This window comes from Chiloscyllium plagiosum, unplaced genomic scaffold, assembly GCF_037043375.1.
Source record: "Chiloscyllium plagiosum isolate Xiang-an unplaced genomic scaffold, Cpla_swu_hap1 HiC_scaffold_27, whole genome shotgun sequence".
In the NCBI taxonomy this organism is placed as follows: Eukaryota; Metazoa; Chordata; class Chondrichthyes; order Orectolobiformes; family Hemiscylliidae; genus Chiloscyllium; species Chiloscyllium plagiosum.
In genome coordinates, this window is record NW_028270165.1 from 35,609,815 (window position 1) to 35,681,903 (window position 72,089).

Below are 72,089 nucleotides of genomic sequence, written 5' to 3' on the forward strand. Positions count from 1 at the left end.
AAGTGATAACAGGATACCCTAAGGCAATTAAGTACATTTGCCTTAACAGTGAATCTGTGCAAATAGGACACAGAGTGATAACATTCATGGCTGTTCCCTTGTGAAATTAATGACAGCGTTTGATTCTGACCCCGAAACGAAACTTGGTACTGTCAAAAGCCTTGTAATTGACAGTCAGGTCCTGTGAATTATAATGGATTCTTATTACCCTTTGCAAGCTAGGCAAACAGAGGGAAAAACACCTTTGCTGTTAAAAGTCCCTGACTTGAGAGTTCAAAAGGACAAGAGAGAGGAACCATTATAGCGCTGGGGCTCCCGAAGCCATTAAAAAATTACCTGCGTTGGATTGAACGTAATTGCATTTTTGAGACTTTATGATGGTATTGAGTCGCCATTACCGGTTATTAAATATGAACTCTGTAAAAGGTAATGTTGACGAAGCTTTAACTTACTTGCTGTTCTTGCAGACCACTCTACAGACCTTTCAGACTGCCCTACTGTCAATTCCAACTAATCAGATCTTATGTCTTATTTGAATCACAACCCTGAAAAGAGAACATGTTTAATTCGAAGACTAATGAATCAGTTTAAATGCAACCTTTTGGTAACATCTCAGCCTCGGGTCCAGTATGATTCAGTGCCTAAAAAGCAGGAGTCTGCTCCTAGCTTAGAAATTATTCTTGGCCTAACATTGAAGAGATTCTGGCACAATGTGTCAGGAAGCCATTTTATGGTCAAAAGTTTGCCCTCCTGCTTAGAAGCCGTTTTGGAAAATAGTTGTATCTGACTTGTGACCTGTGCAAGGTTAGGAACTCTCCAATTAGCTCAGACTGGTACCTCTTTATGATAGGAGTTTATCTCGCTAGCAGGCACCTAACTCGGCTGGATATGTTTTTCCCACCTGATGAATGGCTTAGGGCCTGTAGGAGTGATTAGTCAAACATACAGAGACCTGTCAATTAACATTTCTTCCTTACGAATTAAGAACATGCAATGTTTTTGTAAACTTTTGTGTAAAGGAAATCACTTTGTAGCAGTACATCAGAGTAACCTGCCAGGACACTTGAAGAGTTGGTCCCCTACTCTCCTAGGTTTCTCGACCCTAGCGAGTTTAGCTTATCGGTATCAGTGGAGCTATTGCTAAATAAAGGGGTGAACTAAAATTAAACTAAACTGCCTGTAAGAGAATTTATTTTATTCCAGACTGTCAAAGAGTACGACCTCTGGGACGAATCGTGAGAGGCTTCAGGTCTGACTCCACAAGGGATTCCCTGGGCTGTCTCAAATCCCTACTTTAACACTCCAACTCATCCATGTTGACAAGTTAGCCTAAACAGTCTAGTCCCATTTGCTAGCACTCGGCCCATATCCCTCTAAACCCTTCCATCTAGATTCCATTCAAATGTTGAAATTATACCAGCCTTCATGACTTCCTCAAGCAGCTAATTCCACACCCACACCACCCTTTGCGTTAAAAGGTTGTCCCTTAAGTCCCTTTTATTTCTTTGCCCTCTCACCGTAAATGTATGCCATCAAGTTCTAGACTCCTCCCAACTCAGAAAAAGACCTTGTCTGTTCATCCTATCAATGTCCCTCATGATTTTATAAATCTCTATAAGGTCGCCTCTCAGCCTCCAACGCTCCAGGGAAAACAGCACCAACCTATTCAGCTTATCCCAATAGCTCAAATCCTCCAACCCTGGCAATGTCCTTCTAAATCGTTTCTGAACCCTTTCAAGTTTCACAACAAACTTCTGACAGGTAGGAGACGAGAACTGCACACAATATTCTAAAAGTGGTCGAACCAGTGCCCTGCACAGCTGCAACATCACCTCCCAACTTCAATACTTGATACTCTGACCAATAAAGGAAAGCATTCCAAACAAAGTGTATAAGTCCTCCTCTGATATGCTTTTCCAAAATGCAGTGCCTCATATGTATCTAAATTAAACTCCATCTGCCACTTCTCAGCCCATTGGCCCATCTGATTAAGGTCCTGTTATCCTCTGAGCTAAGCATCTTCACTGTCCACTACACCTCTAATTTTGGTGTCATCTGCAAACTTAGTAACTATACCGCGTATATTGACATCCACAGCATTTATATAAATGATGAAAACTAGTGGACCCAGCACCCATCCTTGTGGTATACCACTGGTCACAGGCCTCCAGTCTGAAAAGCAACTCTCCACCACCACCCTCTATCTTCCTACGTGTGAGTTGGTTCTGTATCCAAATGGCTAGTTCTCCCTGTATTCCATGATATCTAACCTTGCGAACCTGTCTCCCTTGGGGAATCTTGCCAAACGCCTTACTAAAGTCTATCTAGTACCCTGGCATTTAAGCCGTCAGGCCCAGGGGACTTGTCTGCCCTCAATCCTAATAGTTTGCTGTGTACCTTTTCCCTCTCAACGTTGATTGTTTAAGTTCTATCCTTTCTATCACCTCTGACTTGCCCGTTCCATTAGGAATGGTACTCTTGTCCTCCAGCTTGAAAACTGAGGAAAAGGATTGACTTAGCATCTCTGCCATTTCAGTGTTCCTCCTATTAACTCACTGGTTTCATTTTCCAAGGGACCATAGCGACTCTGTTCCCTTTAGCATGTCAACAGAAGCTTTTGCTATTCTTTTTGATATTTTGTGCTAGGTTTCTTTCGTAATTTATCTTTTTTTTAGTATCCCTTCGTTTTATGTTTGCAAGTTTTCCAATGTTTCAGCCTTCGAGGTCTTGAATAACATTACGGAAAAGACTGAAAATTTTTTAAAACAACGTTAAAACTTAAAGACAAACCCACCTTTCAGGTGGCTGGCGAGGGGAGCAGGGAACACATTGGCCCCGCCCCCATTGTCTCCGATTGGTTGGATGCCTCGTCGAACCGCGCCCACTACACGCGGGGTGACGTCACGGTCTGGTCACCCAGTCCCTGGTGAGTTGGCGCATGTGCAGTGTAGGTCATGTAGCGAGACAAAGGCAGTGTTACTGAGTGTGGGAGAGGAATGGCGCCGGTGGCTTAAGGAACAAGAACAGGACCCGCTGGAAAAGCTGAGCAGCCCTGGCTGCATGTGTCAAGAGAATCCGAGGAAATGTTACGGGTCCAGTGATCCTCCTTCAGAACAGAAACAGGTTTCGGAAACATCCCGGAGAGGTCGCCAGGCCTGAGCGCCCGGGGAGAGGGGACAGTGAGTACCTACCTCGACACTGTCCTATCCCCCCGAGTCCAGGAACTCCCCACATACGTTCGAGACACCACCCACGCCCTCCACCTCCTCCAAGACTTCCGTTTCCCCAGCCCGCAACGCCTCATCTTCACCATGGATACCCAATCCCTCTAACCTCCATCCGCCATGACCAGGGCCTCCAAGCCCTCCGTTTCTGCCTCTCCCGACGTCCCCAACAGTACCCTTCCACCGACACTCTCATTCATCTGCCCGAACTGGTCCTCACCTTTAACAATTTCTCCTTTGAATCCTCCCACTTTCTCCAGACCAAAGAGACAGCCATGGGCACCCGTATGGGCCCCAGCTATGCCTGTCTCTTTGTTGGCTACGTAGAACAGTCCATCTTCCGTAATTAAACCGGCACCACTCCCCACCTCTTTCTCTGCTACATTCATGACTGCATTGGCGCCATCTCGTGCTCCCGCGAGGAGGTTGAGCAAACTTCACCGACACATTCCACCCTGACCTTAAATTTACCTGGACCATCTGACACCTTCCTCTCCATCTCCATTAATAACGACCGACTTGATACCAGCATTTTATAAATCCACCGACTCCCACAGCTACCTGGATTACACCTCTTCCCAATCTACCTCCTGCAAAAATGCCATCCCGTATTCCCAATTCCTTCGCATCCGCCGTATCTGCTCCCAGAAGGACCAGTTCCACCCCAGAACACACCAGATGGTCTCCTTCTTAAGATACCGCAATTTCCCTTCCCACGTGGTTAAAGATGCCCTCCAACGCATCTTGCCCACATCCCGCACCTGCGCCCTCAGACCCTGCCCCTCCAACCGTAATAAGGACAAACGCCCCTGGTACTCACCTTCCACCCTACCAACCTTCGCATAAACCAAATCATCCGCTGACATTTCCGCCACCTCCAAACAGACCCCACCACCAGGGATCTATTTCCCTCCCCATCCCTTTCCACCGTCCGCAAAGACTGTTCCCTCTGTGACTACCTGGTCAGGTCCATGCCCCCCTACAACCCACCCTCCCATACTGGCACCTTCCCCTGCCACCGCAGGAATTGCAAAACCTGTGCGCACACCTCCATCCAAGGCCCTAAAGGAGTCTTCCACACCCATCAAAGTTTTACCTGCACATCCACCAATATCATTTATTGTATCCGTTGCTCCAGATGTGGTCTCCTGTACATTGGGGAGACTGGACGTCTCCTAGTAGAGCGCTTTAGGGAACACCTCTGGGACACCCGCACCAATCAACCACACCGCCCTGTGGCCCAACATTTCAACTCCCACTCACACTCTGCCGAGGACATGGAGGTCCTGGGCTCCTTCACCGCTGCTCCCTCACCACCAGATGCCCGGAGGAAGAACGCCTCATCTTCCGCCTTGGAACACTTCAACCCCAGGGCATCAATGTGGACTTCAACAATTTCCTCATTTCCCCTTCCTCCACCTCATCCCACTTCCAAACTTCCAGCTCAGCACTGTCCCATGACTTGTCCTACCTGCCTATCTCCTTTTCCACCTATCCACTCCACCACCCCCTCCCCCCATATCTATCACCTTCTTCCCACCCCCACTCACCTCTTGTACTCTGTTACTTTCTCCCCACCCCCACCCTTCAGGATCTCTGCCTGTATTCCTGATGAAGGGCTTTTGCCCGAAATGTCAATTTTACTGCTCCTCTGATGCTGCCTGAACTGCTGTGCTTTTCCAGCACCACTCTAATCTAGACTCTGGTTTCCAGCATCTGCAGTCATTGCTTTTACCGAGAGGAGACAGTGAGACAGGGGAGGATTGGAAACCGCGGGAGGAGGGAGACTGGGGAGTTTATAAACTCCTAGGGGAGGCCTGAGGCCGTGAATAAAAGCTCCGCAGGCCCAGTGTTTACTTTGTTTGGGGAAGGACCTCTGGGGGCAACCGGTCGCCATATTCGTGAGGGTACGACGCATGTTGTCTTGGGGCGTGGAGCGTGAGCATCCGTCTTGGTGAGGGCACCATCAACTGTCATTTCTGAGAGAGAATTCCAACTTTGTGGCAGCCTTTGTGTCAACTAGAATTTTCTCATTCTGGATGTAAGTTTGCTCGCTGAGCTGGAAGATCATTTTCAGATGTTTCATCACCATACTGGGTAACATCATCAGTGAGTCGAGTTGAGCACTGGGATTATGTCCTGTTTTCTATTTATGTATTTTGGTTTTAGGATGGTGATATCATTTCCGTTCTTTTTCTTAGAGCATGGTAGATGGGGTCCAAATCAATAAATTTCCAGTTGGAATGACATGTTCCAAGGAATTCTTGTGTGTGTTTCTGGTTGGCTTATTGGATGGTAGCTTGTCATAGGATGGATGTATGGTCCCAGTCAACACGGTGTCCTCCTTTGTCTGTATGTAAAGATACTAGTGATAGTGGATCATGTGATTTTGTGGATCATGTGTTTTTGTGGCTAGTTGATGTTCATATATCCTGGTGGCTCGTTGTATTCCTGTTTATCAGATGTTTGTTACAGTCATAGAATCCCTATGTGTGGAAATATGCCCTTCGGCCCAACAGCTCCATACCGAGCCTGTAGAGAGTATGCCAGCCAAGCCCATTCCTCTACAATTACCCCTGACTTATGTACCACTATGGGCAATTTTAGCATGGCCAATTCACTTAGTCTGCGTATCTTTGGATTGTGGGAGGAAACCGGAGCACCCGGAGGAAACAACACAGACACTGGGAGATTGTGCACACTCCACACAGACAGTCACCCCAGGATGGGATTGAACCCGGGTCCCTGGTGCTGTGAGGCAGCAGTGCTAACCACTGAGCCACTGTGCCGCCCCCTTATATTTCAACAGTCTTTCAACTTTAAACACATTCATCACAGTCTTCCCAGAGGATTAGACTGTTCTCTCTCATTAGAGATGGCTGGTGGTGGTTTATCTTGAGGATCACCACACCTCAGCCGAGGGGAAAGGCCGAGAAGGAGATCCTCACGTTTCTCCAGCTTGGGTGATACATAATGTGAAGCACCTTGGTATACTTTTGTTAAAGAGTTATCATCAGTATTAGCTGCTGCTATTGCTGTCATTTATTGGAAAGACTCATGTCAAGTGAAACAATTTCAGCAAGAAATTAGCAGCTGGCAGAGCTCCCCCACCCAATGCCAAAAAAGTGAATGTTTTTGTTGGTGAAAGAAAATTGGCAAAGAAAAAAAAGTTAAAGTATCATGTACCTTTAGAAAGAGTGGAAGGGTTGATTTTTCAAAATAAATGAAAACAACATTTATGAAATGGAGCAACAAACTAAATTAACAACGCAGGTTTCTTTTCACATAACTGCACGACTGCAAATGTCTGTATTATGGGAAAATGTTATGTACTAAAATATGTTCTTATTTTGTAAAGAGTCAGGTCCACAGGTTTAATTTTGTCAACAGTGATCAATAAGATCTTGATTGATACAGCATCTATGTGAGATACACTGGTAGTTAATATTTGATCGAGTAAGTCTCCAGTGACCACCACAAGAACAAAGTTTTTCCCTGTCTGAACTGTCAGAAAAGATGTGCTTTCTTCACAAATTTTGACTTCTTGGTGTGTTTGTATGTCTTGCAATATTTGATTTTAAACTATGTAATTTACAGTGAAAATGAATTGTTTGTGCTTTTTAATGTTGATTTTAAGGTCGCTGATAAGAAACGATACATGCATTTAGGCCGTCTAAAAATAGAATGTTTTTCATACTCAAAGTTGCTGTGCAAACAAAACACAATTTGGGAGGTGATGGTTGTTCCCTATCTCAAAGCCAATATAAATAATACCTGTGGTGTCAACACATGCAACCACTGCCTTTCACTCTTTTTTTTTGAAAATCATTGGGAATTTAACACATCACACTACTGCAGCAGAATCTGAGCACGTCACATCGGGCTTCCCATCAGGATGCTGGAACAAACCTCAACCTATTTTGGGATGTCGGGGAAAGTGCAAAATAAATCAATCACTGGTATATACCCTGTGGTTAAAGAGCGCTACAACAGTATTGTACGGACATGTCAGCTGTCTTGGTGAGACCTAACTTTACTCTGCGACACCTTGATTGGTTGTCGCTGACTGCATGTAAAACGAAACATTATGGAGTAAAGACATTTTTGCGACTGAAAATGTTTTATTTGGCCTTCAGCAGTCACACCTACAGTTTTACCATATATCTTGCTGCTTATTTTGATTTAACTTGATGATGATATGTAACCTCAGTTGCTAAACAACCCTCAGTGGAGCCTCAAGCGTTATTTGAGATCCAACACAAAAGCCAATTTCTTCCAAATACAAAATGTTGCTGACTACAAAGAAAAATCACACAAAAACATTTATCCACACCCAGATCGATTTACCGCAAGAAATAGCAGTATTGGCCTTCTGCTCCACCATTCAGTGAGATCATGTCTGATCTGATAACCCTCAATTCCATTTTCCTGCCTTTTCCCCAAAACCCTTGATTCCCCACTGATCTTCCTTTGACACCTTCAATTTTTCAGAAGTTTAACTTATCTAGAACTTTGAAGACTGAGACACTTGGACACACAGTACCAACATCAGTCCTTGTTAATTGTCCTTGCTTCTGTGCCATAGAAAATTGTTTTCTGGATCCTTGTTTGAGTCTACAAACTGCTCAATAAGCTCAAACAACCCTCTTCTGTTCTTCTCATGAACCAATATCTCTGATAGCTCCATTTCAATGAAACTGAAAAAGCTTCCTATCACTTTTGGTTGCAGCCAATAGGGCCAATATTAAAGATGATTCTCATTTTTCTAAATACTTGAAATAGATTCAATTAATTTTAAACAAACAAGTTCTGACACATGTTCAGGTTCGTTTGAGAAGTTTAGCAGAATTGTTTTTCTCAGATGGGACAGTGAAACTTCTTTAGATTGTTTCCACTATTGGAGGTCTACCTCCAGTTCTTTTTCTTAGCACATTATAATGATCTTCTGAACTAGTTTTATTTCATTATATCCATCCCTTCAAACAAACCAATTCTTCCCATAAGTAAATTCATCCATCTCCAGCACATTCTAGGTGATATTGTTCCTTAAATTCCATTAAAATGTCCTATCTCTTTCCTTAAATCTATGCCCCCTAATTGCTGAAGCCGTCCACCAAGGGGAACAGTTTCTTCCTATCTAGACCCTAAGTGTCTTATCTGTACAAACAGGTCCTCACCCATCCTTCTCTGCTCTAAGGAAAATACCCTCAGCCAATCTAATCACTCTCATAGCTGAAACCCACCAACATGCACCACCCTGGGTTAGTATTCCCTTCTGCACCCTTTCTAGTGCCATCACATCCTTCTAATAATGTGACGACCAGAATCCAGTACTCCAGCTGTGGCCCAACGAATGTCTTGTACAGTTCCATCATGATCTCCTGGCTCTCATGTTCAATGCCTTAACTATTGAGGGCAAGTATTTCATCTGCCGCCTTAACCATTTCATCCACATGTCCTGTTGCCTTCAAGAATCTATGAACACATATGCCTTTTTCTGATCTTCAGTACATTCTAAGTTCTTGTGATTCTTCATGTACTCCCTTGCCTGTTGATCCTCCTGAAATGTATCATCTCAATCTTTTCAGGATTGAACTCCATCTGTCATTGTTCTGCCCATCTGACCAACCCATCTTTATTGCCCTGTAGTCTAAAACTTTCCTCCTTGCCATATATTAGTGTGGGTTCTGAATTTCTTTTGGGCCTGATTTATTTAGGTTGCTATGTGTTTATTTTGTGGGATATTTTAAGAAGATTGGGAGGACACTTGGATCCAGTATCTGTTTATACCCAAAGAAGAAACTCAAACCAGAATTTTTTTTTTATCCAATGTTTTCCCTGGTAACATTTTCACAATGACTTCAATTCCTGCAACACCCTTAGCTTAACTTAAACTATGTTCAAATCGAGACATTACTGAATGGAGATCATAACTTCTTGTACTATTAAATCTGTCTCCAGCAATGCTGCAAATTAGGTAACCTTGCATTATTATTTTATAACTGTGCTCAAAACCTTTTCTAAAAAGTGACCGGATGAAGATTGAAGTTGACTGAACTGCTTTCTTCATTTTAAAATATTGCCAAAAAAAGTAAATGTTCAACATATGCAATATTTTTCTTTCTCTAAAATAGGTAATGAGGTGAAAGGGAATAATGGACAAAGCAATGAAAACAGTGCTGACTCTAATTCAGCAAGTATGTTCTTTTCAATAAGTTTAATTCCATATTTACATTAATTACAGTTATGTGAGTGACACAAATAACAATACTTTAAGGCTGTTACTTAAGTTTAGAAATTCAATCACACTCTGTGTAGATGGCTTAAAATCATTATATCAAAAGCTTAAAGCGCTTGCATAAAACACAACCTCAGTTATGTTCATTATTTCCCAAAATGGGTTATCAAGTAAAAGGGAAGTATTATTGGAGATTTGATGACAGCGGGCAAAATGGCAACTCTAATTTCGCAAGTATGCAAGGTTTAAGCTTAAAATGCATGACAGGTTTATTTATCCAAGAAATAAGCACCTTTACTCTCTCTAATATTAGCTCCAATTATCAATATTTGATATGAAATTAGAAGATCTAGCTTGAGAAATCTACAACGTATTGCCACATGCTTGCCATAAATACGACAGGAACACAGTAAAAGTAGTGAAAATTAAGTCAGATGTTTGTGGTTACAGATCCATAAGATACAGAAGCAGAATCAGTCCATTCGACTTGTTGAGTCTGCTCCACCATTCGATCATGGCCAATGTTTCTCAACCCCATTCTCCTGCATCCTCCTTGATTTCCTTACTAATCAAGAGCCGACCTTTATCTGTTTTAAAAGCACTCAGTTACTTTCCTCATTTCAGTGGCAATGAGTTCCACAGAGTCAGCTCTTTCTGACTGAAAAAAATCTTCCTTATCTCATCCCAGCATTTCTTGCCACCGAGAACTATGGGGGCAGAATCCATGTCTATACTTCCTTGCATGGTAATTTGTAAATAACATTTGTTTTTTCAGGTTCATTAGCTGCTGCTTAAGTGTGTTGGTAGATTTGTGGGCTACCATGATGCGGAGAGGTTTGAGTTGTCTGGACATCATTTCACAGATGTCTTTGATGTAAGGTAATGTGGCTAGGGTTTCTGCGCATGTGTCTGCTTGTTTGAGTTTGTTGTTGAGAAATCAGCGGACAGGGTTTATTAGGTACCGTTCTTCTTGAATATGTTGTATAAATATTTATCTTCTGCTCTTCGTAGTTCCTGGGTGGTGCAGTGTGTAGTGGCTCGTTGAAATAGTGTTCTATGCAGATTCGTTTGGGATGATTTGCTTCTGCATTAGGTACTTGAGTCTGTGTATGTTGTTTTCCTGTAGACGTTAGTCTGAAGTTCCCTATTGACTGTTCGCTCTACTGACATCTAGGAATGGCACTTTGTTGTTGTTCTCCTCTTTTGTGAATTTTATGCCAGTAAGGATATTGTTGATGGTGTTGTAGGTTTCTTCTAATTTGTTTCATTTTCTGATGACAAAGGTGTCATCACTGTGGCGGACCCAAAATTTGGGTTGGAGCACTGGGAGGGCTGTTTGTTCGAGTCTCTGCATTATTGCTTCTGCTAGGAACCTTGATATTGGTGGTCTCATGGGTGTTCTATTGATTTGTTTGGAGGTCTTGTTATTGAATGTGAAGTGGGTAATAAGATACGGGTCCACAAGCTTGACAATGTTATCTTTGCTGATGAAGTTGGTGCTGTTTGGTGTTTGTGTCTTTGATGGTTCTTGTAGTGTAGTCAGTGTTTCTTTGGCCACGTTGATGTTAATGGATGTGAACGGGGCTGTTATGTCAAAGGACAGCATAATTTCATCCTGTTCTATCTTGGTGTCTTTGGTGTTCAGGAATTCTTGGGTAGAGTGAATGGAGTGGCATGAATCTTCGACTTGGTGTTTTAGTCTTCACTGGAGGTCTTTGACTAGTCTGTATATTGGTGGTGTTCCGGGTAGTGAGACTATGGGCCTGAGGCGGGCGGGGGGCTCCTAGTTTGAAGAGGAGGAGAACAACAACAAAGTGCCATTTCCTGGATGTCACAGTAGAGCGAACAGTCAATGGGGAACTTCACACTAGCGTCTACAAGAAACAATACACACGGACCAAATACCTAACTACAGAAGCAATCATCCCAACGCCCACAAACGAAGCTGCATCAGGAGATTATTTCAACGAGCCACCACACATTGCAGCACAGAGGAACTGCGAAGAGCAGAAGAGAAATATGTATACGTACTCAAGAACGGATACCCAATAAACCCAGTCCACCGATTTCTCATTGATGCTTCCAAGCTAACCCTCAAATTTGGTTTGTCCCTGCATTCTTTCCTGGCTGTCTTTTGTGGGTTTTGAAAACTTTCCCAATCCTCTGACTGAGGATAAGAGTTGGGAAGTTGTGTTGTGGCTGTACAATATTCCACTTTTAGAATATTGTGTGCAATTCTGGTCTCGCTCCTATCAGAATGATGTTGTGAAACTTGAAAGGGTTCAGAACACATTTAAAAGGATGTTGCCAGGGTTTGAGCTGAATGGGCTGGGCTGTTTTTCCTCGTGCATCAGAGGCTGAGGGGTGACTGAGAGTCAATAATAAAATCATGAGAGGCATGGATAGGGTAAATAGACAAGGACATTTCCCTGGGTGAGAGAGTCCAGAACTAGAAGGTAAAAGGTTTAGGGTGGAGGAGGGCAAGATTGAAAAGGGTCCTAAGGAGTAACCTTTTCATGCAGAGGGTGGTGTGTGTAAGGAATGAGCTGCCAGAGGAAGTGGTGGATGTTGATACAGCTATGACATTTAAAAGGCATCTGGGTAGGTATATGAATAGGAAAGATTAGGAGGGATATGGGCCAAGTGCTGGTAAATGGGACTAGATTAGGCTAGGATATCTGGTTGGCCCGAAGGGGCTGTTTCCGTGCTGTAGATCTGACTCTGGCTTGCCACTAACATTTGCCATGTCTGTATGTTTAGTTTCTCTCGGGTTGTCTGTGTCAATGCCTTAATGTCACATTCCACCCACCACATACCACCACCACCACACGGACGATAACCAATTCATGTCTTTTTTTTTATCAAGAAGCTGTATTGCAGATTCAACCTGAATTTACACTTGTTTTGCTTCCCAAAATCAGACTTGCTCACTCTCAGCAATATCCCAATATCCTGAAGATAATAATTTTCACGTGGTGTTATCCAAAATTCGAAGGTGTCAGTCCTGACGTTTTTGCTTTTTCTGTCCCTGTAAGATCCTGAATCAGCAACTTCAGGAGAATTAATTTGAGGGAGTGAGAATAGAGGAAGAGAGAGTGAGTGGGATGCTTTCAATTTTGTGGAACAGCAAAAGAAAAAAATGTTCTGCAGAAAGTGGAGTAGCTTGTTCTGAATTTCTACCCTGGACTGACCGTGATGACTGTTGTAATCTCTTTTTCCAGAGTATTTGAAGATGTGAAGACTGAAGTTTAAAAATCAACAGATGAAGGGCCTATGCCTGAATCGTCGATTCTCCTGCTGTTTGGATGCTGCCTGACCTGCTGTGCTGTTCCAGCACCGCACTTTTCAACTCCTCTCCAGCGTCTACAGTCCCCACTTTCACATCAATGTCTGACAGTCACTCAATCCATCGGGACCTCAACGATTTTGAACTATGATTCTGTGAGAAGGAGCAAAACATTTTGGTTCCTGTTTCAGTCCATTTTCAGCATTAGTGGGACTGGATGAGAGTCTCTACTGTTACAGCGCACTGTGTGTAAAGCCTGAAACAGTTATCCAGCCAGGAAAAAGGAATTTACTGTGGGCAGGGGCTGTAGCTGCGGCCATGGTGAAACCAGAGGAATCCCACACCGTGGAGAAACCATGGAAGTGTTGCGACTGCGGGAGAGGCTTCCATGCCCCATCTGTCCTGGAGATTCATCGGCGAAGTCACACTGGGGAAAGGCCATTCTCCTGCCCCGAGTGCGGGAAAGGCTTTACTTGCTCCTCCCACCTGCTGGACCACCGCCGAGTCCACATTGGGGAGAAGCCATTCTCCTGCCCTGAGTGTGGGAAGGGGTTCACCTACTCCTCCCACCTGCTGGCCCACCAGCGCGTCCACGCTGGGGAGAGGCCCTTCCCTTGCTCTGAATGTGGGAAGGCCTTCAGCAAATCCTCGGACCTGCTGAAGCACCAACGGGTCCACAGAGGGGAGAGGCCATTCAGCTGCCCTGAATGCGGGAAGGCCTTCAGTGATTTCTCTACCCTGCTGAGGCACCAGTGGGTCCACACGGGGAAAAGACCGTACTCGTGCCCTGAGTGCAGGAAGGGCTTCACCCGCTCTTCTGCTCTGCTGACCCATCTGCGGGTCCACACGGGTGAGAAGCCCTTTAGCTGCCCAGAGTGCAGGATGGCCTTCAGCAGGTCTTCCCACCTGCTGAGGCACCAGCGGGTCTACACTGGGGAGAGGCCCTTAGAACATAGAACATAGAACAATACAGCACAGAACAGGCCCTTCGGCCCACGATGTTGTGCCGAACTTCTAACCTAGATTAAGTACACATCCATGTACCTATCCAAATGCCGCTTAAAGGTCGCCAATGATTCCGACTCTACCACTCCCACGGGCAGCGCATTCCATGCCCCCACCACTCTCTGGGTAAAGAACCCACCCCTGACATCTCCCCTATACCTTCCACCCTTCACCTTAAATTTATGTCCCCTTGTAACACTCTGTTGTACCCGGGGAAAAAGTTTCTGACTGTCTACTCTATCTATTCCTCTGATCATCTTATAAACCTCTATCAAGTCACCCCTCATCCTTCGCCGTTCCAACGAGAAAAGGCCGAGAGCTCTCAACCTATCCTCGTACGACTTCCTCTCCATTCCAGGCAACATCCTGGTAAATCTTCTCTGCACCCTCTCCAAAGCTTCCACATCTTTCCTAAAGTGAGGCGACCAGAACTGCACACAGTACTCCAACTGTGGCCTAACCAAAGTCCTGTACAGCTGCAACATCACTTCACGACTCTTGAATTCAATCCCTCTGCTAATGAACGATAATACTCCATAGGCCTTCTTACAAACTCTATCCACCTGAGTGGCAACCTTCAAAGATCTATGTACATAGACCCCAAGATCCCTCTGTTCCTCCACCTGACTAAGAACCCTACCATTAACCCTGTATTCCGCATTCTTATTTGTTCTTCCAAAATGGACAACCTCACACTTGGCAGGGTTGAACTCCATCTGCCACTCCTCAGCCCAGCTCTGCATCATATCTAAGTCCCTCTGCAGCCGACAACAGCCCTCCTCACTGTCCACAACTCCACCTATCTTCGTATCATCTGCAAATTTACTGACCCACCCTTCGACTCCCTCATCTAAGTCATTAATAAAAATTACAAACAGCAGAGGACCCAGAACTGATCCCTGCGAAACTCCACTTGTAACTGGGCTCCAGGCTGAATATTTACCATCTACCACCACTCTCTGCCTTCGACCGGTTAGCCAGTTTTCTATCCAATTGGCCAAATTTCCCTCTGTCCCATGCCTCTTGACTTTCCGCATAAGCCTACCATGGGGAACCTTTTCAAATGCCTTACTAAAATCCATGTACACTACATCCACTGCTCTTCCCTCATCCACATGCTTGGTCACCTCCTCGAAGAATTCAATAAGACTTGTAAGGCAAGACCTACCCTTCACAAATCCGTGCTGGCTGTCCCTTCTCCTGCCTCCAGTGCGGAAAGTGCTTTACCCAGCCCTCCAACCTGCTGACCCACCAGCGGATCCACACCTGCGAGAGACCGTTCTCCTGCCCCGAGTGCGGGAAGGGTTTTGCTGTTTCCTCTCACCTCGTGGCCCACCGGCGGGTCCACACAGGGGAGAGGCCATTCAGTTGTCCCGAGTGCGGGAAGGCCTTCAGCAATTCCTCTGCCCTGCTTCGGCACCAGCGCGTCCACACTGGAGAGAAGCCGTTCTCCTGCCCCGAGTGCGGGAAGGGCTTTACCCGCTCCTCCACACTGCTGACCCACCGGCGGGTCCACACGGGGGAGAGGCCATTCAGCTGCCCCGAGTGCAGGAAGGCCTTCAGTGATTCCTCTGCCCTGCTGAAGCACCAGCGAGTCCACACCGGGGAGAGGCCCTTCAGCTGCCCTGAGTGCGGGAAGAGGTTTACATTTTCCCGCAACTTGCGGAAGCACCAGCGGGGGCACCAGCGCTCACAACAATCAGATTCCACCGCTGACATTGCCATGAGTCCCGCCCAGGACTAATTCTCCTGACAGTGGGTGCAGTGGGAGAGTTGGTGCACTGTATTTGTTTTCCATTGGACTGCAACCTCACGGCTCAGGGGTGGCATTGTGACTCAGTGATTAGCACTGCCTCATGGCACCAAGAACCAAGGATCAATTCCACCCTTGGGGCGACTGTCTGTGTGGAGTTTGTGGAGGGGAGGAGAATGGATGAGATAAGAAACCGCTGCCTTTCTTGAGACAAGTCTCCCGGAGAGAAGTTGCTGACTGACTGTCTGATCTGTTGATCCTCACAGTGCCCCATTGCCCTCAGTTAATTGGAGGAGGTCCACACGGATGTACCGAAGCCCCTCTTTAGACAGTGGAAGGAAACCTGTGCAGACAGGGAAAACATGCAAACTCCACACAGACAGTTACCTGAGGCTGGAATTGAACCTGGGTCCCTTATGCTGTGAGGTAGCAATGTTAAGCAGTGTGCCACCCCAATATGTTATAAAACTGGAATAAACCTACTAAGTTGGAAATGTGTCCATACCAAGAACTTACTGTAAATGTTTGGAAGCAAACGTCCACCGGAATTGTCTTTGGGATGGTTCCAAAACTAACTTCGTTAATGATTGAAATTACTTTGACCTCTGGAACTGTCTGCCAGAGAGTGTGTTGGAGTCAGATTCAATTATGGATCATTAAACTGAAAAGGAAAGCAATTGCAGTGTTCAGTGAAGAATAGTACAAGGTACTGTAGTGGGCGGCACGGTGGCACAGTGGTTAGCACAGTGGAGATCCGGGTTCAATTCCCGCCTCAGGCGACTGACTGTGTGGAGTTTGCACGTTCTCCCCGTGTCTGCATGGGTTTCCTCCGGGTGCTCCGGTTTCCTCCCACAGTCCAAAGATGTGCAGGTCAGGTGAATTGGCCATACTAAATTGCCCGTAGTGTTAGGTAAGGGGTAGATGTAGGGATATGGGTGGGTTGCGCTTCGGCGGGGCGGTGTGGACTTGTTGGGCCGAAGGGCCTGTTTCCACACTGTAAGTAATCTAATCTAATATGAGTTTCCTGATTGGGGCTGTTCACTTGCTCCTGTTACCATTTCAGGTTGGTAACTTTTCGTTAGCATCCTGCACATGTTGGGATTTTTTCTCCTTTCTATATCTCCTTGAGTGACTCAGTGACAAATCTAGTTTATGAATTGTTCCTATGATATCTCATGAGAGGGTTTATGATATTCACAGTGTGTCCAAGTGACGAAAAACAAACTGTTCATCTTAAATATTTGATTTTAAACAATGGAAATAAAATTAATGTTTGGAAAACACAACTTGCTGTGTAGTAAGATAATCAGAAATAGGAATAGGAGTAAGTAATTGACCGTTGAGATGCTCTGTCTTTCATTTATCTAAATTCTCTTTCCTACACTTGTTTTTTCATGACTTCATCTGCTGAAGTGACTACACTCCAAAAGCTTGTGATTTCAACATAAGAGCATAAGAACTAGGAGCAAGAGTCAGCCTTCCGGCCCTTCGCGTCTGCTCCACCACTCAATAAGATCATGACTAATCTTTTCGTGGACTATGCTGCACTTATCTGCGTTTTCACCATATCCTTAATTCTTTTATTTTTCAAAAACGTATCTACTGATTCTAGTGATTGCTGAAGTAATGTCAAATACTTCCCTGGGCAAGGAATTCCATAGATTAACAACCCGCTGGGTGAAGAAGTTTCTTCTCAGTTCAGTTTTAAACCTGCTTCCTCTAATCTTGAGGCCATGCGCTCTTATCCTAGTCTCACCTACCAATGCAACATCCTACTTTTATTTCTTTCATAATTTAATATATTTCTGTAAGATCCCCTCCAAACAAACCTGCTGGACTATAACCTGGTGTCATGTGACTTATGACTAAAAAATTTATTACGCATCCTCATAGCTGTGGGATTTCAGGGCTCGAAGATAGGGACACTACCACTGCGCCATAAAAAAAACCCTCTGCAGCAAATAGGCCTTCTTCTATTGAATGAATGGGCAGTGGTTCCTTCTCAACATGGGATACAAATATTATACCCTCAGAGCCCATTACACTAAATTGAGCCCTCTTCGGTTGAATGAATGGATGCGGAGGTGCCAGAGTTGAATTGGTTGATAACGTTAAAAATCACATCTTCCCCCTGAATATGTGACATTACCGCTATTGCCGCAGAGCCCGTTGCAGTAAATTGGGTCATCTGCTGTTGAATGAATGAACGGGAATGAAAAGGGCGGATACACTGATGTGGTTGTGAAATTCCCAACCAATCCCAAAGCTTGTGGTCGGTACCGACTAATCGGAGAGAGAGATTACAGAAGGTTGGACCAACACGACACGGAATGCCAGCTGCCATTGGTCAGGTGGAGTAAGGTGCGCTCTGATTGGAGGGGACGCGGATGACGAGCGTCACTGAAGGAGGAGACGGTAAAAAGAAGAAAAACAAAGATGGCGGCGCGAGGCTGCGGTTTTCTCATCGACTCAGCGGGCGGTTTCTGACAGAGGGAGGGGCAGACAGGCATCGTTTACCTCAGAAAATACCTTTAAAATACATTTCAAATTAAAGTTGGACCTTTTCAAACAAAAGTTGTGAAAAAAAGGAGACAGTCCCCGGTGGGGTTTATTGTTTATTTGTGTATAATTCCCGGGGCCCGGGAAGGGGGAGGTGACGGTTACCGGGTGAACGAGAAAACAAATTAAAAATGTCGGCGGTGGAGGAGAGAGAGCCGGCGCTCGCGGCTTCTTCGGCGGCGGCCGGAGCCCAGGAGCTCAACAACCCCCCGGAGCTGGAGGAAGGTCCGAGCTCCAAGAAGCGGGGGGTCCGGCTGGAGGCTGGATTTGCTCAAGGCTTGTATCTATTAAATTATTTAAATGGTACCTACTGTATGGGGGTATGGTTTACATTAAAACCGGAGGGTCATGTCAGTGTTTGTTTATATTGAGCAGTTGTAGTTGGTAAAATACACTCCCTGGAGGAGCACCTTCTATGATGCTGCATTTCTTGCCTTCTGCCCTTCCCCCATTTGTTATCTCCCATTTGATTTTACATTTTATTTGGTCAAATTTAATTTCATATTAATGAGACTTGGTATTCACTGTGTGTTATTAATTTGTTTGTTGGATTATTGTAAGAAAAAATTAATGGTGTCATGTCATTTCTGATGTCAGAGTTTGACATTGAATGTGCAGATGTGAATATCAGTCAGTTGTGAAAATAAATCAAGAACTTGTGGTTCTGACAAAAAAAACAGTTCACTGATATTCATTGCATTGTCTCATTTGAGTCTGACCAACAAACCATTTCATGTAGTCACCCAATTTAATTAAAATTTTCTTTGACTTAATTGAAGAAAATAACCCTGGCAGGCTAAGATTTGTACAATTTGTTTATAAGATTTATTTATACATCCCTTGCTCTCGATGTGGTCTCTGCCATATTGGGAGACTGGACACCAACTTGCAGAACATTTCAGGGAACAGCCCTGGGACACCTAAACTAAACGACCCCACTGCCTTGTTTCTGAACGCTTTAACTTCCCCTCCCAATCTGTCAAAGACACGCAAGTACTCTGCTGCCTCCCTCTTCCAGCTCTAGCTACCTGACACTTGTAGGAAGAACACCTCGTCTTCTGCCTTGGGACCCACTAACTACATGGGATCAATGTAAATTTCACCAGTTTCTTTATTCCCCCCCCCCCCCCCCCATACCACACACCTTGTTCCAGATCCAGAGTTGAAAAATGTGGCGCTGGAAAAATGCCTAGAGGCCATGCCTCTAGGAATTCCCTGGCTGTTCTCTGGCATGGCACTCATCCACAGATTCTCTCAACAAACACATTGACCTGGACCCAATATACCGGCCACTGCAGCAGACAGTTGGAACTGACAACCGGCAGTGGCAGAGACAAACCACTATGATTGCTGGAGGAAACATCACAGGAGCGCTTCACAAGAGGATCCCTAGCACTGAGGATGTCACCTGGACAGGGAATGAAACGTCTGCAACAAAAATTCCCAGCTCGGCGAACAGAACCACAACAATGAGCACCCGAGCTACAAATCTTCTCACAAACTTTGAATTGAGCATTGAAGTTGGGACATCCTGTTGCAACTGTCACACATGCCACACAACACAAGGCGTGGTCCTTCTCTGACTTACCATCCCTTTGAATATCAGGGGGAAGACACCCCCTTCAATTGTAACATTCAGGAAAGATGCCTTATTTCAACAAAAATGTGCTGTGCTCACAGATGTTTGGACAGAGAAAGGGAGTTGCAGTCTGGGGTGAAGCTCAATCTTCATTCAGAGAAAGAGAGGAGCAGCAGTAGCTTCAGAAGCTCATGGTCCAACTTGCGCATTCAGACAACAGGGGGGCTCTTCTGGGAATGAAGCAATGTCTCCCCCTTTCCATTCCTTATCCTGGGAGGGAAAGAGAAGGGGGGAAGCACTGTTCACTTGCAGCAACGGGAGGCAGAGAGTATGAATCCAAGCAGGGATCAGACTCTGCAAAAGTCAGTTTCAGTCGGCTTCTTCTGGAATATCGTGTGCAATTCTGGTCTCCCTCCTATAGGCAGGGTGTTGTGAAACTTGAAAGGATTCAGGGAAGAGTCACAAGGCTGTTGCCAGGGTCGGAGGGTTTGAACCACAAGGAGAGGCTGAATAAGCTGGGGCTGTTTTCCCTAGAGCATCGCAGGCTGAGTGTGTGTTTTTTAAAGAGGCTTATGAAAATTGAGGAGTGTGGATGGGGTGAATAGACAAGGTCGTTTCCCTGGGATATGGGGAGTGCAGAACTAGAGGGCATAGGTTTAGGGCGAAGGGGGAGAAATTTGAAAGGACCTTGCAGTCAACCTTTTTTTGCAGAGGGTGATGCGTGTATGGAATGAGCTGCCAGAGGAAGTGGTGGAGGCATCTGGATGGGTATATGAAAAGGAAGGGCTTAGATGGATATGGACCAAGTGATGGCAAATGGAACTAGACTAATTTTGAATATCCGGTCGGCATGGACAAGTTAGATTGAAGGATCTGTTTCTGTGCTTTATGTCTCTAACTGTATGACTGGTGAAAAGCATTGACATTCGTCGAAACATTTATGCAACAGAAAATTATAAGAGGGTAAAGATAAACCTCACGTCATTGATCAATGAATCCTGGTGTGGTATGGCTGTATTTCCAGTAATAGTCAGTATGGCATGGAAGGAGTCCAAAACGACGGCTTCTTTTACAGAAACTCACACGTAAATCCGAGTCTTCTGGGAATCTAAGACAACCGTGCGTTAATATAAGACAGATAAGTCTGGGGTATATGGTACATATTTGATGGAATGTTTATGGCTCTCAAAGCCTGATTTTCAGTGTTTCTGGGCTCATAATATTGCACTGAAGCATATTGTATATCTTCAGTAAGAACGTCAATACCGCATGATAGATGTCCATTCAGCAACTTGAGTGAACTCTTCATGGAGTATGCAATCCACCACATTACCTTGCTGTATACATTGACATAAAGATCAGCACAAAGATCTTGGGTATTAAGAGAGGAAAGAATGTTCCACAGAAACTAGAATTGTGTGTTCTGATTTTCTATTGTGGACTGACAGCAATGACCTTTGCAATCTATTTCCACAGGAATATTACAAGAGAAGAATTTGGAGGCAGAAATCTCAGACCAAACATCACATCGAAGTCTGACAGTCGCTTGATTCACCAGGACTTGGATATTGATAGCCTTGAAAACAAAGGGGAGAAGGTCTGTCTGCTGAGGTTTTAAACGTCAGTGTGACTGGAAACTCAGAGTCTCACATACCCACACACCAGAGTAGTGACTGGAACATGCTTTACAGACTGAATGAGAGTCCTCCAATTACCAGTCCACCAGTAACACCACACCTATGCTGTAAGTGTGAGCGAGTTTCAACTGATTGTTGAACCTGGAGAAATAAGAGGACACCTGCACCATGGAGAAATCATGAAAATGCAGGGAGTGTAGGAACAGTTTTCCTTCCCCACCTGCCCGATATTCATCAGCATTTATACACAGGGCAGCGGCCATTCACCTACATTCAGCACAGGAAAGGCTTCATTCAGTCGCATCACCTCCTGGTCCACATTGGGGAGAAACTGCTCATCTGCCCTGTGTGCTGAAGCAGATGAAGGACATTTTTTTTTATCCTGGATGGAGCATACTGCAGGTATACCTGAAATAGATACATTTGTCTCTGTCCCATTGAGTCTCCAGCACAGGGCCAGGCTGGGCTGCTCAATTGGTGTCTCAGTGTTTATTCTCCATCTGAGCCTCCATCTACCCCTCTTCATTGCTCCCCCATCTCCCCTCCATCAGCATAAAGATATCCCCCACTTTTCGAAAGTTCACTTTACACTACTTCACTTTTACAAAAGACCTACATTAATACCTGTTCTCACAAACCGAAAGAAATCCGAAGAGGATTGTCGCTTTTACAAAGAAAGGCATAATATAAATTAATTCATGGTAACTGCTTCTTCGCTTTAGGCCATTTCGGCTTATGAAAGGAACACTCTACTTTCAAATAGTGGGGGAAAGCTGTATCAATACAATACAGCACAGTCACAGGCCCTTCTCACTTGGTTTAGGCACACCCCCCCCCCTCAAGCCTGTACTAATTCTTAATCCTTACTTAGACCTGCAATTTGTTGCACATGTGTGGTTTCTGTTCCTCTGTTCACCTCCCCTTCATGCGTCTATCAAGATACACCTTAAACATTGTTAAGATGCCTGCTTCCACTACCTCCACTGGCAGTGCGTTCCAGAACCCCACCACCCCTCTGTATAAATTCCCCACCCCCACCACTTGTCCCCCAAACAGTCCCCCTCTCACCTTGAACCTGTGCCCTCTTTTAGTTGACCTTTCCACTTTGGAGGGAAAAAACGCCTCTGACTATCATAGAATCCCTCCAGCGTGGAAACAGACAATTCAGCCCAACTAGTCAACACCGGCCCTCCAAAGATTAACATATAGAGACCCGTTCCCTTACCCCTGTGATCTACATTTACTCTTGACTAATGCACCGAACTTACACATCCCAGAAAATTGGGGCAATTTACATACAGACAATCCAACTTATCCTGCCTCTCCCTGGACGCCATGGGTAATTTAGCATCGCTAATCCACCCTAACCTATACACGTTTGGATTGTAGGAGGAAGCCGGAGCACCTGGAGCAAACCCACACAGACACGGGAGGTGGGGTGCAGGGACAATGTGCCAACTCCACACAGATAGTTGCCTGAGACTAAAATCGAACGCAGGTCCCTGGCACTGGAGGTGTCTGTGCGAACCACTGAGCTACCCTGCCACCCCTGTCCAGCCAATCTGTGCATCTCAGCATTTTGTCAAGGTCTCCTCTCAGCCTCTGTTTTTCCAAAGAAAACAATCTAGGTTTATGCCTCTTCTGCTCATAACGAGAGCCCTCCAGACTAGACAATGTCCTGGTGAACCTTGTCTGTACCCTCTGCCAGACCACCCACATCCTTCCAGTAGCACAGTGACCAGAACTGCACACTATATTCTGAATGTGGCCATAATAAACAGCTGTAACGTAACTCTTACACTCAAGGAAGTGTGCTGTGTGCTTTTTTGACCACCGTGCCCACCTGCATTACCACTTCCACGGATCTATATGCCAAGATCTCTCTGTATGCCAGTGCTCCTATGTGTTCTGCCATTTATCATACAATTCTTATATTTCCTTCATCTCTATCGAGCTTCACCTTAACTGTCTTTCTCTCCTTCTCATCCCTCCACTCATCAGCATATCATAAAACCATAGCAGCAGAAATTAGGCCATTCAGCCTATTGAGTCTGCTTCGCCATTCAATTATGGCTGATAAGTTTCTCAACCCCATTCTCTCCCTTAACCCTTGATCCTCACGAACCTATCTATCTCCGTCTTAAATATATTCAGTAACCTGGCCTCCACAGCCTTGTGGCAGTGAATTCCATAGACTCACCACACTCTGGCTGAAGGAGCCTCTCTTCCCTCTGTTCTAAAGGGTCTTCCCTTGACGCGAAGGCTGAGCCCTCAGGTTCTAGTCTCTCCTACCAATGGAAACACCTTCTCAACATCCACACCGTTCATTATTTTGTAGGTTTCAATTAGATTCCCTCTCATCCTTCTGAACTCCATGAAGTATAAACCTAGAGTCCTCTAATGTTCTTCATATGTTAAATTTTTCATTCCTGGACCATTCTTGTGAACCACCTCTGAACATGTTCCAGGGCCAGTACATCCTTCCTGAGATATGGGGCCCAAATCTACATACAGTACTCTAATTGTGGGCTGACCGGAGCCTTACAGAGCCTCAGAAGTACATCCCTGCATTTATATTCAAGTCTGATCAAAATAAATGCCATCATTGCATTTGCCTCTCCAACTACTGACTCAACCTGTAAGTTTACCTTGAGAGAATCCTGGAGTAGAACTCCATAGTCCCTTTGCACATCAGACTTCTGAATTTTCTCCCCATAATCCTTCTGTTCCAGAGTAGCAGCAGAGATTTCCAGACACCTCGATTGTTTTCAGGGATACCAAGGGATCTTGGGAATTGCCAGTATCTCAGGAGGAGGCAGAGGGGAATGTGGTGTGGTCCTGTAAACTGCAGAACTTTCCAACTACTCGAGTTAGCAGGAACTCTTTCTGGACCAAGAAACAAAAGGGCCACTGAGAAACTGCTACATCAGAGGCAGAAATTAGGCCATTCAGCCCATTGAATGTTGGAGCAGACTCAATCATTCTTAAGTATCAAGGGTTACAGGGAGAATTGGGTTGAGAAACGTATCAGCCACGATTGAATAGTAGAGCAGACTCAATAGGCTGAATTGCCTAATTTCTGGGAGTTAACCATCCCTGGGAAGAAGGACGCAAAACAACAAGCTGTTTCCTGGGACAGATGAGCGAAGTGTTTAATAAGCTCATGATAAATGGACAATTAAGTTTGTCTGTGGAAGCAAGGCCCTGACGTAAAGGAGTTTTTTGCAGGAAACGCTGTATCAAACAAACCACTAAACCTCGAGGATAAGAAGGTAAGCTACAGACCGGAGATCTCCAGAAGTGTGGGGAGGTGGTGTTAGAATCTAAAGAAGCATCACATCACAGATTTGAAAGCGAGGAATCTCCACCAGAATTCAACTCCAGAATGATGTAGCAGCAGTACTTGGAAGAAGAATGTTGCACTGAATCCCTGGACACTTCCAAGAGACAGATACTGTTGGGGGAAACTCAGTTAAATTCTGCCATCAATTGGGTGATAGCCAAGTTGTGAGTGAGGTTGAACTTGGTTACATAGAAGAATACAGCGCAGAACAGGCCCTTTGGCCCTCGATGTTGCGCCGATCCAAGCCCACCTAACCTACACTAACCCAATATCCTCCATATGCCTATCCAATGCCTGCTTAAATGCCCATAAAGAGGGAGAGTCCACCACTGCTACTGGCAGGGCATTTCATGAACTCACTATTCACTGAGTAAAGAATCTACCCCTAACATCTGTCCTACACCGATCACCCCTTAATTTAAAGCTATGCCCCCTTGTAATAGCTGACTCCATACGTGGAAAAAGGTTCTCATGGTCAACCCTATCTAAACCTCTAATCATCTTGTACACCTCTATCAAGTCACCCCTAAACCTTCTTTTCTCCAATGAAAACTTGAGGAGTTTTATTTTTGGTTGCGACATACAATAAAGTGTTAATCATTGTTTCAGCAGTTAATTGTGTGCAGTTTCTGAGTTAAGAGCCAAATTAAGACGATTCACCCACAACCACAGTGAGAGGCTGGGATTCATGTTGACTCCATTGCATTCAGCACTACATTACGTCAATACTTTTATAAAGCAAAGGCTGACAGCCACACCTATCTCAAACAGAAACACCCAGAGGAGCGTGTCACCCAATAATCTGTAAAATTAGCATGAAAAGTGGTGTAACCTGCTCTAGTGATAAGAATAAATCCCCAACACTAAAATCAACAATCAGCAATTTATTTATCCAACTCTCACGGTGAACAAATGAACAAAAGTATTAACATACTGGATACAGGCCAGGAGCAGATGGGTGGCACTAGTTTAGTTGGGGATCATGGACTGGTTGGTCTGAAGGGTCTGTTTCCAGGCTGCATGACTCCATAGCACGGAATGAATGGGGATCCATCCCAAAGATGATAAAGGTTTCAAGCACCACCTTAGGCAAATGTGTGGACACCCCTCCAGATAACTGAGGGCAGTGGGACACTGAGGGTCAGTAGATCAGTCAGCCAGCCAGTTCTCTCCAGGAGACTTGTCTCTCAAGAAAGGAAGTGGTTTCCTGCCCCATCAACCAGATTATCCAGTTTGGATTAGGTCCTATATTTCCAACAAAATAGGTAGACAGGGCAGTGTCTATAACAAATATGTTATTCAACTTGGAAGCGTGCTGAAGACATATACAAGGATGTTACCAGGATTCAAGGGTCTGTGTAAAAGGGAGAGGTTGGACAAGCCAAGATATTTTTATTTGGAGCATTAAGAGTCTGAGAGAGGCCCTTAGAGAAGTGAAGAGATCGTGAGAGGATGAATGCACGGGGTTAGGGAAGTGAGGGCTAGAGGGCGTCAGTTTAAGGTTAGAGGAAAAAGAATAAAAGGGAATGTGAGGGGCAACGTTTCTTTTCACGCAGATGGTGGTACACATATGGAATGAGATGCCAGCGGAAGTGGTTGAGGTGGGTACATTAACAACATTGAAAAGGCATTTGGGCAAATACGTGGATAGGAAAGGTATGGTAGGAAATGGGCCAACTGCAGGGAAATGGGCTTAGTGTTGATGGACAGTTTGGTCGGTGTGGACCATGTTGGGCCGAAGGGCCTGTCTCCTGCTGTCGGACTCGATGATTTGCATCTCTTTGTTGGTCAGACAGTTTTGAGTTTCCAAATGGAACATCTCACAATCAGGCCGAATAAAATCCAATCTCATTCGTCAACTCTGATGCGGAGGTGCTGGTGTTGAATTGGGGTGACAAGGTCAGAAGTCACACGGCACCAGATGAAGTGATGAAGGAGCAGCACTCATGAAAGAGCAATGCTCCTAAAGCTTGTGATTTCAAATAAACTTGTTGCACTGTAACATGGTGTCGTGTCACTTCTGACTTCTTCAACTCTGGGTTTGTCTCAAACTTGGTGGGATACTTTGTCCAACTCGGCATATTTTATCAAGATTGCTTGGAGGAATTTTTTTTTTTAAAGATTAGATTCCCTACAGTATGGAAACAGGTCCTTTCGCCCAACAAGTCCACACTGACCCTCCGCAGAGTAACCCAGCCATTCCCCTATCCCTATTCCTCTACATTTACCCCAACTAATGCACCACACCTACACATCCCTGAACCCTATGGGACAATTTAGATGGGCCAATTCATCCTAACCTGCACACCTTTAGACCAGGGGAAGAAACCAGAGCACTCAGAGGTAACCCATACAGATGTGGGGCGTGCAATGTGAAAGCTACACACAGACTGTCTCCCCAAGGGTGGAATTGAACCCAGGTCAGCATCGTGAGGCAGTGGTACTAACCACAGAGTCACCATGCCACCCCTGAGCCACGTAGGTGGGCTTGGTGGGGGTGAGTCCAGCACAAAACACAAAAGCTCACTGCACCCACTGTCAGAATGGGCGGGAGGTTCAGCCCTGGGGGTGACCCACTGCAGTGTCACTGGTAGAATCTGATTGTTGGATGCACTGGTGCCTCCGCAAGTTGCAGGACAATGTGAACCTCCGCCCGCAGTCGGGGCAGGCAAACGGCATCCCCCCGGTGTGGACCCATCGATGGGCCAGCAGTTTGGAGGAGTGGGTGAACCCCTCCCCGCACTCGGGGCAGCTGAATGGCTTTTCCCTGGTGTGGACCCGCTGGTGGGACAGCAGGTCAGAGGAATTGCTGAAGGCCTTACCACACTCAGAGCAGGCGAAGGGCCTCTCTCCCGTGTGGATTTGCCGGTGTCTCAGCAGGTCCGAGGATTTACTGAAGCCCTTCCCACACTCTGGGCAGCTGAAGGGCCTCTCCCCTGTGTGGACCTGCTGATGGGCCAGCAGGTTGGAGGACTTACTGAAGGCCTTCCCACACTCTGGGCAGCTGAAGGGCCTCTCCCCCCTGTGGACCCGCTGATGGGCCAGCAGGTTGGAGGATTGACTGAAGGCCTTCCCGCATTCTGGGCAGCTGAAGGGCCTCTCCCCCGTGTGGACCCGCTGATGGACCAGCAGGGAGGAGGAATTACTGAAGGCCTTCCCGCACTCTGGGCAGCTGAAGGGCCTCACCCCCGTGTGGACCCGCCGGTGCCTCAGCAGGTTGGAGGAATCGCTGAAGGCCTTCCCGCATTCGGGGCAGCTGTATGGCTTCTCCCCCGTGTGGACTCGCCGGTGCGTCAGCAGGTTGGAGGAATTGCTGAAGGCTTTCCCGCACTCGTGGCAACTGAAGAGCCTCTCCCCTGCATGGATTCGCTGGTGGGTCTGGAGGTTCTCCACCCAAGTGAATCCTTTCCCGCACATGGAGCAGTAAAACTTCCTCTCACCAGTGTGTATATGCTGGTGGGGCAGCAGGACACAGGAGCAAGTAAAGCCCTTTGCCCGCTCGGGGCAGGAGAACGGCCTCTTCCCAGTGTGATTGCACTGATGAGCCGCCAGGACAGGTGGGACATGGAAGCCCTTCCCGCAGTCGCCACAATTCCATGGTTTCTCAACAGGGCGTGTTTCCTCAGGTTTCTCCATGGCCGAAGCTTCAGCTGCACACACACGTGTACAACCCTGCCATGAATTCTTCTTTCCAGGCAGTAGAGTTGTTTCAGGCTCCACACTCAGTGCGCTGCAACAGTAGTGTCTTTCAACCAGTCCCCCATACTCAAACAGGGACCAAAAAGAACGCTTTGCTCTTTCTCACAGAATCATAGTTGAAAATTGTTGCGGTCCTGATGGATTGAGTAACTGTCAGATATTGATGTGAAAGTGAGGACTGGAGACGCTGGAGAGTCAGAGTCAAAAACTGCATCGCTGGAAAAGCGCAGCACAGCAAGCAGCATCAGAGAAGCAGGAGAATCAAAATTTTGGACATAAGCCCTTTATCTGTTAACTTGAAACTTCTGTCTTCAGATAGTCTGTAAGAAAAGATTACAAAAGTCATCACTGCCAATCCAGTTTTTTTTAAATAGATTTTTTATTAGAAATTTAACATTTTAACAAGTTTACAAAAATAAACAAAACTCTCAGATATAAACATTGATATACAATTAACTCAAATATACAATAGCCAAAATTTAACAAAAAACAGAAAAAAACCGAAAAAGAAAAAAAACCAAACAAAACTCAACTATCTACTAATCTAACCTACCAGTAACCAGAGTGTATATTTAAGTCACATGCTCGGAATGTGTTAACATCAGATATAATAAAACCCGTATTCGTGCGGGATTCCTCCCCCGAGGGGCCCCGGACCAGCCAGGTTTGTAATCTCAATTAAATAAAAGCCCTTGTTAGGATAGCCGAAATATCTGTATTTATGTCATTCAAGAAGGGCTGCCATATTTTATAAAATAATTCGGTCTTTCGGTGCACCATATTTGTAAGGAAAAGTCAAGGGGAATACATTCCATAATTAATCTGTGCCAATTTGAAAGTCCAGGGTGGCCCTCAGCCGCCCAGTTCACCAAAATATTTTTCCTTGCATGAAAGAAAGAATAGAAAATAGTGTCTTCCCGTACGTGTCCAGGGAGGGAAGGTTCGAAAAGCCCAAGAGGAGAGATACAGGGTCCACTTTAATTTCCGTTCCTAACGTTTCTGTCAGGGTACTTGCTGCTTTAGTCCAATATCTACGGATCTTATGACAGGTCCATAGGCAATGTACATGAGTGCCCACTTCTATTTTGCATTTAGGACACATTGGAGATGCTCCTGCCTTAAATTTTGCCAATCGAACCGGTGCTATATGGGCCCTATGAAGTATCTTCAGCTGGATAGCCTGAGTTCTGTTACAGATAGTAATTCTTCTAGCATTTTCCCAAATATCATTCCACGTTTCTATAGAGATTTCTAGTCCCAAATCCTGATCTCATGTTTTAAGCAGATTATACATATCTCCCGATACTTTATCATGTAGTAAATGATAAATAGTACTGATGGAATATACCCCCACTGGTCGTAGGACACTACATTCTCTATCTGATTTATAAAGACTATCTGATAACGTGGTCTTCTTCTGGATATAATCTCGAATTTGGAAGTATCGAAAGAGGTCTCCATTAGGTAATCCGAATTTCTGACGCAGCTGTTCAAAAGACATCAGGACCTCATCTTTAAATAGATCCCCTAAACATGAGATACCCCTGGATCTCCAGAGTTTAAAAGTGGCATCTGTAAACCCCGGTTGGAATCCCCATGCTCCCACTATCGGTGCATAAGGGGATGTTTTATGTGAATTGCCCTCATTTTGCCGCATTATATTCCAAGCACTGCCAGTCCAGTTAAGAATGAGATATCAAGGCATTGACACTGACACCAGAGAGAAACTGTACATATAGATGTGGCAAATGTTAGTGGCAAGCCAGAGTGATAGAGATATGTAGCACAGAAACAGACCCTTCGGTCTAATTCATGCGTGCCAACGAGATAACCTAACCTAATCTCGGCCAATTTGCCAGCATTTGGCCCATATCGTCTAAACCCTTCCTAATCGTATACCCATCCAGATGCCTTTTAATGTCATAATTGTACCAGCACCCACCACTTTCTCTGACAGCTCTTTCCTTAAAGATGCCACTTTCTGCATGAAAGACTTATCCCTTAGGTTCCTTTGTTAAGTTTTTTTTTTACATTACATTACAGTGTGGAAACAGGCCCTTCGGCCCAACAAGTCCACACCGACCCGCCGAAGCGTAACCCACCCATACCCCCACATTTACCCCTTACCTAACACTACAGGCAATTTAGCATGGCCAATTCACCTGGCCTGCACATCTTTGTGACTGTGGGAGGAAACCGGAGCACCCGGAGGAAACCCACGCAGACATGGGGAGAACGTGCAAACTCCACACAATCAGTCGCCTGAGGCGGGAATTGAACCCGAGTCTCGGCGCTGTGAGGCAGCAGTGCTTCCCACTGTGCCACCATGCCGCCCACTTTTGCTTGAGCTTCTTACACTGCAATACGCCAACTTCTGTGAACAACCAAACTTTATTAAGTACAGTACAAGCTGTGGAGACACTCTTAACACTCTTCGCAATGCTGGTACACAACAGTACCAAAAAAAACAAACCCCTTAAACAAAGTAAAACTGAAACAGAGGCTTACAGTTGAAGTTAGAAGGGCAGAAGGAGACAGTGTTAGCAGCCTTTCTCCACATAGTCCACTGCTTAACTCACCCAAACGAGACTTCAGCTTTCAGGACTGACCACTCCCCTTTCATTGTACAGGTCACTTCTAAAACATAAAAGCTTTGGCCTCAAGTCTCATCTGTTCACATATAACCAAAAATGCCTCCCAATACTGTTTTTCATCTCTGTACTAAACCAGTCACTTCGGAGCCCAGGTTTTTTTACCACCCCTCTGAAAAAAAAACCAAGGACACAGCATCCTTGAGAAGAAGGACCAGCTTTTAGTAAAAGGACCAGCTTTTAGTAAAAAGGACCAGCTTTGTGACTGAGGGATATAGGCCAAACACTGGCAGATGAGATTAGATTAGTTTCAGAACATAGCATGGAGTAGTTGGACTGAAGGGACTGTTTCTGTGCTGTTTGACTCGGTAATTGTTCTGCAATGGTCTGAAAACCATTTCCTTGCCTTCCCCCATAAACATCCACTTCTTTGTTGTTCCAAAATCAGATGAACTCAGCCTTGAATATATTCAATGATCCCATAACTGCAGGAAGACATCCCCACTTCTGATCTCAATTCCTCTTGCTAAGATAACACCTGCTTTGCTCATTGCTTGCTGCACCTATCTCACAACTGGCATTGACTGGTATGGAAGGACGCTGAGGCCCCTTTATACACATTCCTGATGAAGAGCTCGTGCCTGTAACGCTGACTCTCCTGCTCCTCAGATGCTGCCTCATCTGCTGTGCTTTTCGAGCACCACACTTTTTGACTCTGATCTCCAACATTTGCAGTCCTCACTTTCTCCACATCCCAATATATCACCATTTAAACTATGCATCTCCTTTCTGTTTCTCTCCCCACCCCCCACAGGGAATGCTATCACTTCACATCGTGGTACTGCATTTTCCATGAGTTTGCCAACTGAGACACAGACCTGGCCCAACTTTTCCAGAATCTCTCCCCTCCATAAATTGAGATTGAGAGAGACACACAATAGGGGCGTCTCTGATTAGCAGGAGGACCACGCTCCTTCCAGTCCTCCACGGCTTCCTACAGGCCCAACAAAAGAAGATCACGGGCAGTTTCCGCGGACAGCCAGGAGCACGCGCAGATTTTGCTGACACCGGCGAACATGCGTAGTGTGTTGTCACCGAGGAGCATGCGCAAGATGCTCTGTGACGTTGCTGGTGTTACCGACAGGTTTTGTGCCCAAATGACACTCGGAGACAAGAAAGGCTGGAGCGACATTTTATATTTATCCTGCGGCTCCACATTTTATTCCTTTTGCATTTTATTTAACTACTCATCTTTTCCTCAGGGTAGGGGACTCCCAAACTAGAGGGCATAGGTTGAAGGTGAGAGGGGAAAGATTTAAAAGGGACCGAAGGAGTAGAAAAAAAGTGTGAAAGTTAATTCCCCACAAGTGCCCTCTCCAAACCTGCACATCTTTGGATTGTGGGGAGAAACCGGAGCACCCAAAGGAATCCCACGCAGACATGGGGAGAAGGTGCAAACTCCACTCAGACAGTTGCCCGAGACTGGGATCAAACCCGGGTGCCTAGCGCTATAAGGCAGCAATGCCAGCCACTGAGCCTGTTCAGAAAAAGCAGCAATTGATTTATATGAGGGTGAGAGGGGAAAGGACTAAAAGGGACCTAAAGGGCAACTATTTTACGCAGCGGGTGCTGCGTGGATTGAATGAGCTCCCAGAGGAAGTGGTGGAGGCTGGTACAATTACAATATTCAAAAGGCATCTGGATGGGTACATGAACAGGAAGGTTTGCAGGGATATGGGCCAAGAGCTGGCAAATGGGCCGAGATTAATTTAGGATATATGATTGGCACGGAACAAACAGTTTGTTTCCACGCTACACTACTGTTTCTACATAGTCAGAATTGTTATGACACGACTGCACCACCCGCTCCCCCAACTAATTTAAACCCAAAAAAGATTTACCCCATGTGGTAATGTGAAAATTCAAGAGGTAAGGAACTGTTTCTAAAAGTCACTATTTAAAGTTTTATTTAATGATCTAGGACACTAACTTGCAAGTGTTTAAATCTGCTGGGATTTTTCGTACCGCCAAATCTATTCAAATCTGTCTCAACCAGTTCAAATCTCGGACGAAAGCCCTCAAATTTTAAAACATTGTGTGCAACCTCCCCTACCTAATTTAAACCAGCAACATAGAGAAGGTTTAACCCATGCAGTAATCTGAAAATTCAAGAACCAAGAAACTATTCCCAAAGGTCAGTATTTAAAGTAAAAATTAACAACTTTATTTATTAAAGTCTAACGGAGAATAATTAATTAACAACTATTTACAATTCCTGTCTCTAACCTATCTTCTACCTTCCCCTATATGATACCAGTCCAATAAAAACCCCTGATTAAGATTTACCGAAAGATTCAAACTTCAAACCCAGCCTGCTGTTAAATCTTCTCTTTGGACCTTCCTCTGTAGATTTGCTCTCCAGGTCGGTGTCGATGTTTTTTCTCTGTGCAGACTCCTCTGGACAGGTACTCTCAGAGTTCTCACTAGCAGCCTACATTTGTTGGTCTTTTGGCAGTTCTCCTGTAACTGTTGAACTTTTTGTTTTGATTTTGTACTCCAAAGCATCAAATCGTTTCATTGGTGTTAATATTAGATTGGATTAAATTCCCTACAGTGCTGAACCAGGCCCTTCGGCCCAACCAGTCCACACCGACCCTCCGAAGAGTAACCCACCCAGACCCATTTCCCTCTGACGAATGCACCGAACACTATGGGCAATATAGCATAGCCACTTCACCTGACCTGCACATCTTTGGACTGTGGGAGGAAACTGGAGCACCCAGACTAAACCCATGCAGACACGGGGAGAATGTGCAAACTCCACACAGTCAGTCACCCAAGGCTGGTGTGAGGCAGCAGTGCTAACCAATATTCTCAAAATACTAAATTCAAACTTGATTGGAATTCAGTATTTTGGGGCAAGATTTAAATCGATTGGCCAAAATTGAGTATGTTTGTGTCTCCAGGCAACCCAGCTACTGAGCTGTTCGACCAAATGTTAAATTGTTACCTTGTTCAGAACGTTTGGTGCTATGTCAGGTGGTTCTGCTCGCTTTTCAACTCTCTTGAAGGGGGAATACACCTCTACACCTTCTAACAGAACCAATTTTTCAAGACTAGGGTTCGGCCATTCACCCCTAACAGGAGAATGTGAGTACTGCAGATGCTGGAGATTAGAGTCAAGAATGTGGTGCTGGAAAAGCACAGCAGATCAGGCAACATCCGAGGAGCAGGAAAATTGACATTTCGGGAAAACTGACATTTCGAGCAAAAGCCTCATTCACCCCGAACAGCCTGTCCTCAACTGCACATAGTTCAAAGCAAGTTTTAGAAAGATGGCTGCAGCTTTGTCTTAATATAAAATTGAACATGCGTTCAAACTTTAATGCTGTTTCAGAATATATTATTCTCGCTATTCTCAATTTGAAAGATCAGCCATTTCTTGTGCACCCCGATCTCCCAGGCAGTTTCATCACCAACCATTCTCTCTCTCTCTCTCTCTCTCTCTCTCTTCTAAGAGCTTGATACAGCGATCAAAGAGAGCTTGAGGCATGAGAACGTTCAGTGGGAGTTGGAAGAGAGACAGAATGGACAGGGTGACAGAGTGTGGGGGCCATTGAGAGACTGGGGGGAACAGAGGGTGGTGGGGGCTGAAAGGAAAGACTCGGGGGTCAAATGGTGGAGGAAGAGAATGAGGGGGAGAGAGAGAAAATGGGGGGCAGAGACCTGCAGGGTGAGAGAGAATGGATGGGGGCGGTGGGTGGGGAGAGAGACAGCACAATTCAGACCTTCCCCAGGACTGGGGCAGTGTTCCATGAACTGGAAACTACTCCTCCCACAGCAGTCATTTCTCAATCCACATATGGCTAAAGGAGAAGAATTATATAATCCCTGCAGGCCATTTCACCTATCAAATTCACACTGACCTTCTGCACAGCATCCCACCCAGACTCATCTACTTACCCTACAGCTCTGCAGTTCCCCATGGCTAACCCACTCTAACCTGCACATTCCTGGACACTTTAGCATAGCCGATCCATCCGAAACTGCAGATCCTTGGACTATGGAAGGAAACCAGAGCACCCAGAGGTAACCCGCGCAGACAGAAGGGGGAGAACATCCCAAAGTTCACACTGCCAGTCATGAGAAGGTGGAATCAAATCGCTTCTAACAATTCTCCCACACCTGTAAAACCCTGAGCACCATGGGTAATTTAGCAGGGCCAATCCACCCTAACCTGGGCAAAGATAAAAATCACATGACGCCAGTCCAACAGGTTTATTTGGAAGCAGTAGCTTTCAGAGCACTGCTCCTTCATCAGGTGGTTGTGGAGTATAAGATCATAAGACACTGAGTTTACAGCAAAACATTACAGAGTCATGCCACTGAAATGATACATTGAAGAAACCTGGATTGTAAAGTCTTTCATCTTTAGAATGAGTTGCTGGTGTCATTTTTCTGTAAACCCCAGAACTTCTTATAAGACACCTATTCGAGATAACTTAAGGTTTTATAAGAAAAGATGACAACTCAGCTCAGACAATGCATTAAAGGTGTGAGGCCAGAGTCTGTCTGTATCCCAGTTTTTGAGTCAGACTGGTTCTATTTCCAAAGTGTAATTTACAAAATATTCCATGTATTGTCTGCCTGCAGACTGCATTTTTTGAGCAAAATAGATGGTATCTGCAAATACAAATTCACCCCATAGACCTCGGTGTGTGTGTGTGCACGTGCACACACACGAGAGAGAGAGTAAAAGTCTAGTTCCATACTGTATATCTCTGTCTATTGCATAACAGATGCTTTATTTCTGTTGATGTAAACATTGTTATAAAACATAGCTGGGTACTAATACTTAGATGTAAGGGAGAGACAATTCTTCAATTAGGGCACTATAAGAATCCTGGCAGACCCCTATTTCTAGTTTACTTGCCAATGAACAGACACAAGCACCTATTTAATTCTAACTTTTCGCCTGTTTTGTTATATTTTCTGGTATGATACTCTGTGTCTGGATGGTTGACAGGCTGGGAGATTGTGGGTTGGACTTTGATTGACTTTTATTGTTCCGGAAGGTGTCAAAGGAGGTTAAAGCTTCAGCAAAAATGAAGCAGAGCTGTGAACGGACAACAACTGTGTGGGAACAGGGAGATCAATAGAGGACAAAGAAACCAGGACCTGAAATCCGAGCTGACACCAGACTATCCTGTGATCAGTGCTTTGATTAGCAGCGTCAACCCGCTACCTTTACCTAGCTTCCCATTCGACTTGAATGCCTCATCTCCCCTCAATATTTAGGATCCAATCCTTGTCATCCTGAAGCTATGTCTCTGTAAGGAGTCCCAGATCATAATTATTCTCTTCAATGTGTGCAGTCAATTCATTCACTTTTGTTACATTGCAGTGCTATTACGACACAGAGTAACCCCCTCTGATAAATTAAACCAGAATCACAGAAATGATTCACCCCATGCAGTAATATGTAAAAGTTTGAGGTAAATATTTAAAGTAAGAATTAACAACTTTACTCTTTATGTCCAACATGCGAATCCTATGCCCTCTAGGTTTGAAGTTGCCTACCATGGGGAAAGGATTTTGTCTATCCAACCTATCCATACCCCTTATAAACTTCTGTAAGGTCACCCATCAGCCTCTAATGCTACAGGGAAATTATCCCTGGAGTATTCAGCATCTTCCTATCGCTCAAACCCTCCAACTCTGTCTACATCTTTGTAAATCTTTTCTGAACCCTTTTAAGTTTCACAACGTTCTTCCAGATGAGGGCAACGGGAATTGCACACAGTTTTCCAAAAGTGGCCTAACATGACCTCCCAACCCCTGTACTCAATGCTCTGACCAATAAAGGAAAGCGTACCAAATGCCTTCTTCACTATCCTGTCTCCCTGCAATTCCACTTTCAAGGAATTATGAACCTGCAAGGACACTGTTTAGCAACACTCCCCATTAACTATGTAAGTCATGCCCTGATTTGCCTTACAAAATGTAACACCTCACATTTATCTAAATTAAACTCATGTTGCCATTCCTCCGCCCATCAGCCCATCTGATCAATTCTAATTTGTATTGAACTTTATTTCCTCTCTCATCCCCTAAAAGCTGAGAATCTCCATCCCACACACACTCCCTCCATTCTGACTTTGCTGAACCCAATTCCTGCTGTAACTCATCTTGAAAGGTGTGGTTCATGCTGATTAACAGGCCCACACTCGGGGGAGGTGGAGATCTAATTGAAACAGACAGAATTCTGAATGGCCTGGACAAAGTGCACATGGGGAAGATGTTCCTAATGGTAGGAGAGTCTAGGACCCGAGAGCACAGCATCAGAGTAAAAGGAATATCTTTTAGAACAAAGATAAGGCGAAACATTTTCAGCCGGTGAGTGGTGAATATGTGGAATTCATTGCTACAGAAGGCTGTGGAGGCCAGATCACTGAGTAGATTTAAGATGGAGATAGATAGGTTCTTGAGTATCAATGGGATGGAGGATTACAGGGAGAAAGTGGGAGAATGGGATTGAGAAACTTATCAGCCAGAACTTAAGAGTACAGCAGCCCTGATGGGTTGAGAGGCCTAATTTCAGCTCCTGTGTTTTATGGTCTCTTGTTGTTCTGGATTAGGAGTGGGCAAATTGGGAGCAGGAATAGGCCATTTAGCCTGTCGAACTTGCACCAGCATTGAACAGATCATAAGTAGATCTGAGTATACCGACGTAAAAGGTAAAAACAAGGACTGCAGATGCTGGAAACCAGAGTCTAGACTAGAGTGGTGCTGGAAAAGCACAGCAGGTCAGGTAACTCCTCGGATGCTGTCTGGTCTGCCATGAATATACCTACATTCAGGTTAATAAGCTGGAAATTTTTTCACTGGAGCAGAGGAGGATTATAACATCGTGAGGGGTTTAGATGAGGTGAACGGCCAAAATCCTCTCTCTAAGCTGGGGGTTCAAGATTACGGAGCAAATTTTGAAAGAGAGAGAGGAGAAAGATTTTAAAAGGATATGAGAGTTGCCATTTTCTTCCCCCCAGAGAGTGGTTTGTGTGTGGAATGAATTTCCAGACAAAGGGGTGGATGCAGATACATTTATAACATTTAAAAGACATTTGGATTAGTATATGAATGATGAAGTTTAACTTCAATAAATGTGAAGCGCTGGATTTTGGAAAAGCAAATCAAAGCAGGACTTAGCATAAAAAGTGTATAAGGTCCTGGGGAGTGTTGCTGAATAAAGAGACCTTGGAGTGCAGGTTCATAGTTCCTTGAAGGTCAAGTCCCAGGTAGATATGATAGTGAAGGCAGCATTTGGTATGCTTTCCTTTATCGGCTACAGCACTGAGTAAAGGAGTTGGGAGGTAGGTGATGTGCAGCTCTACAGGACATTGGTGAGACCACATTTGGAATTTGGGTGCAACTCTGGTCTCCTGCCCATCAGAAGGACGGTGTGAAACTTGAAAGGGTTCAGAAAAGATTTACCAGCATGTTGCCAAATTTGAAAAAATTAGCTCTCGGGAAAGGCTGAATAGGCTGCGGCTGTTTTCCCTGGAGCGTCGGAGGCTGAGGGATGAACTTAGAGGTTTATAAAGTCATGAGAGGCATGGATAGGGTAAATAGACAAAGTCTTCTCCCTGGGGTGGGGGAGTGCAGAACTAAAGGTTTTGGGCGAACGGGGAAAGACATAAAAGAGCTCTAAGGGGAGCCTTTTCACAGAGTAGTGGGTATATGAAGTGACCAGCCAGAGGAAGTGGTGGAGACTGGTATAATTACAGAATTTAAAAGGCATTTGGATTGGTCTATAATAGAAGGGGTTCAAGGGATATGGGCCCAGGGCTGGCAAACAGACTAGATTAGGATAACTGATAGGCATGGAAACATTGGACCGAATGGTATGTTTCTGTGCTGTACATCTCTATGACTCCAATATAAAAGGTTCAGAGGGATATAGGTTAAACACAGGCAGGTGGGTCCAGTTTAGTTTGAGAACATAGTCAGCATGGACTAGTTGGACTGAAGGGTCTGTTTCTGTAACTGACCTGTACTGGTCTTGCCTCCCCCATAACCATCACTTCTTTGTTGTTCAAAAATCAGATGACCTCAGCCTTGGATATATTCAATTACGCCCAAACTGCAGGAAGGCGTCCCCACTTCTGAACTCAATTCCTCTTGCTAATATACCACTTGCCTTGCTCACTACTTGCTGCACCTGTCTGACAACTTGCATTGACTGGATTAGAAGGACGCAGAGGCCCCTTTGTTCATCCACACATCATTGCTGATGAAAGGCTCGAGCCTGAAATGTCAATTCTCCTGTATTTGCCATTAAAAACAAGATCTGGACTAACTTTCCCAGAGTCTGTCCCCTCCCTGGATTCACTCCGTTTCCCTTCAGTTCCTGCAAGTCAACAGTTCAACCCCGGAACGGAAAAGGGGGTGAGGAAAAAGTGTGCTGTACTCACAGATGTTGGAGAGAGGAAGGAAGTTGCAGTTGGGGTGAAGCTCAATCTTCATTCAGAGAGAGAGGAGCAGCAGCAGCAACTTCAGAAGCACATGGTCCTACTTCCGCATCCAGACGATGGGTTTGCTGTGATTGGCAGGAGGACCAATCTACATCCGGTCCGTCCTTGCTTCTCATTGGTCCATCAAAACAAAGTCACAGAGTGTTTCCGCTTGATGCGTGAGCATGCGTAATATTTTGCTGACACCTTGGAACATGCGCAATGCGTTGCTGACACCGAGAAGCATGCACAGTATGGAGATGTTGGCGTTACTGACAGATTTTCAAAGTTAAAAATCACACAATGCCAGGTTATGGCCCACAGGTTTATTTGGAATCACTAGTTTTCGAAGCGCTGCTCCTTCTTCGGTTGGTTGTGGAGCAGAATCATAACACACAGTCTTCATAGCAACAGGATTGCAGTGTCATGGGATGGAATATTAAACAACTTTAGCTTACCTCTACCATTTTTTAAAATGACCATGTTAGTTTTGATTCCTTCACGTGGAAATCCCAGAACTTTTCAAAAGTTACGTTGTCAAGCTAGCTTTTAACAATACGTGTCATCTCAATCAGATAATGCATTGAAGGTGTTAAGTTAAAGTTTGTCTGTGTCCCAATGTTAGGTCAGACGGATTCTATTTCTATCGTTGTATTACAGAATCTTACGTGTATGAGTTTGTGAGCAAAATAAAATGCGATTCTGCAAGTACAAATTCAACCCACAAACTTTTATATGTGTGTGTGTGTGTGTGCAGGAGAAACCAAGTGATCATGTGTGTGTGAGAGAGTGTAATGGAGTATAAGTCTGCGAGAGGGTGTGTGTGAATGCGTGCGCGCGCGCGCGTGTGTGTGTATGAGAGAGAGAGAATGTATAGTGTAGCGTGACATGAACCCAAGGTCCCGGTTGAGGCCGTCTCAAAGGGTATTGAACTTGGCTATCAGCCTCTGCCCAGCCACTTTCCGTTGTTGCCTATCCTGAAGTCTACCTTGAAGGATAGTCACCCGAAGGTCCAAGGCTGAATGTCCCAGACCGCTGTACTGTTCCCCGACTGGGAGGGAACACTCCTGGCTGCTGATTGTTGTACAGTGTCCATTCATCTGTTGCAGTAGCCTCTGCTCGGTCTCACCAATATACCAAGACTCAGGGCATCATTGCCTGCAGCGTATGAGATAAACAATGTTGGCTGAGTCACATGAGTACCTGCTGCACTCATGGTGGGTGGTGTCCCCACGTGTAATGGTGGTAATCGTGTCAACATCATGATACGTCTTTCATCATCTGCCGTGACAGAGTTGTATCGTGTTGTCCTGAAGGCCAGGCTGTTTTCTGAGAACAATTATCTGTTTAAAGTTTGGCGGTTGTTTGAAGGCGGGAAGTGGAGGCGTGGGGAAGGTCTTGGTGAGGTGCTCATCCTCATCAATAATGTGTTGCAGTCTGTGAAGAACATGGCGTAGTGTTTCTGCTCCTGAGAAGTACTGGACAACAAAGGATACAGTTTTGGTTGCAGCTCGTGTCTGTCTCCCAAAGGAAGTCATTACAGTTTCTTGTTGTGACACATTGGAACTGGCAGTTGATGAGTTGAACATTGTACCCCGTTCTTATGAGAGCATGCTTGTATACTTCCAAGTGTCTGTCATGTTCCTCCTCACCTGAACAGATCCTATGTATGCGAAGGGCTTGTCCAGAGGGGGTGGATGTTTTAATATGTTACACGAGAGAAGTATAGCACTGTCAGGTTATCCATGGGTTTGCGGTACAGAGAAGTGCTGAGATATCCATCCTTGATAGAGCTGCATGTGTTCAAAAACGAGACAGATACTAAAGAGTGTGGTGAATGTGATAGTGGGATGAAACTTGTTAATATCACAGTATCGTTGTTTCAGTGACTCCTCACCATGGGTCCAGAGGAAGAAATGTCATCAATATATCTGATGTATAGTGTTGGTTGGAGGTCCTGTGCAGAAAAGAAGCCTTGTTCGAACCTCTGCGTGAAAATGTTGGCATACTGGGGTGCACATTTGGTCCCCATGGCTGTTCCATGTGTCTGGATGAAGAACTGGTTGCCAAAGGTGAAAATGTTGTGGTCAAGGATGAAGTGGATGAGTTGTAGGACAGTGCTCAGAGATTGGCAGTTGTTGGTATTGAGTACTGAGGCTGTTACCGTGATGCCATCATCATGAGGAATGCTGGTGTAGAGTACTGACATGTCCACGGATTCAACTAGTCTGTGGGTGTTGAGCTTCTGGAAGGATTGGATCAGAAGTCTTGATGAATGCTGTCAGTTCTCGTTTGTGCTCTTTGGTCAGATCAGCTGGTAGTTGCCTGTCGTGTTCCTGGTCAGTTGTTTGTGCACTTCCTTGCAGAAGTCCATTCTATTCCGAATTACTCAAAAACTGCATAAATCCATGTAAGATTCTGTAGCTCCCACTTTAGAAATAGAATCAGTCTGACCTAACATTGGGACACAGGCAGACTTTAATGTCTCACCTTCAATGCATTATCTGAGCTGAGATGACACCTATTGTTAAAAGCTATCTTGAGAATGTAAATTTTAAAAAGTTCTGGGATTTACAAATGAAGGACGCGAAACTAGCATGGTCATCCTAAAGTGCACACTTTAGCACAGCTGATCCACCCTAAAGTGCAGATCTTTGGACTGTGGGAGGAAGCCAGAACACCCAGAGATAACCAACACAGACACAAGGGGGAGAACATGCCAAACTTCACACAGACAGTCACCCAAGGGTGGAATCAAACCCAGACTCCTGGCGTTATTAAGCAGCATTGCAAACCACTGAGCCACCATCCCACCCAGTGCTTTGAGGTTCTGCTTTGTCTTTGCAGCTTTTAACTTCTCATGCGCCCTCAGCAGAGGCTGTCTCCTGCTGACATCGTTGGGCCACACCCATTGCACCACCCTTTCCCACTTCTCCAGCCCTGAACGCATCGGTTCCTGAATCCTGGCACCAGATTCTGATGCCATCTGTGCTCCTGCTGCCAACTGCAGAGAACGAAGGCAATCCCCATCACTATTCTGTCCCTTACCTCCTACTCCGTAACGTTGTTCTTACTCCCACCACCCCACAGTTAGCTCCTCCCCCCTGCAGCCCTCCCTCAGATCCCCTTTACCTGCCTGACCCGGGCTCACACCCTCCTGACCCTGTCCAATTAATCCATCGGAAGTCTCTCTACGGAGGGAAAGACCATCTCCCGGAATAAAAAAACATCTGATTAACTTTCCTCCTTGCCTTCCCAGTGTGTCTGCAGCCCGGCCTCCAGCTCCACCTCTGAGCCGAAGGTCCTCCAAGTTGTGTTTGCCCTGGATCACATCATCCAGAACCTTCCACCTTTTGCAAATCGAAAGACAAGTCTCACCCTGCCCTCTCCCGTGTCTATTGTGTAACTGCTCAATCATTTCTCGTGGCCGAGCAGAGACTGATAGCCAAGTTTGGAACCCATGAGGATGGCCTCCACCAGGACCTTCGGATCATGTTACATTACAGGTGACCCCACTACACTGTACACATTCTGCCTCTCTGACTCTCACACACAGCCATACATTCTCACATACTAAGGCAGACACTCTCTAAGATATACGCGCTCTCTCCAATGCACACACATGTACCCACCCACACTCTCACCCACACACACATCCTCTCACAGACTTATACTCCTGCACACTCTCACTTTACCAAGCATGCACACACGAAAACACACACTCTCTCAGCCAGACTCACGCATATGCACACACTCACTCACTCTCATGCATTCACACATAGATAAGACCACGGGCTGAATTTGCATTTGCAGAATTATGTTTGTAGATACCTTCTATTTTGCTCAAAAAGTGCACAATCTGCAGACAGTCAATCCATGTAATATTTTATAAATTCCTACTTTAGAAACAGAATCAGTCTGACTCAAGACAGACTCGAACCTCACATCTTTCATGCATTGTCTTAGCTGAGATGGCACCTCTTTGTAAAACCTTAATTTATCTCGAGACTGTGACTTAAAAGAAGTTTTGGGATTTACAAACTAATGTACTGAAACCTGCAACCCATTCTAAAGATGAAACACTTAAAAACAGTCGAAGTTTGTTCAATATATCATTTTGCTACAAATTCTGTGTCTTATGATCCTGCTGTACAGTTACCTGACGAAGGAGCAACACTCCGAAAGCTAAATAAACCTGTTGGACTGTAACTGGATTTTAACTTTGTTTCCAGTGAAAACAGCCCACCCCTCCCATTGCTGCCAGTAAACTTTACAATGCTGAGGAAACAATGAACCATCAGTCCTGAAAAATGTACAATTCTAATAATACGAGCTACACATTGACTGCTCCTTCTGATATAAGACATTGGAAACCTCGCGCCGGAGATTGAAAGAAATTAGCAGTTTTAAAAGAAAAACCTGTTGGATCTCATAGCCTTCAACGTCTGAGTCCGACGGTAAGTTCAGGTAACTTTTGTTGGGACCCAACTTTGTTGCAGCTTCAGATCGTCCCAGCAAAAAGGTGCACAAAAAGTAGTTTTTTATTGAAACACACATACACACACACACACACACACTCTCTCCTGCATCCCACTTTCTTCTCTATTGGTCAGCTGAGTTGTCTCTTTGTAATTCGAACCTTGGTGCAGTCTTAGCCTGGAGGAAGTATTGCTTCACTCAGCAATTGTAACCCATAGCCTGTATGCAAGTAAGATTCCCCCCGCGCATTTGCAGATGGACTGTCAAGAATCAACCACACTGCTGTGGTCTAGAGTCACATATAGGCCAGACCAGGGAAAGGATGCAGCTGGGACGACTGAGCGAATCCTTTCCCACAATGGCAGGTTCCTCCCCAAAAGCATGAGTGAATCAGATTGGGGTGTTTGTTCCCCGAAAATGGTTTCATAATGAGATTCTGAACTCCAGGTTTCTGACTGAACTCCAAATCCGCCATCTGCTATGGTGAGATTCAAACCCGGGAGTCCCCAGAACTGGGTTATTAATGCAGTCGATAATGGCACTCGGCCGAAGCTCCTTCAATCCCCCTGTGATAGGAGGTTAACTCACTGATGTCTCTGCAGGTGGGAGGAGCGGGTGAAGCCCTTCCCGCACAGAGAGCAAGTGAACGGTCTCTTTGATCCTCCAAGCTGAGTAAATGGTGTGAAGTCCTGTACTTTTCACAGTCACCGCACTGAATCTCCCTCAATCGGGTGTATCAGTATTCTTCCTGCCACACCAGTGTCCAAGCAGACAGAAGCACACATTTCTTCTCGACTGGAATGGCTGCTGATATTCAAGTCCCAATGAATCAAATAACTCTGTCAGAAGCTGATGTATCTTTTGGTTTCAGATTTCTTTCCCCATGTCTTCCTGCAAATAAAACCATGAAATAAGTCACGGTCAGTACAGTCAAATGAACATAACATCGGTGACAATTCCTGAGATTGCCAGATACCTGCTGATCATATATTATCCATGACACAGAAACCTGAAAACCCTCATTCAGCCAGATAGCATTAAGTATATAAAGAGGAAAACTTCATTTAGGTGACAATGACCTGGAACAACCTTCCTACAAAGGTGCTGGAAATGGAGCTGAATGAAGGATATGAAAATGAAATGTCAAGGCTGCTTCAGGAAAGAAAGCCAATAAAGTTGCTGAAAGACGTCCTGCTGACCTGTTAAAATAAAAATGAATACAAGAAATACGGGATGTAATTCCATTACTATATTAGAAGGTGAAAAATCACAGCCATTCAGCTTGTACAACAGCGAATATCAGATATACACCATATGAAGCAATCATAAAATCCCTGCAGTGCAGAAAGAGGCCATTTGGCCCATCGAACCTGCTCCGCCATTCTTTAAGATCATGGCTGATCTATCCATCATCTCAGCTCCACTTACCTGCATTATCCTGACTACCCTAAATTCACCTACAATCCAAAATCCCATCGAACTGTGTCTTGAATATGCCTGCGTCTATTGCTTCCTTGGGCAAAGAATTCCATAGATTCACCACTCTCCAGGAGACGTAGTCCCTCCGCCTCTGCCTTAAATCTATCCCTATAGTCTTGTTACCTAGTCTAACCCACCAGCAGAAACGACGAGATAGGGTGGGTCTGGGTGGCAAGTTGTTCGATGGGTCAATGTGGACTTGATGGGTTGAATGGCCTCCTTCCACACTGTAGGGCTTCTATGATTTACTGCAGTTGTGTTTGCCCAGAACCACAGCTCCCAGAACCTCCCAACTTCTGCAAATTGAAAGACAAGTCCCACCCTGCCCTCTCATATGTGTGTTATCTAACTGCTTCATCGCTTCCAGTGAATACAGCCCACACCTCCCACTGCTGCCAGTAACCTTTACAATGTTGATGCAACAAGCAATACCTGCAATACTGAAAACCGTAAGGCTTCTGATGATACCAGTTACTGATTCACTGCTCCTTCTGATGCACAGCATTGGAAGTACATTTTTGGGGGCTGAAAGAAATGAGCAGTTTAAAACAAAAACCCACCTAACCCTTCACTAGGATTCCTGTTCAGGATGCTTTACTTAAAACACTTCAACCCCACATTGCAACAAGTTCCACATTCCATCAAAATCCTGGATGTCCTCACTTACTCAGTTGCTGTCTCTCAAATGAAAGATTTCATTGTAGCTTCTGCTCCCAGTAAGGACAAAATATCTTTGAAAGCTGCTCTGAAATTCCAGTCTTCACAACAATACTTCTGCTTTCCTTCAGTCCAAATTGTCTGTGCTGACCAGATATCCCAAATTAACATAGTCACATTTGTCAGCACTTAGCCTATATCCCTCTCAATTCACCCTGTTACCAGATGCCATTTAAAATGCTGTAATTATACCAGCCTCCACCACTTCCTCTGGCAGCTCAGTCCATGCTTGCATCACTCTCTGTGTGAGAAAGTTGTCCATAAGGTTCCTTTTAAATCTTTCCCCTCTCACCTCAAATCTATGCCCTCTAGCTTTGGACTTCCCTACTATGTGGAAATGATTTTGGCTATTCACCCTATCCATGCTCCATATGAACGTCTGTGAAGTCACCCCTCAGCCTCCAATGCTCCAGGGAAAACAGCCCCGGCCTATTCAGCCTCTCCCTGTAACTCAAACCCTCCAACTCTGGCAATAGCCTTGTAAATCTTTGCCAAACCCTTTCAAAGGTTCACAACACTTTTCCTGTAGCAGGGTAACCAGAACTGAACGCAGTATTCCAAAAGTGGCCTAATCAATGTCCAGTACGGGGGCAACATGACCTCCCAACATCTGTACTGAAATGCACTGACCTGTAAAGGAAAGCATATCAAACACCTCCTTCACTATCCTGTCTACCTACGACTCCACTTTCAAGAAACTATGAACCAGCACTCCAAGGTATCTTTGGTCAACAACACTCCCCATTCACTTTGCAGATCCTTCCCTGATCTGCCTTTCCAAAATCAAAATTTCAAAATGGGGTTGAGAAACGTTTCAGTTGTGATTGAATGGTGGAGTAGACCTGATGGGCTGAATGACCGAATTTCTGCACCTATGTCATATGGTCGCTTGCTGTCCTGGACACAGAGTATGAGAATTGGGAGCAGGAATAGGTCATTTGGTCTTTCCAGTCGGCACCAGCATTGAACAGTTCATAACTGGATATAAATATACCGGCATCTCGGTGGTCAGGGTGGGATTTTTTTCACTGCAGCATCGGAGGTTGAGAGATGACCTTAGAGAGGATTATAAAATCTTCAGGGGTATCAAAGATGGGAACAGCAGGTATTCTTTCCCTGGGATGGGTGTTTCAAGGTTAGGGAGCAAACTTTGAAGATGAGAGGAGAAATATTTTAAAAAGACATGAGGGGCACCTTTTTATTTTAAGACAGAGAATGGTTCTCATGTGGTATCAATGTCCAGAGGAGGTGGTGGATGCAGGTGCAGTTACAGTGTTTAAAAGACATTGGATAAGTACATAGATTCATAGAGATGTACAGCATGGAAACAGACCCTTCGGTCCAACCCATCCATGCCGACTAGATATCCCAACCCAATCTAATCCCACCTGCCAGCACCCGGCCCATATCCCTCCAAACCCTTCCTATTCATATACCCATCCAAATGCCTCTTAAATGTTGCAATTGTAATAGGAAAGGTTCAGAGAGTCTGGGCCAAACACTGGCAGGTGGGACTAGTTTAGTTTCGAAACACAGTCAGCATGGATTAGTTGGACTTAATGGTTTGCTTCTGTGCGGTATGACTCTGTAACTGTTCTATCCTGGTCTTAAAACCATTTTCTGACCTCCCCCCAATACCCATCAATTCTTTGTTCTTCAAAGTCAAATGAACTCAGCCTTGAATACATTCAATGACTGACCTAACTGCAGGAAGACATCCCCACTTCTGAACTCAATTCCTCTTGCTAATATACCACTTGCCTTGCTGATTGCTTGCTGCTCCTGTCTGATAACTGGCATCGACTGGTGTAGAAGGACGCTGAGGCCCCTTTGTCCATCCACACATCATTCCTGATGAATGGTTCGTGCCCAAAACATTGACTCTCCTCCTCCTCAGTTGCTGCCTAACCTGCTGTGGTTTTCCAGTGCCACACTTTTCAACTCTGATCTCCATCATCTCACTTTCATCACATCTCAACATATCACCATTTAAACAATGCGCCTCCACTCTGCGCTTTTTTTAACATCAAAGGCTATAGATTGTGTCACTGCATTTGCCATGTGTTTGTAAATTGAGACAGACCTGGATCAACTTTTCCGGAGTCTGTCCCCTCCCTCGATTCACTCTTTCCTTTCAGTTGCTGCAAGTTAACAATTGAACCCCAGAATGAAACAAAAAATGGAAAACGTGGTGAGAAACAGACTGTTGTACTCACAAACGTTAGACAGAGGAAGGAAGTTACAATCTGGGGTGAAGTTCACAGAGAAAGGTGCAGCAGCAGCTTCAGAGCTCACGGTCCAACCGCCATATTTCGACAATGGCCGGCTCTGATTGGCTGGAGGACCAGTCTCCTTCCGGTCCTCCAAGGTTATCCATTGGTCCATGGAAAGGAGCTGACGCGCAGTTTCTGCGGGCACCAAGGAATATGCGCAGTGCTTTGCTGACACTGGCGGTCATGCGCAGTGCTTGCTGACACCGCGGAGCATGCTCAGTGTTCAGGAATTTATTACAAATTTTAAAGTCAAAAATCACAAAACACCTGGTTATAGTCCAACAGACTTATTTGGAAGCACTAGCTTTCACAGCGCTGCTCCTCCATCAAGTGGTTGTGGAGTATAAGATCGTAAGACACAGAATATATGATCTTATACTCCACAACCGCCTGATGAAGGAGCGGCGCTCCGAAAGCTAGTGCTTCCAAACAAGCCGATTGGACTGTAACCAGGTGTTGTCTGATTTTTAACTTCGTACACCCCAGTCCAACACGGGCACCTCCACAAATTTTAAGTGTCCAAATGCGAATACGAGAGAAAAATACCAAAGCAATTTTTTGTCGAAATGTTTTTTTTTCCCTGTGCCTCGACATGTTACTCCTTTGGCATTTTGTCTTTTTCCCAGGGGAGAGGTATTCCAAAACTAGAGGGTATAGGTTTAGGGTGAGGGGAAAAGATTTTAAAAGATTTAAAAGACTCGGAATATAACATTCACCCCTTACAGGGCGAAAGTGAGGACTGCAGATGCTGGAAATTAGGGTCGAGAGTGTGGTGCTGGAAAAGCACAGCAGGTCAGGCAGCATCTGAGGAGCAGGAGAATCGACGTTTCGGGCAAAACCCTTCATCAGGAAATAGCCATGGGGAACTGCAGGGCTGTAGCGTAATCGAGTGTGTCTGGGTGGGATGCTGTTGGGAAGGTCGGTGTGAATGGCCTGCAGGGATGATATGCCTTAGCCATGCGTATATTGAGAAATGGTTACCCCAAATCTGCTGTGGGACGAGTGGGTTCCAGTTCGTGGGACACTGACACCAGTCCTGGGGAAGGTGGGATTTGTGCTGTCTCTCGCTTCCCATTCTGCCCCTTGTCCATTTTCTCCCCACCCACTGCCCCCGCCCTTTCTCCCCTCTTCACACTGCACCCCGATTCTTTCCCCAACCCTCTGAACCCCAGTCATTTTCTACTCCCCAACCTCTGTCCCCTTTCCATTTCTCTCCCTTCTCCACCACCACCAGTGTCCCCGCCCGTTCTTTCTCGTGCCTCAGCCGTCTTTGATCTAGTGGCCGAGCAGAGGTTAATAGCCAAGTTTAGAACACATGAGGATGGCCTCAGCCGAGACCCTGGGTTCATGGCACACTACAGGAGACCCAGCTACACAATACACTCTCTCACACACAAGCACACTCTCTTACATACTCACACGCTCGTGCAGACCTTCTCTGATAGACATGCTCTCTCTCAGACACACAGTAATACATCCCCACACTCAAACCTACGCACACACCATCTCACATGCTTATACTCCATCACACACACACACACAAACACACACAGTACCCAGCATGCACATGCACACGCACACAACACGCTCTCTCTCATGCATGCGCTCACATATCGAAGTCTTTGGGGTGAATCTGCGTTTGCAGGATTATATATTTGGAAATAGAACCAGTCTCACTCAAGATTAGGATACAGATAGGCCCTACCCTCACAGCTTTCATGCATTGTCTTACCTGAGATGTCACCTCCTTTTATCGAACCTAAAGTTACCTGGAGAATGTGACTTTTAAAAAGTTCTGGGATTTACAGATTAATGAACCGAAATCTACAACCCGTTTTAAAAGATGAAAGACTCAACAGCAATCTAGGTTTCTTCAATATAACATTTATGTTACATGACACTATAATCTTTTCTTATATATTTTGTGTCTTATGATGCTCCTCCACAACTGGCAGAAGAGAGCACCGATCCAAAGGGATGCTGCTTGAGGTGACAACAATAGTAGAGGATGGTTTCGATCCATCCACCTTTGGGTTATGGGCCCAGCACGCTCCCGCTGCGCCACTCTGCTACCGCCCGCACCGTCCCTTCCACAGAACACTACAGGTTTCCGTCTGGCACGCGGCAGGCACGTTCGAGCCTGATGTCAAAGACCTCCACTGCTGTCGTGTAATATGCTGTTTCGCGGTTGTATGGAGGCTGTGTCAATATAAACTTATTTCTAAATTCCCACATTCTGTTGGTCGAACTGTGATTTCACACTGAATCACAACATGTGTCACAGCGCAGACGGAGGCCATGCGGCCCACCTTCGCTCTGCTGGTTCTACACTTAAGTAAACGTGTGTCTCTATTCGTTTCATTCTCTCGCCTTCTCAGCGTAAATCTGCACATCTGAACGTGACCACCGAATTCCCTTTTGTGCCCATTGAATCTTCCTCTTTGTCAATGACAGACAGGGACTTACTGCCCCTAACCACTCCCTGTACGAAAACGTTCTTCCTAATGTCACTTTTACTTCTTTTCCTCGTGACTTTAAAATTCTGCCGAATCGTTGTGGATCCTTTCAGGTGTGGGAGCATTTTCACAACATTATTTCCTGTTTCTAGATTCCTCATGACTTGGAAAAGTTCGGTTCTCCGAGGAGAGCTGTCCCAATTTTCCAATCTCCCTTGATTGTTGACATTCCTCAAACACCGCACCACTCACGTCAACCTGTTGAACACTATCTCCAACTATTTCACTTCCCTGTTTTCTGCCTCATTCGTACTCCAGACAGCCCAACCTCGTTTCACGAAGGATGTTATTTTAGAAACTTAATCAGGCAGTTTTGCACAAGTCAAGTTAAAAAACGCGGGCTCGTTCGGGATTTGAACCCGGGACCTCTCGCAACTCGGCACTGTAAAGGATTCTAAGCGAGAATCATACGCCTAGACCAACGAGCCAGAGAGCCAGCACACAGCGAACGCCCCACTCCGCTTGCGCGACCTGAGACTTGCTCAGTATGAAATACATTTGAGATTGCTCTGAGAATTGCAAGCGGCAAAGAGTTTCCCGAACAGCTGCTTCTCATTCAGTCTCCCCTGCTGCTGTTTGTCCCGTCCCCGGGAACCGGGCTCTCTCCACTGGCAGATAATTCAACCATTTTGCTTCGAAACTTTTCTCTGACACCCGAGTGGCCAGTGACAAGCATTGCCCTCCTCAACATAGGGTACAGAGAACAGGAGAAGACCACGCAAACCTCCACGAGTGTATCAACTCGACTGTGTGCATTGGGCCAGTATATCACTGGTAAATATTTATGTCCAAGCTTTTTTCGGAAGCAGATGAGAAGGCGAGGTGCAGAACAGAGCGCTGTTATACCGGAAAGCTGCTAAAGACAACATTGAGTGAATAGGAGAGAATGCTTTCTCAGCTGGGTTATGGTCCCAACACGCACCCGTTGTGCCAGGGGTTCCACCTCGGTTCCACTCTTCCTTCACTCGCAACACCCCACACCCACCTCCCATAGTGCCAAGGCACTTTCCCCTGAAACCGTTGAATGTGTAACACCTGCCCATTTACCTGCTCCCTCCTGAATATCCAAGGGCTCTAACATACCTGCCAGGTGAAGCAGCACTTTTGCCACAACCTAGTCCACTGTATTCGCTGCTCACAGTGTCGTTTCCCCAATGTAGAATGAAGCATAAACTGGGTGACTGCTTCGCAGAACATCCCGGTTCTGCCCGCGGAAAAAAGGCCCTGACCTTGCGGTTGCCTGCCACTTTAACACATCACCCTGTTCCCTGGCCAACATCTCTGTCTCAGGCTTGCAGCTGTGTTCTAGCTCCAGATGAAAGAACAACACCTCATTTTCCACTTGGAGACCTTACAGCCCTCCGGTCTTCAATATCGAGTTCCATAACTTTAGGGCCTGAACTCCCCCATGTCCTTGACCCCTACCACACAAACGACTCCTTGTTATCACCTCGTCTGCTATGACACACTACGTATTGTTAGCCGCTAACAGTCTCCATTAACAGTTATTCGCCCTCTCACGCGGATCGTTATTCACTCCTACGTCCTTCCTATTGTTCTCTCTCTGAGCTGGCGGCAAACACAGCAATGTACATCGGAGACTCTGAGCCAGCTGAAACTTGCTCAGTGTGAAGTACATTCCACATTGCTCCAAGAATTGAAAGCAGCAAAGCGTTTCCAGAACATCTGCTTGTCATTCTGTCCCCGGGGCGCTGATATTTGTCTCATCCCCAGGAACTGGACTACCTCCACTGGTGGATAATTAAACCATTTTATTTCTCCTGGCACGTGTTCTGCGGGGTGGGACGGGGTGTAGGGTGGGGTGCGGGTAGAGTCCATTCGCTCTTCTGCTCTCTCTCTCTCTCTCTGAAACCCTTGGGGTGAGAGGTGTCAGTTACATTAATGCGGGGAACATGAACAACTTTGATTGTGAACTTTCTCCAAGGGTCTGTTATCGGAGAGATAGAAAGATGCTGTGCTGGCAGGACAGAAAGAAATGGACACCGAGGACTCTTCGCCCAGGTAAATTCACATTGTTGTGCAGCCTTCTTGGTGTTCAGAAATCGTCTTCACGCAGCAATCTTAGGGAAAGTCTATTGCAAAGTGGGCATCGCTTTCTTTGCTGCGACCGCGCAGCAGTTAACATCTGAGCCCCAAGTGTCCCAGATGAAGAGAATCCGAGTGAAACCTTCACTCACTGAGAGTCATCCCCACGGCTCTGAGCTGAGGGACTGCAGGCAGTCCAACACGGAAGGGACGGTTAAAAATGAATCAGTTTTGCTCCCTCAGCCTCTCTGTCCCAGAGACAGGCAGTGGGACGGCATAAACACGTAGCATCATTCTCGCGCAGACAGAAGCCGTTCAGCCCATCGAGTCCACGGCGACTGTCTGTCACTTGTCTCTCTCTCTGAGGTTATTCACAATCGGTGGTATCCGTCCTAATATTCGGGGACTATGTCTGAGTCGTGATGCGGTTTCTGACATGCTTGTCATTCTCGTCTGGACCAGGGTGGCGAATTACTGCAAGGAATGGACGAAACCACAAGGCATGTGTTTCAACTTTACCAGCTGATTGGCATCGCAGAGAACTGGGTTTGCGATTCGGTTCAGAGGAAACAGACGAAGTAAAGACTACCACTGAGACCTCTAAAATCGTGCCACACGAGTTGAGTGGATTTGGCGAGTGCATCGATATGCTACATTTGGACACTCGGTAAGGAGACGCAAAGGCAGGCAGCTTGCAGAAGAGAGCACCGATCTTAAGAAAAGCAGCTCGAGGTGACATTGAATAATAGCAGAGGATGGTTTCGATCCATCGACCTCTGGGTTATGGACCCAGCACGCTCCCGTTGCGCCACTCTGCTGCCGTACGCAGCGTCTCTTCCACAGAACACTTCAGGTTTCCGTCTGGCACGCGGCAGGCACGTTCGAGCCTGATGTCAAAGACCTCCACTGCTGTCGTGTAATATGCTGTTTCGCAGACGTATGGAGGCTGTGTAAATATAAACTTATTTCTAAATTCCCACATTCTGTTGGTCGAACTGTGATTTCACACTGAATCACAACATGTGTCACAGCGCAGACGGAGGCCATGCGGCCCACCTTCGCTCTGCTGGTTCTACACTTAAGTAAACGTGTGTCTCTATTCGTTTCATTCTCTCGCCTTCTCAGCGTAAGTCTGCACATCTGAACGTGACCACCGAATTCCCTTTTGTCTCCATTGAATCTTCCTCTTTGTCAGTGTCAGACAGGGACTTACTGACCCTAACCGCTCCCTGTACGAAAACGTTCTTCCAAATGTCACTTTTACTTCTTTTCATTGTGACTTTAAAATACTGCCGAATTTTTGAGGTAGAGGTAAACAGCCAAAGATAATCACCGTCACTGCTTTCCTTCCTTCGACTCAACTTTGTGAAACAGTATCTTTCACTGACAAATAAAACACCTTTGGCCTCAGGTGCCTGCTCCATTTCGACCACGACTTCACGCCCCTCACTGTTCTCGTCTCACTTCCAAACACTTGGCTCATATCCTCAAAAACAGCTCTGTGGGTATCTGCTTGTTCCACCCTGACAGGCAGTGGGTTGCAGATTCCCGATCAGTCCCAATGTGATTGAAATATTTCAACCCCCCCCCCCCCCCCCCGCCACTGATTTGCATCTTTCAAAAAGCCGTGGAGCAATCTCCCTTTCTTTTTGACGACAGTTCTCAACTGTAGTCGGCAGGGTTCACACCTGCGTGGGGAAACCGCAATGGATTTCATATCCATCGCATTCACCACTCGGCCCACCAATACAGAACCACACTGACAGCTTCACTTCCCAGGTCTCTCTGCCTGTGGAGCTGAGAAAGAGTAAATCATTGCAGAGTTTGTTTGAATCCAATCACTTCACAGGTTTCGAAAGGGTTAAATATCTGCAAATGGCGAGTCTGGGTGTTTCATCCCGAAAGATGAAATGGACGTTCAGTTAAAAACAAAACCAGAAATTGCAGGAGCAACTCAGCAGGTCAGGCAGCATCTGTAGAAAGAGAATCAGAGACAACATTTCAGGACTTTTTTTCCCCTCATCCAGGTACAGCCAAACCTACTGAGTTGCTCTAGCACTTTCGCCTTCTGTCTCGGACTCTCAGCATCCGCACTCCTTTACGTTCGAACTTCAATCAATTCAGAAACCCCTTTGTGCTTCCTCAGTGGAAAAGATTTCCGTTTGGGAAATATTTTCCTGACACCATTAAAAACGCGCATCTTGGCAGACAAGAAAGCTGTAGGAGCGAGAACAACAAACGCCCCGTCCCTGGGTGGTCTCGAACCACCAACCTTCCGGTTAACAGCCGAACGCGCTGACCAATTGCGCCACAGAGACAGGCCCGGGCATTGCTCGCACAGTCTCGTCGAGGAAGCATCTATTCAATTCATAATTCAACCTGCCCCGCCCAGAATTACCATTGTCTTCTATCAGTTCAAACACAGCGAATACTGCAGAAAGCCAACGGGTCGAGCAGCATCTGTGGAAAGGTAAACATTGTTTAAATGGTGATATATTGGAATGTGGAGAAAGTGAGGACGTGAGGTGAAAGTCGAAAAATGTGGCACTGGAAAAGCACAACAGGTCAGGCAGCATCTGAGAAGCAGGACAGTGAAAGTTTCGGGCACAAGCCCTTCATCAGGAATGATGTATGGATGTACAAAGGGGTCTCAGAGTCCCTCCACACCAGTCAATGCCAGTTGTCGGGCAGATGCAGCAGGCAATGAGCGAGGCAAGTGGTATATTACGAAGAGGAATTCAGTTCAGAAGTGGGGTATTTGAACATATTCAAGGCTAAATTCATCTGAGTTTTGAACAACAAAGAAGTGGATGGTTATGGGGTGGAGGTAAGAAAATGGTTTTAAGACCAGTAAAGGTCAGTCACAGAGTCAGACAGCACTGAACAGACCCTTCATCCAACTCGTCCATGCTGAGTATGTTCTCAAACTAAACTCGTCCCACCTACCAGTGTTTGGCCCATAAACCTTTGAAACTTTCATATTCATGAACTTATCTAAATGTCTTTTAAACGTTGTAACTGTACGTGTATAAAATCATGAGGGGTATGGATAGGATAAATAGACAAAGTATTTTCCCTGGGGTGGGGGAGTCCAGCACGAGAAGGCATGGGTTTATCGTTGGAGGGGAAAGATACAAAAGAGATCGAAGGGGCAACGCTTTCACGCAGAGGATGGTACGTTTATTGAATGAACTGCCAGAGGAAGTGGTGAAGTCTAGTACGATTGCAACATTTAAAAGGCATTTGGTTAGGTATACGAATAGGAAGGGTTTGGAGGGATATGGGGACGTGTGCTGTCAGGTGGGACTAGATTGGATTGGGATAGTTGGTCGGCATGGACAGGTTGGACCAAACAGTCTGTTTCTGTGCTGTACATCTCTATGACTCTATGACTTCTTCTGGACATTCATTCTGCACTCAGACCACTCTCTTTAAAAACGATCCTTGTCCTGTCTTTGTAAAATCTTTCTCTACTCACCTCAAAATATTTGCTCCCTGATCCTGAAACGCCCAGCTGAGGGAAAGGACACCTGCTGTTCACCTCATCCGTATCCCTCATGATTTTATAATCCTCTATATGCAGTGTGTAGTGGTTCATTGAAATAATGTCCTGATGCAGCGTCGTTTGTGGGTGTTGGGATGATTGCTTCTTTGGTTAAGCACTTGGTTTGCGTGTGTTGTTTTTCTGTAGACGCTAGTTTGAAGTTCCCCATTGACTGTTCGCTCTCCTGTGATATCTCGGAATGGCACTTTGTTGTTGTTCTCCTCCTCTTCAAACCAGGAGCCCACCCCCCGCCCCACCCTCCCCTCAGGCCATAGTCTCACTACTTGGAACACTAATATACAGACTAGTCAAAGGCCTCCACTGAAGACTAAAACACCAAGTCGAAGATTCACGCCACTCCATTTACTCCATCCAAGAATTCCTGAACACCAAAGACACAAAGTTAGAAGATGATGGAATAATGATGTCCTTTGACATAACAGCCCTGTTCACATCCATTAACATCAACGTGGTCAAAGAAAACTGGAGACACTACTCGAAGAACCAAAGACACAAACACAGCACCAACTTCATCAGCAAAGTTAGCACTATCCAGCTCGTGGAACTGTGCCTTAACCACCCACTTCATATTCAGTAACAAACCCTACAAACAAATCAACGAAACACCCATGAAACCACCAGTATCAGGATTCCCAGCAGAAGCAATAATTCAGAGTCTCAAGCCAACAGCCCTTCCAACGATCCAACCCAAACTTTGTGTCTGCCACAGTGATGACACTTTTGTCATCAAAAAATGAAGCAAATTAGAGGAAAACTACAACACATCAACAATATCCTTACTGGCATAAAATTCACAAAAGAGGAGAACAACAACAAAGTGCCAATTCTAGATGTCACAGTAGAGCGAACAGTCAATGGTAAATTCAAAACAGCGTCTACAGGAAAACAACACACACGAACCAAGTACTGAGCTGCAGAAGCAATGATCCCGACACATACAAACAAGCCTGAATCAGGACACGATTTCAACGTGGCACGACACACTACAGTAGCCAGTAACGACGAAGACCAATAAGTAACTGTACAGCGCATTTAAGGAGAATGGGTAGGCAAAGGATCCACTGAAAAACACTTCCCTGACCGGGAATCGAACCCAGGCCGCAGCGGTGAAAGCGCCAAATCCTAACCACTAGAGTACCAGGGAGACAGCATCGCCAGCTCACAGCCCTATTGTAAATTGTTTCCCTGCCCGGAAATCGAACCCAGGCCACGATCGTGAGAAGGCTTCCACCAACATCATTGCTTGTATCCATTGCTCCCGATGCGGTCTCCTCTACATTGGGGAGACTGGAGACTCCTCGCAGAGTCAAGTCACAGCGCTTGAGGGAACATCTCCAGGACACCCGCAGCAATCAACCCCATCACCCTCTCAACTCCTCCTCCCACTCTGCCGAGGACATGCAGGTTCTGGGCTTCCTCCATCGCCCCTCACTCCCCACCCGATGCCTGAAGGAAGAACGCCCCATCTGTCGCCTCGGATAAATTCAACCCCAGGACATCAATGTGGACTTCACCAGTTCCCTCATTTCCCCTCCCCCCACCTTACCTCAGTTCCAACCTTCCAGCTCAGCGCTGTCCTCATGACCTGTCCTACCTGCCAATCTCCCTTCTCAACTGTTCGCTCCACCTCCTCTCTGATCTGTCACCTCCATCCCCACCCCCATTCACCTATGGTACTCTTTGCTACCTTCGGCCCAGCACCCCCCAATTTATCTCGCCAACCATGGAAGCGTCCTGCCTCTATTCCTAATTAAGGGCTTTTGCCCGAAATGTCGATTTTCCTGCTCCTCGGAAGCTGTCTGACCTGCTGTGCTTTTCCAGCACCATTCTGACCTAAACTCTGGTTTCCAGCATCTGCAGTCCCCACTTTTGCCTACCCAATAAACCCAGTGTGACGATTTCACATCAATAAACTGACACTAGCAGACACAACGTCTGCAGAAACCCTAGCCACATTACTTTACATTAAAGACATCTGTGAAATGATTTCCAGACAACTCAACCCTCTCAGCATTAAACAACGGCTAGTGAACCTTAAATACCCTATACAAACAACCCGCAAACGAATGTTATTAACAAAATGCCATACAAGGAAATATATGCATGAACTCTGCCGCACAGTTCTCTGTGGCAAGAAATGCTGGGATGAGATAAGGAAGATTTTTTCAGCCAAAACGAATCGGCACTAACTGGACAGCCATTTAAAATCAACGCTGTCAGGCCAGGATGGAAGACCGGAAGGGATAATCAGTTTTCTTATTTCCTGAAGATTTACAAAGCTGAGACTGGGTTTTGGCGTTTCTTCCCTTTCCACTCCCAGGAGCCGCAGTAGTTGGGGCGGTGAGTTGGGGAAAGTGAAATGTGCCCGTGAGCAGCGTGTGGGGCTATTTCAGCTTCCCCTCCTCTGACAGCGCTGTGACGTGACTCTGATGTTCTCAGGGACACTTACTGACGGGAGACAGTGAAAAGATTCCCATTCCCGCAGATCAGGAATTCAAACCGTATGCCGGCTTCAGGACAATGAGAAAGATTAATTGGGGTGTGTGAAGAAGCTGTGAGTTGCATTTCAAACAGGTAGGTGGAGTCAGATGCGTCATCCTTTGCGCCCCCGGACCTGACGCCACCATGCTGCAGAGATCTGACGTTAATACGGACATGCGCAGCAATGGGAACATTGACAAGGTGAACAACCAAAGATAATCACCGTCACTGCTTCCCTTCCATGGTCCCAACTTTGTGAAGCAGTATCTTTCACTGGGAAATAAAACACCTTTGTCCTCAGGTGCCTGCTTCATTTCGATCACGACTTCACGCCCCTCACTGTTCAAGTCTCATTTCCAAACTCTTGGCTCATATCCTCAAAAGCAGCTCTGGGGATATCTGCTTGTTCCACCCTGACAGGCAGTGGGTTGCAGATTCCCTACAAGTCCCAATGCGATTGAAATATTTCAACCCCTCCACTGATTTGCATCTTCAAAAAAAAGTGGAGCAATCTCCCTTTCTTTTTGACGACAGTTCTCAACTGTAGTCGGCAGGGTTCACACCTGCGTGGGGAAACCGCAATGGATTTCATGTCCATCGCCTTCACCACTCGGCCCACCAATACAGAACCACACTGACAGCTTCATTTCCCAGGTCTCTCTGCCTGTGGAGCTGAGAAAGCGTGAATCATTGCAGAGTTTGTTTGAATCCAATCACTTCACGGGTTTCGAAAGGGTTAAATATCTGCAAATGGCGAGTCTGGGTGTTTCATCCCGAAAGATGAAATGGACGTTCAGTTAAAAACAAAACCAGAAATTGCAGGACCAACTCAGCAGGTCAGGCGGCATCTGCAGAAAGAGAATCAGAAACAATACTTGAGAACTTTTTTTTCCTCATCCAGGTACAGCCAAACCTAGTGATTTGCTCCAGCAGTTTCGCTTTCTGACTCGGACTCTCAGCATCCGCACTCCTTTACGTTCGAAATTCAATCAATTCAGAAACCCCTTTGTGCTTCCTCAGTGGAAAAGATTTCCGTTTGGGAAACATTTTCCTGACACCATAAAAAATGCGCATCTTTGCAGCCAAGAAAGCGGAAGGAGCGAGAACAACAAACGCTCCGTCCCTGGGTGGTCTCGAACCACCAACCGTCCGATTAGCAGCCGAACGCGCTGACCAGTTGTGCCATAAAGACAGGGCCGGACCGCCCTCCACAGTCTCGTTGAGGAAGCTACTATTCAATTCATAATTCAACATGCCCCGCCCAGAATTACCATTGTCAAAGCACTGATAACACGGTAGTTTGGTGTCAGCTCGGATTACAGGTCCTGATTTCTCTGTCCTCTGGTCTCCCTGTTCCCACAGAGTTAAATGTTGTCTGTTCTCAGCTCTGCTCGATTTCTGCTGAATCTTTGACCCCCTTTTACACCTTCTGGAGCAATAAAATATTCTGAGTCTCCAGGAAATGACACCTTATCTATACCCCTCCTGATTTTAAAAATCTCGATAAAGTTATCTGTCAACTTGCTAGGCTTCGTTGGAAAAATGTCCCAGCTTCTTCTTAACTCAAACCCTCCATTCCCAGCAGCACGCTGGCAAAGTAGGGAATAAGGATTTGTATCAAATCACATAAATGTACTGTCTGAAAAAATCTGGCTATGTTCTTGCCTGAGATATTGAGAGTTCCTGGTGTAAGTAATTACCAATGCAATTATTTTGGTCACAGAATTGAACAATCATTTTGCAACAAAGAGGTCTACTCTGATAAGGAGGTAGTGGTTATTTCTAGGTTAAGTGAACAGTTTGTAGATCAGGGAGATGAAGTTCCAGACACTTGGCAAGGGCAAGAAATGACTGTGTTAAATAAGACAAAGAACTGTGGATGCTGGAAATCTGAAACAAAAACTGACAACACTGGAAAAACTCAGCAGGACTGGAAGCATATGTGGCGAAAAAGAAGAGTTAAGGTTTCCAATCCAACAACTCCTCTTCAGGATTCTGAAATAGTTTGTGAGAACCTCTTAAGACTACTGCTCCGCTTTAAGACCATAATACACAGGAGCAGGATGAGGCCATTTGGCCCATCGAGTCTACTCCACCAGTCGATCATGGCTGATATATTTCTCCATCCCATTCTGCTGCCTTCGCCTCATAACCCTTGACCCCTTACTAATCAAGAACCGATCTCTGTCTTAAATGCCCTCAATGACTTGACATCCTCAACCCTTCTCCGAGTGGAAACATCATCTCCACATCCACACTATCCGGTCATAGAGTAGCACAGCGCTGCCTGACCCACTGTGATCTTCAGCATTTGTTGTTTTCAGGAAGGATTCCAGCATCTACAACAATGCGTTTCTAAATTTTGTACCCAAGTGGTTAGCTCTCCCTGGATCGCGTGAGATTTAACCTTACTCAACAATCCACTGTGTGGTACAATTAACAAAGTTCACAGTCCCCACCTCCTTTTGCATACGTCTGTAGCACAATCAGTGGTGAGCACTGCTGCCTCACCGCACCAAGGACCCGCATTCGATTCCAGCCTTGGGGCGACTGTCTGTGCGGAGTCGCCCGCACATGAGCGTTTGCATATTCTCCCTGCCGTGTCTGCGTGGGTTTCCTCCAGCTGCTTTGGTTTCCTCCCAAAGTCTAACGATGTGCGGTTTCGGGAGAAGTGACCATACTAAATGGGGCCAGAGTGTGCAGTAAGTGGAGTGTAATGGGATAGGTGAAATTGTATGCATGCGTTACACTTTGGATGGTCTGTGTGGACTTGTTGGGCTGAATGGCGTGTTTCCACATTGTAGGAATTCTACGTGGCATTCCCCCAACTCCAGAGTCTCAGCGCTCTTGGCTTTTCCCATGGACAGTGTTGGGGAGGGAAACATTGTTTTACACGGGAGGAAGGTTCAGCGAGTGTGAAGCTAAAAGTATACGCAGTGCATTGCTTGAGCTGTTTTCCCCGGTATACCAGAGGCCGAGGGGTGACCTTACAGACGTTTATAGAGTCATGCAAGGCATGGATAGGTTAAATAGACAAAGTCATTTCCCAGGGATGGGAGAAGTCCAGAACAGGAGGGTAATATGTTTGGGGTGAGAGAGGCAAGTGTAAGGCATAATCTGCCGGAGGAAGTAGTGGATGTAGGTCCAATTATAACATTTAAAAGGCGTCTGGATGGATATATGAATAGGAAGAGTTCAGAGGGATATGGGCCAAGTGCTGGTAAATGAGACGAGATTAATTTAGGCTATCTGGTCGGCACGGATGAGTTGAATCGAAGGACCAGTTTTTGTGTTGTGTATCTCTATGACTCTGGCTTGCCCATAATGTTTGCCATGCCTGTATGTTCAGTTTCTGTCTGGTGTCGGTGCCAATGCCTTGATATCTCATTTCCTCCACCTCCCCAGATGTTAACCATTCCGTGTCTGGTTGTTTCTCAAGAAGCTGCATTGAAGGTTCATCCTGAATTGATACTTTTTTTTGCTTCCCAAAATCAGACTTACTCACTCCTACATATCGTGAAAGATACTAACTTTCAGGTGGAGGTATCCAAAAGCCAGAGGTGTCTGTCTTGATGTTTTCACTTTTCGGTCTCTGTAAGATCCTGAATCAGTACCATCGGGAGAATTAGTTTTAGCGGAGTGGGAATAGAGGGGTGAGAGGGGGTGGGATGGTGCTTTCAATTTTGTGGAAACAGAAAAGAATGTTCTGCAGAAAGTAGAATTGCTTGTTTGGAATTTCTAACCTGGACTGACAGTGATGATTTTTGTAATCTCTTTTTACAGATTATATGAAGATCTGAAGTTGGAAGTTTCAATATCAATAGATGAAGGGCTTTGCCTGAAACATTGACTCTGCTGCTCCTCAGATGCTGCCTGATCTGCTGTGATTTTCAAGCATTGCACTTTGACTCTGACCTTTCAGCATTTGCTGTCCTCAATTTCACGTCAATGTCTGACAGTCACTGAATCCATCGGGACTATAACAATTTTCGACCATGATTCTGTGAGAAGGAACCAAGCTTTTTGGTTCCTGTTTCAGTACTTTTTCAACATCAGTGAGACTGGAAGAGAGACCCTACTGCTGCAGCACTTTGATTGTGGAGCCAGAAAATGTTATACAGACTGGGAGGTGGAATTCACGACAGAGAGGTGCTGTACACGCGTTTGTGTGCAGGTGAAGCTTCGGTCATGGAGAAACCTAAGGAATCCCGTCCCGTGGAGAAACCGTGGAAGTGTGGCGACTGTGGGAAAAGCTTCCATTTCTCATCTGACCTGGAGACTCATGGACGCAATCACACCGGGGAGAGACTGTTCTCCTGCTCTGAGTGCGGAAAGGGCTTCAGCAATTCCACCCGCCTGAATTGTTACTTTTTTTGCTTCCCAAAATCAGACTTACTCACTCCTAGATGTCGTGAAAGATACTAACTTTCAGGTGGAGGTATCCATAATTCAGAGGTGTCTGTCTTGATGTTTTCACCTGATGAGCCATCAGCGGGTCCACATTGGGAAGAAACCCTTCAGCTGCCCTGAGTGCGGGAAGACCTTCAGCAATTCCTCTGCCCTGCTGAGGCACCAGCGGGTCCACACCGGGGAGAACCCGTTCTACTGCCTCAACTGTGAGAAGCGCTTTACCCAGGCATCCCACCTTCGGATCCATACGGGGGAGAGGCACTACCCCTGCCTAGAGTGCGGGAAGGCCTTCAGCAATTCCTCCCACATGCTGAGGCACAGACGGGGCCACACTGGGGAGAGGCCGTTCACCTGCCCCGAGTGCAGGCGGAGGTTCTCATCATTCTGCAACTTGCAGAAGCACCAGCGGACACACCAGTGCTCCCAACAATCTGATTCTGCTGGTGAAACTGCTGTGGGTCACTGCGAGGACTGAACCCCTGCCCATTCTGACAGTGCTTATAGTGGGAGAGTCGGTCGGATTTTTTTGTTTTATGCCGTCGTGCCCGCCCACCCCCGCAACTTTGCTTCCAGTGGGGGAGCCCAGGAGCCCAGGAGCCCAGGAGCTTTCTCTCTAGTGTTTTCTGTCCAGTTAAAGAATTATTGTCTGGGAACGGGCTCCAGTCTGTAAGAAATAGCTGAATACTTCAGGGTGTCCATTCACATTCAGCAGTGACATTGAAATTAAATTTACAGTTATGTGCCTGTGAACAACTCATCATCGAAGGATTGCCCAACGGCTTGGCAATCCATTGTTGGGAACTGTTTGCTTGAATTGATAATTTTAAAAATTCTCTTCCTTAATTTACCCCTTAATTTTGTGTCTATGGGATGGTGGAGGACTTGATCATAAGGCTTAAATCATTGCTATTAACTGGATTATCTTGTTTAACTTTGCCCTAGTAAATTTGCGGTATTCATAATTGTTTGTTCTTGTTTAAATTATAATTCTGGTGTGCAAGATCTGTTCATCAAGTGTAGTCCTCTTGATGAAACTGCTGTGGGTCACTCCCAGGACTGAGCCCCTGTGCATTCTGACAGTGTGTGTGCAGTGGGAGAGTCAGTGGGCTTTTTTGTTTTATGCCCTTGCCCCACCCTGCCCCGCCGCCAACTTTGCCTCCATTGGGCGTTGCTGCTTGTTGAGCCCAGGAGCTTTTCTCTCTAGATTCTACTGTCCAGTTAAAGAATTGTTGGCTCTTTCTGAGAATGAGTCCCAGCCTGAAAGAAATGGCTGAATACTTTGGGGTGTCTATTCACATTCAGCAGTGACTTTTAAATTAGATTTACAGTTACGTGTCTGTGAAAAACTCATAGTCCAAGTATTGCACAAAGGCTTGGCAATACATTGTTGGAAACTGTTTGTTTGAATTGGTAAGTTTTAAAAATAAATTCTTTCTTAATTTGCCGCTTAAATTTCTGTCTCTGAGATGATGGGGGACTTGATCAAAGGGTTTAAATCTTTGCTATTAATTAGATTATCTACTTAACTTTGCCCTAGAAAAGTTGCCTTATTTATAATTGTTGGTTTTTGTTTAAATTATAATGTTGATGGTGCAAGATCTGTTCTTCATCAAGTCTGGTTCGGAACAGTTGAGAAATTGAGGGACATTGCATGTATTAATTTCACTGTGTTGTGAATCTGGTGAGAGTGACATTCATTTGTATTGGGTTGCTTACCATTAGTTGTAATGTCTTTCACCCCAACTATTCACTATGGTAGTGAGTTCCACAGTCTCACCACATTCTGAGGTTTTTCATGAAATCCTTAGTACAGAATTGGAAGGGAAAATGTTGACGAGGGCAGAATATAGGGTCTTAACTGCAAAAGCCAGGAAGTCATTCGACAAAGTAAGACCATGACAATGTAGGGACAAATAAGGAACTTTGACAGCAATGAAGACGTCACACGTCAGAGTTCAAGATAATGGTCGTGACAAAAAGAAAAAGTACTCTGCTGATATTGGATATTGTAATTAAGCAAGTTTCGAGATGCTGCAGTTGGTTGAATATAATGACGTAAGAGATGAAATAACCAAAACCACGAATGTAATTTGATGTCGGTAACCATAAAGCAAGTGTATACTATTGATTGATAGAGGTCAATTGCGTGCAAGTAGGCCATTCAGCCCATCGAGTCAACATTGACTGACCGTCCCACCCAGACCCAGTTCGTTACCCTATCTCTGTAACCCTGCATCTCCCATGGTCAATCTACCCTCACCTGCACATCCTTTGGATTGTGGGAGGAGGCCAGAGCACCAGAGGAAACCCACGCAGACACAAGGGGAGAAGTGCAAACTCCACACAGCGAGTCGGCCCGAGGGTGGGATCAAACCGAGGTCACTGATGCTGTGAGGCAGCAGTGCTAACCACCGTGCCACTACCACATGCTGCTCTCTAAAGAAATGAATTTCAAAGACTCGGGAACACTTGAGAGAAAAACAAAACTCTCCTATATTAAATGAGAGGCTAGTCTCTGGCTAGAAATGAGTGGACATTACATTTACATTAAGTCCTCTCCAGATGTTATACAGCTTCATCAGATCATCTGTTTCTTCTAAACTCAAACTGAGACAAGCCCAGCCTGACATCCTCCTGTCCCCGATTATAAGTTGAGTAAATCAGCGACCCTCGACCTGACTGGCATGACACAGGATGCCCCCAATCCAAGTTGACCTTAATTGTCTAATCTCTTGACGCCTACGCCACCATGTGGTCAGCTGAAACTCAGCCCTGAACGAGAGCAGAGGAACTGAATCGACGGCAGTGAGGTGGACATTGCATTCCCAGAGAATATTGTTCAAGTGAGAAAGTTGTTCAGCTCACATTCGGATCATTGCAGGGACCATGTCTCCTGTCATTTAAATATCTTAGATCCCAATAACAGTCTAGTTTTGTTGTACATTGTGTGTTTTACCTGATTTTCTGTTGCTGTCATTCCCATTAGGGTGTGTGAATTCAGTACCGGATAGTAGTCTCAGTTCTGAATTATCCTTGAGGATTGGTGTAGAACGTACTAAGTGTCAGTCATAATGGAAGAAGCTCTACTGTTTATTTAACCCTTTGCTGTCATTGTCCTGGGACTCAATGAATGGGGAAGTGTACAGGGAGTTTTACTCTTTATCTAACCCAATGCTGTCTCTGTCTTGGCAGTGTTTGTTGGGGACAGTTGAGGTAGCTTCACTTTTAATTTAAGAGTAGAGGAAGCTTTATTCTGATTGTAATCCCATGCTGTCCTTTTCCTGGGAGTGTGAGATGGCATCTGTAATTGAAGTAAATGCAGACTTGGCTGTGGGAGTGGAGGGTACTTCTACCTGAGCACACCCATCTTTGAGATTGCTGTGCTAATCAAGACAATCTCAGACATCTTCATTCACTTTTCCAACCAACCAAAGGGTGGTTAAGGATGGTATAAATGCTGGCATTGCCAGCGATGCCCACACCCCATGCATGAATAAATACTTTTTGTTTAAAAGTTACATTCACGTTCCAAACCCTCTAATGTATGATTACTTACATGGAAAATTCCGGTCTGTTTGGAATATCATTTTAAAACATAGGAATGTGTCATGTAGAAATATAACAAGAACAACAAATGGAGAAGTTAACAGGGAATGAGCAGGACCAGAATGCTGAGTCAGCCTGACCCCCATGGCTGAGAGAGTTCTCCCAGATGTTGAAGTTACACCAGTGCCTTTTACTCTTGCAGCTTTCCCAAAAGTTTGTCCCTGATGTAAGATCCTTCAATGACCCAAAGAACTAACTGTTTTTATCTCCATAGCTGCTGCCAGACTTGCTGAGTAATTCCAGCCCTTCTGCTTTATTCTTTTATAGGATTTGAGCTTCCCTAAGTCAGTGTAATGAAGAACTGCAGATGCTGGAGATCTGAAACACAAAAATACACCAATTGCTGGAGAAACTCAATAGGACTGGCAGCACATTGGAGAGAGAAGCAGAGTAAGCATTTCAAGTGCTGTGACCCTTCTTCACAACTGTTCTGGACTCAGGCCAGGATATTGACTCTGTTTCTTTCTCTCTCTCTCCACCACTGTTGCCAGACTGGCTGAGTTTCTCCAGCAATTTCTGTTCTGACACTTTCACAAGGTTGATGTTTGTTATCCATCCATAAGTGCAAGGTGTCTTGCTTGTGCCAATTCAGAGGGCAATTTAAGAATCAACCACATTGCTGTGGGTCTGGAGTCAAATGTAAGCCAGACCAGGTAAGGATGGCAGTTTCCCTCCGGAAAGGACATTGGTGAACATGGGTTTTTATGACAATTGACGTCAGTGCCATCGATACCATACTGAGACTAACTTTGTGTTCCCCATTTATGATTTGAATTATTCACTTCTCACCTCTTGTTGTGGTGGGATTTGAACTCATGTTCCCTGGATTACTCATCCTGTGACATTATGTCTATACTGTTGCTTCCCATCTTTTGCTATTTTGTGTTTGCTCTTTACGTCTTTGTCCTCTGATGTTTGGGAAATTGAACCTGTTTAAAAGATAGCACTAAACGTGCCCCTTTGGTGACCTGTCCTAATCTGTGCTCCGGTCTCGTGATTTTTAAAGGAATTCTCATTATGTTCACGTGAAGCACTTTGAGATAGTTAACTGTAGCATAGGTATTATTTGAATGCAGCTTGTACCCCTATCTTAATATCTTAAAATAGAGGGTCATATTTTAAAAGTAGAAGACAGAAATGAGGATGATTTCTTATCTTTCTGAGGGTTGTGTGTCTTCCTCAAAAGGCAGTGAATTCAAAGTCTTTAAGGCAGATGTAGATAGGTTCTTGCCAACCAAGTGGGTGACAGATTGTCGGGGATGTGTAGGAATGTAGAGCTGAGGTTGTATTCAGATCAGCCATGATCTTATTGAATGTTGCAGCAGGCTCGAAGGGCCGAGTGGCCTACTCCCGCCCATTGTATGTCTGTATCAAGCAGTCTGTGTCTCCCCTCTTATAGCTATGAACTGGGTCATTCCTTTCCAATATTGCCGCTTGCAGACAGTTAATTGAATATCAGGTGGCTTCCTATTGGGAGCAGGCACATTGTAGCAATTGCAGTATTTCTTGTGTTAATTTTGTTGTTTCTTACTCAATGTTGCTGAGAATCATCTAAATAAAAACCAAAACACTTCTATAATTATCGCACCAATGGAAGTGTTGGTTTGGATGTAACATTGTTGAATTAGCCATTCCCATCTTTTCCAGAATTCTGGATTTAAAGCCCTCGAGTCTGGTTTCTACCCCTGAAACAGTTCTTATCAAGGTCATATTTGACATCCTTTGTAACGGTGACAGGTATGAACATTGCCTCGTCGACCTGCGGACAGCCTTGATCAGAGTTAATGACAGTACTGACCCTCTCCAATATCACTGTATGCTCTGGGAGGGTCTGCTTTTAGCGTCTTCCGTTCTTATTTGTTTTACCGTAGCTGCTGGGGTTGGCATCTATACTGATGATATCCAACTGTGCCTGAACACCACTTATCTCCTGACTCCTCTGTCATTCATAATTTATCAATAATTTAATCTGAATACCTGCCCAATTTCCAGCATTGGATAACCATAAACATTCCCTGAGTTAAATTTTGTGAAGTGTGAAGCATTGTTTTAGTCCCCAAGTTCGACCTGACCCCCCGCCCCACCCCGCCTCCAACCCCAGTAACTCTGTTGACAGCCTTCTTGTCACATTTAAACTAGGATCGATAGATTCGTGAACAGCCGGGGGATGAACAGTTACAGGAAAAGGGCAGGAAAGTGGATGTGGGGAATGCCAGATCAGGCACGATCCTACTGAATGGAGGAGCAGGCTCAAGAGGCTGAATGGCGTATTCCTGTTCCTATTTCTTATGGTTCCCGAGCCCTTACCTCTGATACAGGTCCATGTGCCATTACTGAGAGTGCTGATGTTCCCTTGTGTAATATCAACAACTTAGCAGCTGCTGAAACCTCTTGCTCCTTTGTTACCTCTAAACACAATATGCCAATGTGTTCTGTGGAGGCGATGGCCGACTTTATTGTCATCAGACCATTCACCCAGGTAATGTTCTGGGGACTTGGGTTCAAAACCTGCCACGGCAAATGGTGGATTCTGAATTCAATATAAATCTGGAATTAAGAGTCTAATGATGAAATCGTTGCGGTTTGTTGTAAAAACTTATCTGGTTTCCTGCTATCCAAACCCCTGTGGGGTTGTTTTCATTGGAGAAAATAAGGTTTGGGGGTGACTTGATAGAGGTGTACAAGATGATTAGGGGTTTAAATAGGATTGACCGTGAGAACCTTTTTCCATGTATGGAGTCAGCTATTACGATGGGGCATAGCTTTAAATTAAGGGGTGGTAGGTATAGGACAGATGTTAGGGGTAGGTTCTTTACTCAGCGAGTCGTGTGTTCATGGAATGCCCTGCCAGTAGCAGTGGTGGACTCTCCCTCTTTATGGGCATGTAAGCGGGCAGATAGGCATATGGAGGATAGTGGGCTAGTGTAGGTTAGATGGGCTTGGATCAGCGCAACATCGAGGGACAAAGGGCCTGTACTGCACTGTATTCTGCTATGTTCTATGTTCTATGTTCCAAACCTGGTCTGATCTACATGTGATTCAGATCCACTGTCAGCTGGTTGAATCTTCACTGCACTTTCAATCAAAACCTCCAGGCGGAGGTTCACTATAACCTCCCTACTTTTGTACTCCGTTTAAAGGCCAATCTCCCTTTTGCCTTCCCCATTACTCACTGAACTTCGCTGAAGAGTTCATGTCATCCTTACCACCGGCATTCTAATCAACTGTCTCTACTGCAGTCTTGGCAATAGTACATTCACTTTACTTATCCAAGTAATTCATATACATATTGCAAATAATTTTTGCCCAAGCACTGATCCCTGTGGCACGTTGCTAGTTATAAGTTGCGATTCTGAACATGCCCCTTATCCCTCCTGTATCATTGGTTAGCCAATCATCTATCCATACGATTAGACTGTTTCCAATATCATGTGCATATCATTGGCTCTGCCAGCAAGTCTTGCCAAACTGTCCTTGAAAAAGTGGTGGTGAGCTGCCTCTTAAATTACTTCACAAATATGATGTGGTCTATAATAAAGGTTCAGGAGCGAGTTCCAGGATTTTGATCAATAACATCGAAGTAATGCGTATATGTCACAGTTGGAATGTTGTGTTCACACTTATATCCTCTTGCTGGTTGAAGTGATGGAGTGGAAGGTGCTCTTGAAGAGCCGCCACTCATATAATCAAGCCAGACAGATCGATTGTGGCCAGAGACTCTGCCATTTTGACTTCTCATCAATCTACGTTCTTTCCATCCAAGTTTTAGTCCCATCAAACTGCCACGCAATGCTGTTATGGCCTCAGTAAACTATAATAACGTGAAGATCGCTGGGATGATTTTCGACATCCGACTGCAATATAAACACAGATCATTGTTTCCAGTTTTGGTGGAACAAAAGACATTATATTGGTGGATAATTACAGTTAGTGCATACACAGCTATCCGTCGATATATATTAATTCTGATCATTTCATTGGTCAAATTTCAATTCAGAAACCAAGTGCACTCGGCTGCTTGTAACATAGACAACATGACAAAGTGGCTCATAGGAGGAGAAATGGGACATTGAGAAGGAGTGAAATGTTTGCTTTTGGTCACCTCCACAATTGTTAGAAAAACAGGTTAAAAGGATTCTTAAAAGGTGTCTGAAGTAATAATGCGGCAGCACACTTCAGACAGCGCAAAGTGGAAGATCACTTTCTAGTGGAAGAAAAAGACATATCTTATTTCTGAAAGAACTGGGAAACAGAAGAGGGAATGAAATCTGACTTGGGAGCTGTGTCCTATTTGTTGAGGATGGTGTTTCATCACAGTCTTGGTTTAGAGCATAAGCTCTTCATCAGGAATAAAGGGTGGTCCAAGGGGGCTGAGAGATAAATGGGAAGGAAGTGGGGCTGGAGGAAAGTCAGCCTGGAGTGCAATAGGTAGATGGAGGTAGGGATTGATGGTGATAGGTCAGAGATGAGGGTGGAGCAGATAGGTGAGAAGCAAGGTGGACAGGTTTGACAGGTCAAGAGGTTGGTGTCGAATTGGAAGGTTGGATCTGGGACAAGGTGGGGGAGAGGAAATGAGGAAACTAATGAAATATACATTGATACCATGTAGTTGGAGAGTCCCAAGTCAGAAGGTGAGGTGTTTTTCCTACAAGCGTCAGGTAGCAAGGGTTTGGCAGCGGAGGAGGCCCAGGACTTGCATGTCCTTGGCGGAATGGGAGGGGGAGTTAAAGCGTTCAGCCACAGGGCGTCGGTCGTTTAGTTTTATTGTCCCAGAGTTGCTCCCTGAAACGTTCCGCTTGTTGGCGTCCAGTTTCCCCAATGTTGATGAGACCATATTGCGAGCAATGGACATAATCTTATAAAGAGATTGCATAAATCGTAGCATGCCAGAGTTATTTTCTTTAATTAAATTAAAGAATTTTTTAATTAAATTGGGTGACTGCGTGAAACGGTTTGTTGGTCAGATTTGAATCATCACTCCCAAATGAGACAATGCCATGAACTGCTCTTTTTGTTAAAAACCACAAGTTCTTGATGTATTTTCACAACTTACTGGTATTCGATTCTGCACATTCAATGTCAAACTCTGACAT

At 45.4% G+C, this 72,089-nt stretch overlaps 2 protein-coding genes and 1 non-coding gene across 3 annotated transcripts; 1 reads left to right on the forward strand and 2 right to left on the reverse strand.

Moving 5' to 3' along the window:
- Positions 1-6,395: 6,395 nt before the first annotated feature.
- LOC148143592 (uncharacterized) lies at positions 6,396-16,792 on the forward strand. Its single transcript, XM_087974380.1, has 4 exons — positions 6,396-6,771; positions 9,359-9,421; positions 12,684-13,465; positions 14,973-16,792. The coding sequence occupies exons 3-4, from the start codon at positions 13,067-13,069 to the stop codon at positions 15,495-15,497; spliced, it is 924 nt and encodes a 307-aa protein (XP_087830506.1). The 5' UTR covers positions 6,396-6,771; positions 9,359-9,421; positions 12,684-13,066; the 3' UTR covers positions 15,498-16,792.
- A 10,388-nt stretch (positions 16,793-27,180) lies between these two features.
- Positions 27,181-28,041, reverse strand: LOC148143593 (uncharacterized). The gene has a single exon (XM_087975243.1). The coding sequence runs from the start codon at positions 28,039-28,041 to the stop codon at positions 27,181-27,183; it is 861 nt and encodes a 286-aa protein (XP_087831369.1).
- Positions 28,042-55,178: 27,137 nt separating this feature from the next.
- Positions 55,179-55,252, reverse strand: trnan-guu (transfer RNA asparagine (anticodon GUU)). The gene has a single exon. It is a non-coding gene; the product is annotated as a tRNA-Asn (tRNA).
- Positions 55,253-72,089: the final 16,837 nt, after the last annotated feature.

What these genes read in the sequence shown, in the direction of transcription:
- LOC148143592 (XM_087974380.1), top strand. Translation starts at nt 13,067, where the DNA reads ATGGTGAAACCAGAGGAATCCCACACCGTGGAGAAACCATGGAAGTGT. An exon ending in GCTGCCCTGAATGCGGGAAG is followed by an intron (nt 13,466 to 14,972) that starts GCCTTCAGTGAT and finishes CAGTGCGGAAAG; the next exon opens with TGCTTTACCCAGCCCTCCAA.
- LOC148143593 (XM_087975243.1), bottom strand. Translation starts at nt 28,041, where the DNA reads ATGTGCGGGAAAGGATTCACTTGGGTGGAGAACCTCCAGACCCACCAG.